We start from the raw sequence: 72089 nt of genomic DNA on the forward strand, positions 1-72089 counted from the left end.
AAAATTGTTTGCTCAGGTACTACTTAGTTCTGCTTCGCGCATTACCGACGTGGTGAGTTCGAAAATAATATTTTTTGTTTTTAAATGCAATGAATGTAAGCCATTTTTGTATTCATTTCTTTATTTGTTTATTGAAGTAAGAATTATTCAAGAAAAACAAATTTCATACGCACTATCTCAGATGTTTTAACAAAGAACATAACAATAATCGTAAGAAAAAATATAACTAAACATACCAAATAAAATTATTTAAAGGCATAATTAAGAAGTTTATGGAAAGAGCTTTTACAAGAAGCAGAGTCAATCTCAATAGTTTTTTAAATAGTACTGTGTTGGATCAGAGCTCTCCTGACGGGTGCATTACTGGCATACAGAGTTGTCATAAAGCCAGTATGAAAAAAATCTAAATAACCTAGCGCTTTAAATGGGGTATTAAAACAGATTCGTTTCAGAAGGGAGGAGCAATCCACAACACCTAGAATAACATCAGACACGAAAGATATAGTCAAAATAGATCGCCGACACCGCAAAGACTTCAAATTGATAAGCAGGGATCTAGAATAGTATGAGGGTATGAGAGGGTTATGAAAACGAAGAGAACGTGAAACAAAAACAATGACAACTTTCTGGATACATTCAATTCGAGTTATGTGTAAGGGGTTATGTGTTGTGCGGTCTCCAAACGAAGGATGGATATTCCACTTTGGAACGAACAAATATTGTGTAACACATAGGCTGAAAAGTCCGGGCTCTAAGAGAAAAAACACATTTTTTTGCTCAAAATTAGTTTCATTCGTCAACGTAATTTCCATCAAGAACAATGGAATCATATCAGCGCCGCTCTAACATTTCAGTACCACTTTTTTAGGCCGATTTATCTTTTGCCTCAAAATAGGCCTAAGGCTTCAGCAATGACCTCTTCATTCGAGCGAAATTTCTTACTGTCAAGCAACTTTTTTAGATCTGCGAACAGCCAGCCACTAGTCGCTAGAAGCTAAATCTGGCGAATACGGTGGATGTGGGAGCAATTCAAAGTTCAATTGGACATTGTTTTGCCATCATCAAATTCTCGGGCAATATAAAGCAAACACCTTCTTTTGATTTCTTAACGATGTCAGCGAACTCACGCATCTTCACTTTTCGATCACTCAAAAGGATTTTGTGAACTTTTTTGATGTTTTCTGGTGTTACCGTCTCATTTTGACGGCCACTGCGTTGTGCATCATTACATCATCGGTGTCTCTACGACCACGATTGAAGTCAGCAAACCATCGGTTTCTTGTTGTTTCTGATGGAGCAGAGTCTCCATAACCCTTTTCATGCCATTGCTTCGCATGAACGGTATTTTTTCGCATCTTCAGTCCATGTGTTACAGCGTAAGGACTTGTGCCTTACAAACCCCAATATAGCATAGGATTTCGATATTGTATAATTAATATGGTCAGTATTTTTCAATATTTTATTGACTGATTTTAGACAACAACTAGAGTTAAAAAAGATGTCTTCCAAGGAGAAAAATACTTGGCGAAAGTAATATGGCAGCATTTTAAAGTACTTAAAAGGAGGTGATCAATAGTACATCAATAAAGAACTTTATCAAAATTAATTTGGAACACTTGTGAATCGGATGAGCTTCTTACAATAGAACAAATTTTATGGTCATTTGGGAGACTCCAAAAGAATATGACTGATGATTGTGAACAAAAGATAGGACTCCAAGCAGAGATTTATATTTATTGGAGGTTGGCATTTCGAATCCAATCAACGGAGAGGTATGTAATGGAACCAAAGCAAGCTAACATCTTAGCAAAGATTGATTGCGAAACTCTGTCAAAAGTCTTAGAAAAATTCGAAGATGTAAGGTGGGCCATGTAAAATTTGCTTTTTCAATCAGCTATAAAAAAAAAACTAATCAATATTTTTTCAAACTTTTTTTTTTATTTTGAAGATTGAACATTGTCATTTATGAATGAATAATAATATCGTTCAAATGACTGCCACGACTGGCTTTACAGTAAGCCATTCGATCAACCAAATTTTTAAGCACATTTTCGATTGTTTGGGCTCCAATTTCATGAATGGCAACTTCGATTTCGTGTTTTAAAGCATCAATTGTCTCTGGATGGTTCGCATAGCATTTGTCCTTAACGGCTCCCCACCAAAAATAGTCCAACGGGCTTAAATCACAGCTCCGAGGCGGCCAATTGATATCGGAATTTCGGCTGATTATTCGGTTTTCAAAAATGGTAGCCAAAAGTTCGAGAGTAACTTTGGCAGTGTGACAAGTTGCACCGTCCTGTTGAAGCCAAATGTCGTCCATGTCATCCTCTTCAATTTTTGGAAAGAAAAACTCGTTGAGCATGTCACGGTATCGACCAGAAAACCTTTCTGAACCCTTCGTTTAAATAAAGTTTATATTATCAAGACTTTTTAAATCTCTTAAGAATCGAATATGGGGGCTACTGAATGGTACGCCAATACTATACAGGGTAAAATCTATGATACACTATTGACTGTTGGGATGCGAGCAAGTATACAGTTTTGCTTCCCAGGCATACATACGCCATGTTTGAGCTCTGCTCGATTGTCGAAAAATTTGCATGTCTAAGCAACAACAAAGTTATCGAGCAAAACCAAGGCAAAAATATTTTAAAGGTGTGGCAAGATCAGACCGTTAACGGGCTCTCAGCAAATTGAAAGAATCAGCTGATTGGCTGACGTCTTATGGGTCATGACAGCGGTTCGTTTACGAAAAAAACTGAGATTGTGTTGGTGATATACGAAAAAAATCAATACAGCCAAAACTCGTGATACTTCATTGCCGTCTGAACAACGAGAGAGTGAGAATACATGAAGCGGGCAAAACTCTGCTGCCGAGGCTCATGTGAACGACAATTGGCAAGCTGCAGTTACTCTCACAGTATTTGAGTATAGCTGATGGCCAAACTTTGTAATCTATCATCCTTGGAACAAGCGAGTATGATTATATCTCATAAAGCTGGCATATCTCACTCCATTCAGTGCTGCCAATTCTCTTTTCTGATATTAGGCAAGACTTATTAGATTGTGTACAGACGCGACAATTTTTTTTTTTTGTGGTAACGTGTAACCAATAATTTTTATGCAAAATTATGAAGAGGATGCGCCGTAAATTTTTTATAATGAAAGTTGTTGTTGCAAATCAAGCGGTAATTAGTGTTTCTAGTCGCAACACACACGGAATATTATTTACCATAATTAATTCCAAGCTTCTGAAAAACAATGCCGTGGTGGTAAAAATTTAAAGAAAAATTGGTTCGATATTGACTAGCAGCCAACCAGTTGGGCACTAGTCGATTGCCGGGCATACAGAAATAAACAAACATACCCACATACATACGTAGTATTTATAAGTACAAATACTTAGCAGCCAGTGTAGTTCATGGGGCATTCAGCGCCAACCAACCGTTTTGTGCAAATCGTCGTATTCGTATATTCGTCAAAATTAAGGCAATAAAATCGTCACTTTAATGGTTGAAATTGTTCCGTTGTTGGGTTCAGTTTAGCAGATTAGTTGATCAGAGGCAGTGGCTACGTGTGTTTGATTGCTAAAAAAGCACATATCCACATATCGTCGGTATGAATGCTGCCATTAATGTATTTTTTGTTTTTTCCCCTGCTTTGTTGCTGTTTGTGCCATTTGAATTTTTCTTAATGAATTTGTACTTTCGTTCGTTCGTACGCTGGAAATATTGAAAGGTGAATGGCGGTGTCATATATAAGTACATAAACACGAATTTAATAGACAGCTGCCAACATAACTGAAAGGGTTTTGGCGAGGCCATATCAGTAGTACGAAAATAAAATTTACGTGCATTTAGTTTTTGCAAATCAGTGGTTTCAATGTCATAATCAGCTGATCCCTTTCCACGGATTCCATGAGATCCACGAATTTTCCCTAAATACCACGAATTTCAATCAGAATGTTAACAAAATAGATCACTTTGACAATTGAACCACAAAAGCGAATTGACAATTGAACCACCAAAGCGAATCAAACATATTAGGTGCGCAACTAAGTTCTCGCTGCTTGTTTTTGATGAAAATACAATTTTATTCCGAAAAAATGGTTACAATTACCCATCGCTGGCTACTACTTTTTCCCTTCTTTCTGGTAGATCCCGTATATCTTCGCGGTAAAACTGTTCATCAAGCCATTTTTTGATGTCTTCATATGAATGGAACTGCTGGTCAACTAGACTACGGGCCGTCGATCGGAACATGTGATAATCGGACGGCGCAATATCTGGAGAATATGACGGGTGGGGTAGGATTCCCCATTTCGGTGTTTCCAGGTAGGTTTTAATGGGTTTGGCAACGTGTGAGGCCGAGCGTTGTTAAATTCAAACATTTTTTTTGTGTCATGTTGTGTTGTATTGTAAAGTTTTGACTTTTTTTATAATTTAATTTTATATTTTTTTGTTTGTTTTTATTTTATAAAAATATAGATTATACTGCAACAAAAACTATACAACTTAAAATTTAAAATTCTGCAAAATATGTAACATTTTAATAAATTAATATAATAAAGAAAAAATATAAAATTTGTTTTTATTTAAAATTTAAATTTTTTAAATTAAAAATTTTGAATTCTAACCGAATTTTATGAATTTTTTTAATTTTCTGCAGAAAACTTTTTTTCAATTTCAAATTTAAATATTTTAAATGATTCTGTAAACATCAAAACAACATAAAATTAAAAAATTTTGAATTTTAATTGTAAGAATCATAGCAAGCCATGATTTGTAAGAATCATAGTTGGCCATGTACATTTTGTTCAGCCGTTATTCTGAGTTTTAATATGTACAGTTAGTTGAAATAAAGCAACCGAGCAGTGGAAACGTGCGTCTTCTTTTTCGGTTATATAAAGGTAAAATAACCTTACATTGGTTATGGGCCCAGATCACGTGGGCAATTGCTTTTGTTTCTTTTTTGGGTATCGCGTTGATACGGAAAAATGAGTGCAATCGCAAATATTGAAAAACTTTCCCAGGACAATTACGCGACGTGGTCGGTACAGGTAAAAAGCCTGTTAGTAACATTAGATTTGTGGGAATATGTGGTTGGCGAAAAGCCGGACGAAGAGATTGCACGGGCTCTGGGTAAAAAGTGACCAGAAAGCATTGGCAACAATTACATTGTGCGTAAAATCTAGCGAATTAATACACGTAAAAAGTTGTGCAACTTCAAAGGAAGCGTGGCGGGTTCTAAATTCAATTTATTGCACAGATAGTGCCGCGCGTAAGGTTGCTCTGTTTAAAAAGTTAATACACTTCAAAATTTCCATGCAAGACAAGTCCGCAGCGCGTGTAAATGAGTTTCGTTCAATTGTTGAGGATCTTAGAGAAATAGGAATTGTGGTGCCAGACGATTTCATCTCAATTTTGATTCTCTGTAGTCTCCCTGATGAGATGGAAAGTTTTGTAGTGGCTATTGAAAGCCGGGATACCTTGCCGAAATTCGATGCGTTGGTGTCAAAAATTTTGGAAAGCCGCCAAAATGAAAAGTGTTCAACTCCTGATGAAAAGGTGTTTTTGGCCAAGTCCAAAAGTCGACAAAAAATTGTGTGTTTTAAATGTGGCAAAAAGGGACATATTCGTGCCCAGTGTAAAGTGTCAATGCCTAAAGAAAAAAGAAATGAAAAGGCATGTTGTTTGTTTGAAGAGCGGAAAAATGATAGTGGCACGTGGATTTTGGACAGTGGTGCTAGTTCGCACATGTGTATGAAACAAAGTTTTTTCAACTCAATTGAGCCCAGAAGGCAAGAAATAGTGCTTGCCACGGGAAAAACAATTTATGCGAAAGGTATAGGTACGGTGAGCTTAAAAACGGAATTTATGAACTTAATTTTACATAATGTGTGGTATGTTCCAGAACTAAAATCAAATTTTTTCTCAATTGGCAAAGCCATAGAATACGGTCATTCAATAAAATTTTCGGAAAATTACGCATTAATGGAAACAAAAGAAGGAGAAAGCATGTTAAAAGCAAAGTTAGTCGGTGGTGTATTTGTTGTTAAAATGACAATTAGAAAACCGGTTGAAAAATTAAATGCCTTAATTGAAAATAAAATGTTAGAAAAGTGGCATAAAAGATTCGGACATGTAAATATAAACGATTTGCGAATTCTGTCAAACAAAAATCTGGTACGAGGTTTGAATATAAGTGGCGTTCATAATTATCAGTGTGTAACTTGTGCTGTTTGCAAAATGCGTAGCTTGCCTTACAGTGCATATGGTAGGGTATTATCGGAAAACGTGCTGGACTTGATTCATACAGATCTTTGTGGTCCCATGCGGGTTAAATCGTTGGGGGGAGTCATATTTCATTACATTTATTGATGATTTCTCCCGTTATATGACAGTGTATTTTTTGAAAAATAAATCTGATGCTTTTGATGCATTTAAACATTTTGCTGTGACTGCGGAGACACAGATAGGCCGAAAAATAAAAACTGTGAGAAGTGATAATGGTAAAGAGTTTGCCAATATGATGTTTAAGCGGTATTTTAGTGAAAGGGGTATTGTTCACCAAACTTCAGTTAGTTATTCGCCTCAACAAAATGGCGTGGCTGAGAGAGCGAACAGAACATTAGTGGAAATGGCGCGTTGTTTACTTGAAAGTTCGACATTGCCTCAATATTTGTGGGGAGAAGCCATTAATACATCGGTGTACTTGAGAAATAGAACAATAACTAAAGTGTGGTATAAAAGGAAACCTTCGGTGTCACATTTTAAAATTTTTGGCTGTGACGTGGTGGCTTTAAAGAAAGGGCCATATAAGGGTGGCAAATTCGATACAAGAGGCACTAAACTAAAATTTGTTGGCTATGCCGGAAGTGCTAAAGGCTATAGACTTTATAATCAAAACAAGCGAAGTATTGTTATAGCTCGTGATTGTATATTTTTTGAAACGTCTTTTGAACCAATTTTAATACAAGAAGACGTTAGTGAAGAAGTATCTTTCTACCATGAAATAAAAGAGTCATCTCCATCGGATGATGGCAAGTGCGGTGAAATTCAGAATGAAAGTGTTGTTGAAGAGCAACTCGAAGACAATGGCGATGATGATGATGAGGGGTATTCTTTAGATGAAGAAAACGACCCAGTAGTTACGCGAAAAAGAGGTCGAGGAAGACCAAAATTATTACGAACAGGTACTGTTGGTAGACCAAAAAGACGGTATAATGAAGTAGAGGTTTTAAATTACATTGCTGAGAGTCCTGAAACTGTAGAAGAAGCTTTGTCTTCGCCAGAACGCGAATATTGGGAGGAAGCTATGCAAATAGAGTTCGATTCGCTTACTAAAAATAATACGTGGGTGTTGGTGGACCGACCAAAACATAAAAACGTCATTGGTTGTAGGTGGGTGTTCACCAAGAAGCGAACACCATGTGGTCGTATCGAAAAGTACAAAGCGAGATTGGTAGCTCAGGGGTGCTCCCAAAGGCGCAACATTGATTACACCGAGACTTACGCACCTGTTGTACGACATTCGACCATTCGATTGTTGTTGGCTTTAGCAGCGAAGTACCAACTGGTGGTTAATCATGTCGATGTGGTATCAGCTTATTTAAATGGTGATTTAAACGAAGCCGTCTTCATGGTACAACCAATAGCGTTTGAAAGTTCAAGATACCCCAATAAGGTGTGCAAATTAATTAAACCCATCTACGGTCTTAAACAGGCAGGCCGCGAGTGGAACCAAAAGATCTCCGAAATCCTCACGACTATGGGCTTCAAAAGATGTCAAGCGGATAGTTGTGTATATTTTAAGAGGGAGTATGGTTCCATGTGTCTTATTGGTTTGCACGTGGATTAGACTGGTCCTTAAATGTACTGCATGAAATATTTTGGTGACTTTCCAATGCAGGAACCTCTCAATATAATATTTTTGATAAAAAAAATTATTCCCAAAGTTTCATACCGATAAATTACCGTTATCACGTGCCGCAATGCCACTGAAGTTACGTTGTCAAGGCAATAGTGACGAAATTGTCATACACTGCTGTGTTGCTATTTTGCTATCTTCTGGTTTTCTTTTTACCGTTATCATAATTAGCGTAAAAGAAGCAAGCAATAAAGGGCATATTGACTGCTTTAAATAACACATATGTGTTGTAATTATTTTGCGAATAGTTCCGTTATTCTGTTAGCGTTGTAGTTGCATTAAACATTTTTTAAGCTCCACGCAATTTGTGTGATTCATTATAAGTGAAGTGAAGTGAAGTAAAAATTAAGAGGCATAAATTTGTCATTTAAGAAAAACTTTAAAATGCCGCGACAAAGAATTTATTTAGTAGGTGCAATGAAAAATCAAATTCTTGGCAGCAAGCTGCCTTCTAATCAAGATTGCTTATCTGTTTTATTTAATAATATGCGAAATGTGCGCTTGAATTTGTCAGAAGCGGCAAGTTTAGTGATCGACGAGTGTGAAATATTTTGGCGAAAGGCAAGAATTCCGATCAAAGACAAGAGTGATAGTGTGAAAAAGTTAAAAAAATTGTATGAAGAATGGCGAAATTTAGAAAAAAGCTGTAAACGAAGAACAGATAACCAACAAGGTAAAGAAAAGGCGTTCAGCGAAAAATTAAATAATCTGTTTGACATTGCCCATGCAAATGCTTTGAACATTATGTCTATTGAAAAAGACAAACAGTTTTTAATTGCCCAAAGAAAACCAAATCGTGTAGGTAGTATGCTTGGCATAGATAACAAGATAACTGCAGCAGAAAAACGAAAAGCGGTAACTGAAAAAAAGAAAGAGTTGAAAAAGCAAAAACTTCAAGCTGAAAAGGAAAAAAATCAAACCTACGGTAAGTAATATATTAAATTTATAAAATAGCAATTAAAATACATAAATAAATATTTTTGATTTCTAGTTCCAACTCCCAGATTTTCTTCTTCTGATTCAGAAACTTCTGAAAGAGACAGCGTTTTTGGTGAGGCAGAACCTCGACTTCTCAATACTTGTTCCGATCCTACAGCATCATGGGAAGAACAAAATAATGTATCGCTTGTGCCTGATAATAGAAAACTCCGCAGAGCAAGAAATTTGATTCTGACTGGAAGACTTGCTGCTGCTTTAGATAAATGTCATGTCAGTGATAGAGATGCAGTACATATTTTAAATGCTTGTGTGGAAAGTCTTTCTTTAGATCCAATGGACTTTGTCATAAATCGGTCATCTATTAGACGAGCAAGCCATAAATATCGCAAAGATATAGCAAAAGATATCGAAAGAAATTTTTCAGGCTTAAATGTTGACTTTGCAATAGTGCACTGGGATACCAAATTACTGCCAGATTTGACCAATACGAGTAAAGTTGACCGCCTATCCGTTATAGTCAAAACGCCTGTAATCGAGCAGCTTTTAGGAGTTCCACATATTCCTTCAGGATGTGGAAAAGAAATCTCCAGCGCAGTTTATGGCACATTAGAAAAGTGGTCATTGCAACATAAAGTTCAAGCCTTTGTATTTGATACAACATCTTCCAATACCGGCCGATTAAATGGAGCCTGTGCCATGTTGGAAATGAAACTTGGTCGCAGCATTTTATATCTAGCTTGTCGGCATCATGTTTATGAGTTGGTGCTGCAATCGGCTATTTCAAGTGTAAAACTATTTAAATCTACTGGTCCGGACATTCCATTATTTAAAAAATTCAAAGCTAACTTTTCAAAAATCAATACACAAAATATCTGTGACTTTAGCACAAGCAGTATGTTAATGACATTATTAGAAGGAAAACGCGATGAAATATTACAATTTTGCTTGACAACACTTGAAAAAGAGCACCAACCACGTAATGATTATGAGGAATTCCTTCAATTATCGATAATACTCTTGGGTGGAACACTTCCTAAGGGCAATATCATACGAAAGCCAGGTGCTTATCATCAAGCTCGGTGGATGGCAAAGGCCATTTATAGTATAAAAATATTTCTATTACGGAATGAAGTCGAAACAACGGAAGATGAAAAACAAGCATTATGCAGAATATGTGGTTTTATTGTTGTTAGCTACATAAAACCATGGTTTAGAGCAAACAGAGCAATCGAGGCTCCATGGCAAGATATTTGTCTTTTGAGAAACTTGAATAATTACCTACAAAAAGACGAAACAGTGGTAAAAGCATGTATAATGAAGTTTATAAATCATCTCTGGTACTTGGCAGATGAGGCGGTCGTGTTTTCATTATTTGATCACAATGTGCCAATTAAAGAAAGAGAGAAGATGGCGCAAAAGCTTAAAAATATAATGCAGGATAAACAAAGTGAATCAAAAAATGAAACCGATGTCTCGAAAAAACTTTCTGTTCAATACAAGGACCTGAAAATTTTTTTACAAAAAGACCTTCCAAGTTGTTTAATAACTGAAAATTCAATGAATTTATTTGAACGCTTTAATATAAATCCCGCATTTTTGAATGAAAATGCTGCTGAATGGCATCTTAACCCGAAATATATTGAAGGGAAAAAAATCTTGGACAACATTAATGTAGTCAACGACACAGCTGAAAGGGGGGTGAAGTTGATGGAAGAATTCAACAATTCTTTCACTAAAAATGAAAACCAAAAGCAGTTCGTTCTTCAAGTAAGTAAAACACGTCATACAAAATTTTGTTATTTATTAAAAATTAACGATTTTCATTTATATTATAATTATAGGTTGTGGAGAAATATAGAAAAACTTACCCTAAACACACCAGAGAGGCTATGAGTGTCGACTTCAGTAACAAAAATAACAAGTGAACTAAGTTTTTATTCAAAAATTATTTGAATTTCTTTTTATTTATGTTTTTTTTTTTTTAATGAGAATTTGCATCAAATAAAAAAGCAAAACAAAACATATCGTCAATTTTTCATATATCTTTTCTAAGTATGATTTCAATGGCATTGCGGCACGTGATAACGGTAATTTATCGGTATGAAACTTTAGGAAATATTTTTTTTTATCAAAAACAACATAATGAGAGATTCCTGCATTGAAAATTTTGATTTCGAAAAATAAGGACCACCCTAACGTGGATGATATGCTGTTAGCTTGCTCTAATGCAGGGCAGACGAAAGTTATTTTAAAGCAGCTAAATGAGTTTGTTGAAGCTGTAGATAAAGGGCCGGTATCGTTTTATTTGGGTATGGAAATAGAGAGAGATGCATCTACTGGCGCAATATCAATTCATCAAGAACATTATGTGAATCAACTTCTTAAAACATGGGGAATGGACTCATGCAAGTCGGCAACTACACCTTGGGTTGATGGCACGGTACTCAAGAAGTGTGAGAAGCAGTGTAACGATATTGGCGCGATGCGATACCAAAGTTTAATTGGAGGGTTTATGTACCTGGCGGTAATATCTAGGCCAGATATCGCCCATGTTGTATCTAAATTATCACAATTTAATAATCATCCACATGAAGAACATTTTAAAGCCGCGAAGCACGTGTTACGATATTTGAAGCAGAGTTCAGTAGCGAAAATTACTTATTCATCTACAGGCGAAAATTTGGTGTGCTACACAGATTCCGACTGGGCTGGTGACGTATCTGATCGCAAATCATACAGCGGTTACGTAGTATTCATGTCTGATGGTCTGGTTTCTTGGGAATCAAAAAAACAGTCTATCGTTGCCCTCAGTACAGATGTTGTTTTTCTTCGAGCGTTGTTGCGTGAAATGGGGTATGACGAATACGTAAATGAACCTACGAACATGTATTGCGATAATCAAAGTGCACAATTTTTGCTGAAGAACCCGATGGTGCACAAGCGCAGTAAACACATAGATTTAAGATTTCATTACGTCCGTGAGTTGTTTGAAAAGGCCGAAATCGAGGTACATTTTGTAAATTCTGATGCAAATGCACAGATATAATGACTAAATTTTTAAAGAAATTGAAACATAACAATGGACGTAAATTGCTAAAGCTTACAATGTAATTAAAATGTACTCAAAAGTAGCAATATTATTATTACAGTTTTGTCGTAATGAAAATATTAAAATACGGAAAATTTTGAAAAATATAATTTATAAAATAACTGGGTTGAGAGGGAGAATTGTAAGAATCATAGCAACCCATGATTATAAGAATCATAGCAACCCGTGATTGTAAGAATCACAGCAAGCCATGATTTGTAAGAATCATAGTTGGCCATGTACATTTTGTTCAGCCGTTATTCTTAGTTTTAATATGTACAGTTAGTTGAAATAAAGCAACCGAGCAGTGGAAACGTGCGTTTTCTTTTTCGGTTATATTAAGGTAAAATAACCTTACATTAATCAGAATTTTATAAATTTTTTAATTCTCTGCAGAATTTTAAATTTTAAGTTCTATGGTTTTTCTTGTAGTGTAAACTATATTTTTATAATATAGAAAAAAAAAAAACATAAAATTAAAATATAAATAAAAAAAGTAAAAAAAAATATAAAAATAAATAAATAGTCAAAACTTTATAAAACTTCGCGCTACTATTATTGCGAACACAAGTATATATTGTATGTCTACCTTCCTTTGCTGCTCCACCGCATATTTATTTATGCCAACAATACGTGACTTTTTCACTGCAAGACAAATTAGTTTTGAGCTACTCCTCAACTTAAGAACTACTCCGTCCACGTCACAATAAATTCCGCCTAATATTTGTACAAATTTAAATGATACACAACTTTTATAAATAAACTCCAAGATTTGATTACCCGTTCTTGGAAATATTCTTCTTTTATCTTTGTGTACATTTTTGTAAAAAAAAAAAAAATCTGTGCATGCGCATTCTCCTACAACTCAATCAAGCGACTGCCAGTTAGACAATTTAAAGGGAAAGTTCAATGATAAATAAACAAATGATGGGATTCACAAAGTTCAACACACTTTACCGAAAAAAATATGAAATTATTTCTGTGTTTATGCTTTAGGGATGTACTCACATAAGACTATCGGCTTTCTACTTCTAAAACTAGGAAGGAACTAGTAAAGGATCCTACGGTTTTTGAAGGGGACAAATTTCAAAATTATTATCGAAAAAGAAGTAGAAGAAATGGTGTAAGGGCTTCAATTTTAACTATTTGCTTATTTATTTTGTATGTTCCTATATTTTTTTTATTAAAATATGGTTCATTCCAATAATAAATAAGATAACAATCCGAGTTACAAACTTTGTACAAGATTTATAGAAAGTACACAAATTTCTATCAAAACCTCTATTTTTTCTTTTTTGCCCTTTTAGTTTTTTAGTCCATTAGATTTAATATAACAAAGTCCAATATTTAAGTCATTTAAAATTTTCTTTGATTTTTCATCATGTCTTCCATTGAAGATGACTGCTCGACATTTCTTTTTTATAAGAATTTCGAGGGGTATTTTTTCTTTTCAAAGATCGATTTCGATGCGTCAATGTTACATTCCCAGTTATGAATGTTATGAAGATGTCCCTAATACCCATTTAACATTAAATATTAAATATTTACTTACATATTTGTTGAAATAATAAAAAAATAAATCTCGATGTCGATGTGTTCACAAACTAAAAAAAACATTCAGGTGAAGATAAGAATAAAGAGGATCAAAACTTCAACTTGTAAATGAACAAAAAGCGTATTGTAATGAGCCAAATGCAGTTTTTTTACATCAGCGCACTGGAGCATACATACATACATACATACGTATGTATGTGTAAACTTGTACGTACTCGCGTGCACCTAACAGCAATGCGGAAAATGCCTGTGCAAATGCTTACGAGTTTTCGGTCACTAGGCGAGTCGAGTTTATGCCACGGACTGCGTTATGAATTTCGATATGGATTACGTGCCGCAGTCAGAAAGATGAAACGCCAAGTCAACGGACCCACAGACAAATAAATAAAGCGATATGTAAATATGCGGCAATATGTACTTTAAACGAACACACGGAGATATGGGCACGTAAAGTAGTATATGTGAATACTATGAGCGTCAAAAATGAGTCGACAGCTTTGAAGTTTTTGTAAGGAAATCATAAAATTTACGAGGTGAAGTCTAAAATAAACAAGACTGGTGTCATTAAAATGTTTTTGATGACGTCATCTTTTTAATGAGTTAGGACGTTACAAGTTACATCCCTAGCTGAGTGCCAGTGGAAGCTTGGTTGCATTCGGTTCAGTGGAAGCGAAGTTATTGCGTCTAAAGAGTCAGAATGCTAGTGTCATCGGTACAAAAATGAGTCTCAAACAAAGAGCTAATATTTTAAAATCGGTAAAACGTTTACCGAAACATTTGAATTGATGAAACAAGTTTATGGCGATGACCGTCTATATCGTCCCAGAGTTCATGAGGGGTTTACAAGTTTCAGAGATGGTTGTGAGTACATAAATGAATGAAGGACAATGAACAGACACCCAAAATCAGTAATCACCGAAAACCCCATCAAAATCTTTCGTAAATTTATCAAAAATGAACCAAAATCATAGCTGAAATTCATGAAATCGGAGTTGAATATCTACAAAATATCGATTGATCTCATTTCAACTGATCATTTGGCCTAACGAAAAGTCTATGCACGTTTCATTAAGCACAAGTTAACGGAGCACCAAAAATTGCTCAAAATTCAACACTCGAAAAACCTCATTAAAGAGGCAAGAAAACACGAGAACTTCCTTTACAACATTGCAACTGGGGATGAAACATGGTGTTCCCAGCATGAACTTGAAACTAAGCGTCAAAGTGGCGAATGGAAGGCCCCAGACAAGCCACTACTCAAAAAATCGCATTCGGAGAAGTCAAAAAGCAAGTCGATGCTTATTTGTTTTTACGATTCCAAGGGAGTTGTTCACAAGGAGTTTGTGTCAACAGGCCAAACCGTCATTGAAATTTTCTATCTTGGCATTTTGAAGCATGAAACCATCGCATTCGTCAACTTTGCCCTGAATACCGCGAACGAGGAAACTGGCGCTTATTGCATGATAATCGATTGCATCTCATCGATCTACTCTTGTGACTGATTTTTTGACTAGAAATCATATTTTAACCATCAATCACTCACCGTATTCGCCTGATATGGCTTTCGGTGACTTCTACATATTCGGAAAATTGCATTTGGTCATGAAAGGAAATCGTTTTGCGTCCGTAGCGGCCATCCAAAAGGCTTGTTCCGACATCCTGAAGGGCATTCCCGTCAATGACCGGAAACACTCTTTCGAAAAGCTTTTAGATCGCGCAAAACAGTGTATCGAGGCCAGAGTAGACTATTTTGAATAAATAAACCCAAAGTCATCAGAACAAAGCTCCTGTCGTTTCTATTTTAGCTCAATTTTGTTGATTTTGGACTTCACCTAGTAGTTCTTGACCGCTCCATACAAACAATTTGTATAATTAGGGATCAATTTCTGGTCTATGTGCGATCTACAGGATCAGCCAGATCTGACCTAACTTGACCTTCTCCATATAAAAAAAAGTCGTGAATTCCTTCATTCACATAGCATTTCCAAAACACTTCTCAGGTGTAGTCGCACTTCTGACGCTCATCGTCTGTATGTAAGTTTGTAAGTGTACACTTGATCAGTGATCTCAATGTTTTTAGCTCTTTTTTTTCTTACTATTGGTCTCATCTACACACTTTTGGGCTCATTCGTAAATATCAGATATCGCTTTGTGCTGTTTGCGGTACGTTTTGGCAAGATAAAATCATGCGTTTGTATTTCAAATACTTTACTTGAGCCGCCTGAACGAATACCTTTTTGTGATTTTTCTTGTTTAGTCTGAATGGGTGACGGCGCATGATTGCCGCCAATGGTGCACGATTTGTATTTGTTTTTGCTTTCAAGGCGCATAAAGTTGTGTATGCATAAATTTATTGCAGTGCATCTTCAGGCACAAGCCGTACAAATATAAACAAAATATTTGATTTCACTAAGCTCAGGCGCGAAGGGACCAAATAAGTATCCATCTATCGGTAAAAGTACACTTTAGGTTCAAATTAAACTTTTTGAAATCTGAAATGAACACGAAAAATTAAGATAAGCACAAAATTGTTATGGACGCAACAGAAATGCTGCTAAATTTATAAAAAAATATGCACCTTAATTGAGGCAATTAAATGAAGTTTTAACTTGAGTTATCGACTTTGATCTTCACACTTGATTAAATTTACTCCATTAGCATTTGACAACATTTGATGATATTTTCATTTTGTTTTTAAGAAAGTGGATGAAAATTTAACCTTAAAATAAACTTTGTGTTCTTCCAGGTGACCTCGACCATTTCTGCGTAGTTGTGCACACTTTTCCATTAGCCGTGGAGATCCTCAACTTCTTTCTCTTCTTAATTGGCGCGACAAACACTTTAACAACCCGTGCCAGTCGTTTTTTTCTCGTGCTAACTGGTGCCAGTTTGAAACCCCAAATGAAGACAAGCCCTTCTCTGCTGCTACCGCATCGAATACTTTCAGAGCCGGAGCGTTTGTATCCATTCGGACGACATGACCCAGCCAACGTAGCCGCTGGATCTTTCTTCGCTGCGTTGTGTCTATGTCGTCGTAAAGTTCATTGTTCCATCGCTTGCAATGTTCGCCGTCACAACGCGCAAAGGTACATTTAAAACTACTCCGTAGAATCTTTCTCTGAAACACTCCCAGGGATGCCTCATCGGATGTTGTCATCGTCCACGCTTCTGCGCCATACGTTAGGTCGGGCATGCTGAGAGTCTTGTAGAGTGTTAGTTTTGTTCGTCGAGAGAGGACTTAACTGCTCAATTGCCTACTTAGTCCAAAGTAGCACTGGCCGGTAAGAGAGATTCTACGTTGGATTTCAAGACTGACATTGTTATCGGTGTTAATTCTGGTTCCTAAATAAACGAAGTCTCTTACAACCTCGATATCACTACCGTCAACAAGTGACGTGGGTGCCGATACGCGAGTGCGTCGACTGTTCGTGTTATGACTATATTTTTAAGATATTAAACTGTATGAAAATGCAAAAAAAAATCAATTTTTTTTTAATTCTGACTCCTAACGCCTTAAATAAACAGGAAACATAAAACAAAATTAAGTTTTACTAATTTGAAATGTGCGCAGTATTTGTAAGCCCTGCCGAGTGTCCTACATTGTGAGCGTAAAAATCTATCTATCTATATATATAAATGTGAAAATCTGTCCCTATGTTCGCTTATAACTCGAGAATGGCTGAACGGATTTATCTTATCTTGGTCTTGAATTATTCGTGGAGGTCTAGGGAAGGTTTAAAAGGTGAGAAAAATTCGAATAATTGCCGGGAAAATGGTCAAAACGTGGACCCGGGTAACCTTCGGATGTGTATATACAATATGGGTATCAAATGAAAGCTGTTGGTGAATGCTTTAGTTCAGAGTATTTTTCATGCCGCTCCGTGTCTAGGGTCTCGAGATAGAGACCAAAACGTGGACCCTAAAATGTGTTTGTACAATATGAATATCAAATTGAAGCTGTTGGTGAATGCTTTAGTACAGAGTATTTTTCATGCCGCTCCGAGACTGGGGTCTCGAGATATAGGTCAAAACGTGGACCCGGGTAACCTTCGGATGTGTATATACAATATGGGTATCAAATGGAAGCTGTTGGTGAATGCTTTAGTTCAGAGTATTTTTCATGCGGCTCCGTGACTAGGGTCCCGAGATAGAGACCAACACGTGGACCCTAGAATGTGTTTGTACAATATGGATATCAATTGGAAGCTGTTGGTGAATGCTTTAGTACAGAGTATTTCTCATGCCGCTCCGTGACTGGGGTCTCGAGATATAGGTCAAAACGTGGACCCGGGTAACCTTCGGATGTGTATATACAATATGGGTATCAAATGGAAGCTGTTGGTGAATGCTTTAGTTCAGAGTATTTCCATCCGCTCCGTGACTAGGGTCTCGAGATAGAGACCAAAACGTGGACCCTAGAATGTGTTTGTACAATATGGATATCAAATGAAAGCCGTCGATAAGTGCTTTAATGTGGGGTAATTTTCATACCTATTGATGACTAGGGTCTCGAAATATATGCCAAAACGTGGACCCGCCGTGTCTTTAAACCGAATTAAACCAAACTTACACACATTGTTAAGTAGGTATTGAAGATGATTTCCGTATAGTTTGAATACCTATTGGTAGATAGGGTCTCGAGATATAGGTCAAAACGTGGACCCGGGTAACCTTCGGACGTATATGTACAATATGGGTAGCAAATGGAAGCTGTTGATGATTTCTATAGTATAGAGTATCTTTCATACCGTTCCGTGACTAGGGCCTCGAGATAGAGACCAAAACGTGGAGCCTAGAATGTGTTTGTACAATATGGATATCAAATGGAAGCTGTTAGTGAATGCTTTAGTTCACAGTATTTTTCATGCCGCTCCGTGACTAGGGCCTCGAGATAGAGACCAAAACGTGGAGCCTAGAATGTGTTTGTACAATATGGATATCAAATTGAAGCTGTTGGTGAATGCTTTAGTTCAGAGTATTTTCCATGCGGCTCCGTGACTAGGGCCTCGAGATAGAGACCAACACGTGGACCCTAGAATGTGTTTGTACAATATGGATATCAATTGGAAGCTGTTGGTGAATGCTTTAGTTCAGAGTATTTTTCATGCCGCTCCGAGACCAAAACGTGGTATTGAATAAATAAATAAATAGTATGAGAATAAAGAAATAAATAATATGAAAACCATATCTTTTCTGTTCTAAACCATATCTATTCTATTTTAGTGTGCCCAGCGAAGCGGGCCGATCCAACTATGAGCACAAATCTACCAAGCACATATTGGCTTTTTTCACTTCCGGCGACAATTCCTCCCCAGCTTAATAAAAACCAGCTTGTTCTTATACCAGTTCTACCAGGCTCTCAGAAATGCCCTGGAAGTGACAGCGGAAACATTTTACCCCTATTTTAGCATCTTTCGCCTGAGGCATAGGCTACATCTCCGAGGCAAAATTGTTCACATCAGGTACGCAGAAATGCACTGAAAGTTACAGCGGAAAAAAATTTCGGAGTAGGTTTGCATCCTGCGCCTGAGCATAGGCTATACACCCAATGAAAAAATTTTACGCATCCTCAGCTCAACAAAAATTTGATTTCTGCCATTTGGCCAGTTCTATCAGGATAGCAGAGATGCTTTGAAAATGACAGCGGAAAATTTTTCCCCAATATTTTTGCATCCTGCGCGTGAGAATTACAGTGAATTCGTTCACATCACCAAAATGGATTTAGGTAGTAAACTTAGACCAAACCTACTAGGGGCGCAGAAATCTACAGTAGGGGAAAAAAAATATTTCTAAAATAGCAAATAATTGATATAAGGATACACACATTTCGTTCAATATTACATTTCACGTGATTTAATTCTTCACATCCGGATTTTCCTCCCCAGCTTAACAAAATCAGCTTGGTCCCCAGATAGGCAACTTATACCAGATGTATCAGGTTCGTAGAAATGCCCTGAAAGTGATATCGGAAACTTTTTGCCCCTATTTTAGCATCGTACGCCTGTGTATAGGCTACACTCCCAATGAAGACATTTTTCATATCCGACTCTTTCCTCAGCTCAACAAAAATTGATTTCGGTAGTCAACTTCGGCCAGTTCTACCAGGATAGCAGAAATACCCTGAATGTAACCGCGTACAATTTTTCAGAATGTTTTACTAATCCTGCGCCTGAACATAGGCTACAGGGAATTTTTTCACATCACAAAAATGAATTTCAGTAGTAAACTTAGACCAGTTCTACGAGGCGCACAGAGATGTACAGTAGGGGGTGAGAAAAGCATTTCCTTCAATATTTTACAACAAATAAGCGGACGTGATTTTTCGTTCATATTTCAAGTATTTCCTCTGAGGATGGGCTATATTACCATGGATACACATTTTGCGTGGAGTAGTTCGCGGATCCGATAAAATTCGATTTCCTGGTTCCACCTGTTCCACCTTAGGCCAATTTAAAAGGCTTACAGAAATGCAACTCTTAGGCACTGGTGGAAATAGTTTTTTCTATATATTCGAGTGGGCTTGACTTGAGCTTTCACTATAATTTTGTGTTTAAGAACTTGAAACGCAGCAGCCAAGCGGTTTGCCGGCAATCGATTTTTGTACTCGCCACGCATTCCTGCATGCATTTTCTGCTTTCGTTTGATCTCCGTCTAACAGTTGGTTTGGCGAGATTTCCTATTATTTTTTTTTATGTGTTTTTTTTTTCTATTTCTATTAGCACTGTTTTTTACTTACCAAATAAGATCCATAAGAAAAAACACGTTATGTTTTTAGTACTGAAATTCAGTTGTTCTTCTTTATTCAAATGTTCGACTTTCATAATAATTAACTTAATAGTATTTAATTATAAATGTGTGTGTGTATATTTAAAATGTATATACTTATTACTGCCATAAGTTCTGTTACAAGATTTACAAAGCAATAAATAGGCTCATAAATTTTAAATTGAACGTTCACGTCATTCCATTCTTTTGCACAAATTTTGTAAATATTAAAAAAAAAAATCAATTCAGCTCAGTTTAAAAATTCGATGGCTGTGAAAATATGCTCTTTACCTTGGAAGAAGTCAAAAAATGGCAGAGGCTATGCAAGCGCAAGGCATGAGGTGCAAAATATTGTACCAAGGATCTGGACAGGTCATCATCCATCATCCAGAAAATGCTCGTTATGCTTTGGAGATTAGTACCCCGTAAAGGCGTCACTTCCTCATTTACATTTTTGTGAAAAGAACATAAAAACTGAAGCAAACGTGTACCGAGAAGATACCATGGAACGCGTGGTGCAGCATTAAACAGGAACCCTGCCTTAGTTACGATCTTTGGGTATTTCGAAAAACTTCTAATCAAGCAGAGTAGTTCAGCTGTCATTTCTGAGGAATTTTGGCCCTTGAAATTTTTGGATTTAAATTATCAGCACTACAACTTTCTGAGTAATATCGGCCAGCAATTGCAGTGTATGGCCTGCCAACTTCATCGCTGAAATTTGGAAAGCCTCAAGCGAGCACTTACAGCCAGAACAGCTGCATGCTCGCTCCCTTTAACTCTCCGTTGGACATCTTTTCTAAAACCTTCGATTGGATAACTAGTCCCAGCCTTTTTTTCGTCCTGTTCGAGGATCCTTTTTAAAAGGACTTATCGATAAATCGATAGGAAATTCAATTTAGGAAGTTACATACCTGGAAGCTCAAGCCGTTAGCCATAATAGAAATATCTTAAATTCAATTCAGAAATATGGTTAAAATTAAACAGGTTGTCTGGCCATACCCAGATGCTCAACGGATGGTTAAGAGCATTCGCACGACTGTCGGTTATAAGTCCGGAACGGTCCAGATTTATATCCAGCCAAGGACTGTCTATTCAGCAGCATTCCTCAAACACGCATGGGCCATATTTCTGATACAAAAACAACAAAACCACTATTTAAGTGCCTCTCCTAATGCCGTGTTCATACAGGGAGACTTTTGTTGCTTCAACTTTGCGAATTCTCTCTTGGTGTTGTCCGTGCAGTTCACACGGGCAAGCACCAAGCACAAGCACCTTAGTGCACCACTCTTTCCTTCATCTTCCTTTCTCCCACAATTTAAGAGTTGTTTCAACAAAATTTGCCCTGTGTGAATGCGGTCTAAGGCAAAAGGTGAACGTTTTGAATAATTTTATATGGTGTTGCATTTTGCATTGCATTGCCAAGTTTTCATGTTCTTTTCTCAAAGAATTCTTTTCTTATGTTCTTTTCTCAAATCTTTCTTTTCTTATGTTCTTTTCTCAAACTGTTGCATTGTTTGGTCAGCCTATACAAAAAGTGAGGTTGCGTCTGGTCCAGCTGAATTTAGGTTAGATTATGGTGGTAGTCGGTCGACGTACGATCAACTCACTTAAACTTTACAGGTCCGTTGTGATGCCAGTGTACGCCATGGGGCCCTCATTTATTTTGGTTTATTTTTCTGTATTTTTTTATTCTTTATTTTTATTTTTGTTTCTTTGTTATTTATTTTTTATTTGTTATTTATTCTTTTATTTATTTATTTTTTTCTTTGAACTTTTTATTTGTATTTGTTATTTTATTTTTTTTTGTTTTCTTTATTTCACTTTTTTTATTTATATTTATTTTTTTATTATTATTATTTTTATTTTCCTTTTTATTCTTTTTTTATTTTTATTTATTTTTGATTTGTTGTTATTTTTTCTTTTTACTTTTTTATTTATATTTACTTTTTAATTATTATTTTTTATTTATTTCATATTTAGTTTTTTTATTTATTTTTTATATTTTTTTGTTATTTATTTTTTCTTTTCATTTTTTTTTATATTTATCTTTTTGTTATTATTTTTTTTATTTTTTATTTATTTATTTATTTTTATTATTTTTTTCATATTATTCCATTATGGGTTGGAGCAAAGTGTAATACGACGCGTGCCGGGGAGGTTGACCAGCCTGGCTGGGCACCCAGATTAAAAAAAACCCAGTCGCGCGCAAGTTCATGAAAATAATTGTGCGTAAATTTTAATACTAACAAACAAACAAAAAATAATTGCAAGTCGATCTAAGAGCGAACGCTCCTTAAATTTGAAAAATCGTTCCACTTCAATTTGCTGTGTTGTAACAAAACTTATGGCACTTCTAAGTATTTACCCTCCTTTTAACAACAAAATAGCAGATCTCATTTTCACGCATTCTGCCGTAAGTTCCCGACAGACAACCCATTTCTTGTTACCTCCACGCTTTCCACTAAATTTATAACTGTATTGCTTGCTTTTGAGTCTTCATTTTTATATATTTATTTGTATGTCAAATAATTAAAATTATAACTAGAAAAGTAAAATAAAAATTTAATTATAGTAAATATAATATTTAAAAAGCGCTTAAAAACTATAGCGAAAAAACTTGTGCTTACATAGTAAAGAATACATTGTATATTTCTATAAAAAAAATTAGTCGAATTCCTCGTTTCGTATTAACATTCTAGTACCGAATTGTTTTTTTGCATTGAAAAAAAAAATCAAAAAATTGTGCTAAAATTAAATATGTAACTAATTTTTTTATTATTAAATTATCAAAAAAGGTATGCTAAATGAAATCGCTTACATTTACGGAGCAAAAAAAATGTATTTTTTCAAAACAAAAAATCCATTAAATTAATTTAAAAGTATAATTTTCGTGTAGTATACGCAATTTTGCATAAGCAGTATTTTTGTTTTTGTAGAAGCAGTATTCGTTTCTCTGTCAAAGTGTGTTTAAACGTTATTTGCGCTCTTTAACCATTATTGGCGCTGCTTGTTAGTTTAGATTTATTGTTGTTATTATTATTATTGTTTATTTTTCACTATCCTCTCCCAATGTCTTTAAAGTTTACGTTCCATACTTGAACTTCCCTCATCAACATTCATTCCGCCTGTACGCCCGTCTGGCATGCATTTTTGCATGCACTCGTAAATTGCTAGCAGTATCAATTAAATTCATAAATTTCTTAAACAATGATCACAACTCTTATTAAATATTTGTATAAAAAAAATTGAATTCTCATTTATGATAGTGCTTTCAACTTCTCGTTTGTTTGTTGTCTGTTTGATTTAAGTGTTTGTGTGTATATGAAAATATGTGTGGCTCTCTGTCACAAACAGTATACATATGTATGTGTATGTACCTATGTATGTATTGTTGTTTCTACATTTTTACAAAAATACATTTTGTCATCACTTTTGTATTTATTTTCCGGTTTTTATCTTCATTAGCAAAAAACTAACAGATTCATAAGATTCTTTTCCTTTTACTCCTATAATTAATTTCTATTTATTATTATTATTATTTTTTTTTTTTTTTTTTGTGTAAAAATCTTTTATTTTTTTGATAAAATTTTTTCATTGTAAAAATGCTTGAACTATTTGTATGATTTGTCTCTTTTACTTTAGAATGTTAACTTTACAATTTTTCGATTTGTAGGCAATTTGAATGGAGTGTTGTTGTTACATATGTATTCATAGTCGATATTTTGTAGACTTTGCTGTTTCATCGTTTTTATTTTTTTTTTGTTTTTGCTTTTGTATAGAATTAAAATGATATAATTACTTCTTATTGCTTAAAATATTTATTTGTATACAAAAAGACAAATATCAGAAATTCGCAATTTCACAAAATTTAAACAAGAATTGGCGTGTCACAAAATCCGTTTCGTCTTCACTTCGTGCATAGCACTTAAAATGCATATTACTCAAATAATACAAAAAGTGTTTTCCAATAGCGGTCCTCTCTCAGCAGACAATGGCAAGCTGTTGAGAGTATTTCAGAGTGAGAGAAATCCTCACAAACAGAATGAACTGTTATTCGGAGGGGACATAAAACTGTTAGCCGCTCCACTTGTGCAAAACATCATTAGGCACACCACAAATAGGAGAAGGCTCTAAGCGCCAATTATACACCTACATATATATATATATGTATATCATAAGGCGAAAAAAAAAATTCGCAGATTATTGTGACATGCCAATTTTTGTCTGGTTTGCGGTCCAGGAATCTCATTGTGCTTGTGTGTATACAAACAACTCGAAATTGTTTGTGTGTCTACATAGGCTATTTATTATTTTAAGTGTGCGCTTGTATATTTGTGTATCGTTTGTTGTTGTTGTTTTTTTCTTCTTTTTTTCTTGTTGTTGTAATATAGATATGTATGTAGTTTGTATGTGGCATTCATGTATGTTTGTATGTATGTATAAGTGCTGGAGGATGCTGAAACATCTTAGTTTAGTATTCAGTGGCACTGACGTTGCGATTCGCAAGAGAAAATTGGCTGTAATGAGAAGAAGGTAAATTGCAATTAGTTACGGAATTAAACAGTTATAAAAGATGTTTTCAAAAAAAAATTATTTATTTTCTTAATAATGTAAAACTAATAAGAATAATAATAATGTGGAGGGAAGAGTGGCGTGGGAATAATAATGTAATAATAATAATAATAATAATACTAACAATAATGTGGAAGAACATGAAACGTACAAATATCTTGGACGCAAACAAAGTACAAAAATAGACCATTCCCCTTGTTGCGAAAGTCACTTTGGCTACCCATTTCGCATTTTCTCATCTCTCCGTTTTTTTCTCATTCCCCAATCAACACCTGTCAAATAGTAGCAAATTTAGTTCCTTTCTATTTAGCCGTTGACGAAAGCGCATGGGCCGCTTAGGAGCTTAGGAAAAGGATTTTAACTGTGCGTGACACTGCCGTCATCAACACCTCTATTAAAAACAAACTTTCACTGCAATACAAAAGATGCCTTGACCAGATACTTAAAACATACATAACTAAATTTCAATAATCTCTATAAAGCAATCAACACCTACGCCATACCAATGATCACACACTTCTTTGGAATAATAAACTGGACAAAAACTGATGTTGACGACCTGAAAAGAACAACAAGAAAACAGCTCGCCAAATATAGAAAACTTCACCCCAACTCATGCACGCAAAGACTTACAATACCAAGACTAGAAGGAGGAGAAGAATTCATTGATATCCAAAGCTTTTACAATAACAAAATCTCAAAATTAAGACAATTTCTCTACACCCACACATCCGATCTACAAAACACTGAAATTACAATCACCTAAACAACAGTTGAAGAAGAGAGAGAAGCGTGAGCACAGAAACAGTTATATGGAAAACACTTACACCTTATGGAAGACCCAAATATTGACAAAATTAAAATTATTAAATATTAAATAATTAGGTTATTGGATAAAGGTCGGTTCGAATCTCGGTGAAAGATCAAAAATTAAGAAAAAGTTTTTTCTAATAGCGGTCGCCCCTCGGCAGGCAATGGCAAACCTCCGAGTGTATTTCTGGCATGGAAAAGCTCCTCATAAAAAATATCTGCCGTTCGGAGTCGGCTTGAAACTTTAGGTCGGTCCCTCCATTTGTGGAACAACATCAAGATGCACGGCACAAATAGGAGGAGGAGCTCGGCCAAACACCGAGAAAGGGTCGCCAATTATATATACATACATATATATATATATATATTTAGACTCTAATGCTTTTTAATAAAAGTTTAATTAGTTATACAACGAAACCCATATAAATAAATTGTTCAAACTTTATGCAAAAATTTCATAATTTTATACAAAATTTAAAATTTTTTTATCAGCTTTTTAGAATAACTTTTACTATGCAGTTTTAATGCATGCCCATGCAATTTTAGTGCAACAAAATGCAGGTTGTAAGTAAAGGGTTTTCCAAATACAGGTGCTATCTATCGTTATCGAGAGATGAATCACGTTTTTTTATGGCCGGAATTGGATGGTATTGATCTGCACAACGTTTATTTTCAACAAGACGGCGCTACGTGCCACACAAGCAGCGAAACCATTGATCTTTTACGGGAAAAGTTTCCGGACTGTGGTGTCTCTCGAAGAGGTGGTCACAATTGGCCACCGAGATCTTGTGATTTAACACCTTGTGACTTTTTTCTTTGGGGCCACGTGAAAGAGAAGGTCTACGCCAACAGTCCAGGGTCGATTCAAGACCTCAAAGATGGAATTTGTGAGGACATAGGGCAACCACTTCGCAATTCGGTTATGGAAAATTTCATGAAAAGAATACTGTCCTCTAAAAAAATTTTAAATTTTTAATCAGTGTTTTAGAATAATTTTTGCTATGCAGTTTTATAGACAATTAAAATTTAGTGCAATAAAGTGCAAGTTGCAAGTGGCTATGAAATACTGCTGATTTTTGACAATTTTTTTTGGCTGACAGTGCCGCTCATTTACTACCGTGGCCAAAAAGTAAGATGAATTTATTTGTCAAACTTCGCGGGAATAAAATTTCGCTCTAGTTATTTTTTTCATGAGTTGGCAGCACTGTTAATAACATCTGGGCCAACTTTCATGTGAATGTCATTATCAGTAATATATTTACGCTTGTGTTTACCAAACGACCAAGAGTGCATTTTTCGATTTTTACAATGTCTGATTTGATTGAGCAGAGAAGTGCCATCAAATTTTGTTTGCGGAATGAAATTTCGGCTACGGTAACGTTTAGCATGTTGCAGAAGGCATTTGGTGATTCGACCATGTCGCAGAAAAATGTTTATAAGTGGTATAAAGACTTCAAAGAGGGTCGAGAACGTGTTGATGACTTGGAGCGCTCCGGACGACCATCGACGTCAACAGATGACCAACACGTCAATAAAGTGAAGGAGTTAGTGCTCAAAAATCGTCAGTTGACTGTTGAAGACCTTACTGATATGATCGGAATATCAGAAGGATCTGTGAAAACCATTTTGAAAGACCGTTTGGGCCTACGAAAAGTCAAATCTCGTTTGATACCGAAAACTCTCAATTTCTTGGAAAAAAGTCGTCGCGTTGATGTGTGTGAAACAATGCTTTCAGACTATCAGGACAAGCTGAAATGCATCGTTACGGGAGATGAGACTTTGAGTTATGCTTACGACCCTGAAACAACCGACCAATCAAGCGAATATCGTGCTAAAGGCGAGGCCAGACCGAAAAGAGCATGTCAAAGTCGTTCAAAAATAAAGGTCATGATGACAGTTTTTTCGATTTTCGTGGTGTGGTGCACTATGAATTCCTTCCACCTGGCCAAACTGTTAATAAGGAATATTATTTGAGCGTTATGCGTCGTTTAGGTGAAGCAATTCGTCTAAAAAGACCAGAATTATGGGCCAACAACTCTTGGTTTTTGCATCACGTAATGCACCGTCTCACACTGCACTCGTTCTTCGTAACCATTTCGCCAAAAATTCCACGCATATCGTTCCGCAACCACCGTATTCGCCTGATTTGGCTCCGTGTGACTTCTGGCTATTCCCAAAACTCAAGAGACCACTCCGGGGAACGCGTTTCGAGTCGATTGAGCAGATAAAAGCTGAATCGAAGAAGGTGCTGATGGCTATACCGGAAATGGACTATTTGGCATGTTTCGGGGATTGGAAAAATCGTTGGCATAAGTGTATTTCATCGAGAGGGGATTATTTTGAAGGGGATGAAATTGATTTACAAGAATAAATAAAGATTTTTCATTTTACAACCAAATCCACCTTACTTTTTGCCCACTTTCCACTCAAAGTACGTTCGACAATTTTTTATATGGAAACTCGTTAAAATCTCGCACACCTCCTTACTCCTTTGTTAGTGATCGAAATATCTCCAGAATAGGGAGACATCAAATTTTGATGAAGTTGTTGCTGCAGTAGCATAAACATTCCCCACACATATACGGGTAATGTTGCTGAGTGACAGTCCTTGACCGGATATAAATCCGGGTCGTTCCGGTTACGTGAAACCGACTGTCGTGACAAATTATGATGTCTTTGTTATCGCTTCTTATTAAACAAATGTTCAAGTTGCTATTCAGAAAAATTATTTGTGTATGTATGTTGGTACTCAACTGTTTTTAATGAATTTTAACAAAATATTCCGCTTTCTGTGGCACTATTACCCCCTCAACAACCGCAAATAGGCGATATTTGAGTTTAAATAATTAAATATGCAAATATTAGCATTTGACATTTTTATTTGCTATTAAGAAAACGAGAAAAAAAAAACAACATCAATTGCGTCACCATTCATTTATAACACTTTGCTCGAGTAAGAAAGCGACACGCAGCGCAGACTTCCCTCAAATATATTTAATAGAGTATTTGGGATAATTAATTTGTTTAGATTGGCTCAAATAAGAAAGAGTTTTGCCATGAGTTGCTGCCTTTAAATGAATATTTTGCCTCATCATGGGATGCCATTTCATGATCTCATCTCATCGTAAGTCTGATTTATGCATTTCATATCAAATATATTTCTTCATTTTATATTAAATTTATGGAAATCGATCGAAAATCTATGCTTTCGTAAACATTTTAGCCAATAGAAGATATAGCAGAAATGCGATGGAATCATACAAATGGCGCAAAAAGGCAAAAGAAATTACTTTTTCAAGCACAGTATAACTATTTCCATATCTTGTTTTTTGCCGTTTTTTTCAGTTTTGCAAAGTTGACAATTTATTGATTTTGAATTCTTATATTTAAATTAGTCGTTCGTTGGTTGTGACTGGTTAAAGTCAATTATTTGCGAAATGATTCTAAAGGAATTAATTATTAAAAAAAAACACACATCGTTAACCGGATGAGAGAAAATCGCACAAGAAGCAGTTGGTGTCAGAATGAAATTGTAGGAAACATTGCGAAAAGTCTTAAGGTGGTATTCTGGTCTAGAAATTTCAAAAAATCGATTTTTTTTGCATATTTTCAAAGTTTAGACCTTGAAAAATATGCCCTTCAACGGATTTTTCAAAATTCGAATTATTTTCGTAGATACAGCGGATTTTGTGACGTGGCGTCTAAGCCGGCCGAGTGGCGTGAATCGCACAATGAACGGCAGATGTTACCGGACGACTTGAGGACTCGTTCTTTTCAGAAAATCTTTTGTATCCCACACAACCTTTATTTATTCTATACATATATATTGGGTAGTCGAAAAAGTCTTTTCGTATTTTGTCAATAGATGTCGTTGGAGTCATCTATCTCCAGTGCTACCAATCACATTGTGTCATATCATATGGTGTTAGAAAGGTAATATTTTAAGCTTCATTTAACCAAAAAAAAAATTAAATTCGGACCAGTTGAAAAAAAGTTATAGCTGTTTAAAAATGAGTGAAAATAATGAAGAAATTCGCTATATTTTGAAATTTTTGTATACAAAAGGGAAGAATGCCACTCAAGCCACCAATGAAATTTGTGAAGTTTACGGAGACGATGCTGTATCAGTTCGTGTAGCAAAACAATGGTTCGCTCGCTTCCGTTCTGGAAATTTCGAGGTGAAAGATACACCTCGCTCCGGTCGACCTGTCGTTGAAAAAGTCGAAGGAATTATGGAAAAGATTGGCCAGGACCGTCACATAAGCTGCCATGACATCGCCAAGGCACTAAATATTCATCATCAAAGGCTGGTTACAAAAAGAAGCTCGATGTTTGGGTACCACATGAATTGTCTGTGAAAAATTTAATGGACTGAATTAACATCTGGGATTCTTTGAAGCTCAATGGTAACAGGAGACGAAAAGTGAATCAAATACGACAATAACGTGCGAAAAAGATCATGGTGCTAGGGTGGTGAAGCTCAGCAAATGGTCGCGAAGCCAGGATTGACGCCACGAAAGGTTATGCTGTGTATTTGGTGGGGTTGGAAAGGAATCAACCACTATGAGCTGCTCCAGCCTGCCCGAAGTATTGATTCTACACTTTACTGTCAACAACTGATGGGATTGAAGCAAGCAATCGAGAAAAACGGCCAGAACTGATCAGCAGAAAGGGCGTCGTCATCCATCAGGACAACGCTAGGCCACACACATCTTTGATGAGTCGGCAAAAACTGGGAGAGCTTGGCTGGGAAGTTTTGATGCATCCACCATATAGCCCTGACCTTGCACCATCGGACTACCATTTGTTTCGGTCAATGCAGAACTCCCTTAATGGAGTAAAGTTGGCTTGAAGAGAAGCCTGTGAAAATTACTTGTCGCAGTTTTGCGCCGAGAAACCACAAAAGTTTTATACTGATGGAATAAAGTCTCTAGAAGAAAAATGGCAAAAGGTGGTCGACCAAAATGGTACATATTTGGTTTAATAAAGTTCATAATAAATATAAAAAAAATGACTTCAAGTTTGATTAGAAATACGAAAAGACTTTTTCGACTACCCAATATATACTTTATACTTTTATAATAAATACCTGGAAGTATATCGCCGATTAATCCAGAGTGAGAAGTAAATATTAAGATCTAAGTTATTCTATGGGAATTGTTGCTCAAACTTCAAGCGCAATTTTTTGAAAACTACTTTTTTTGAGATGGTTGTCATGATATCTCAAGTTCTACTTGACCAATCGCTTTGACGTTTGATAAGAATTTTTTATAATACATCTGTCTATCGCGCCTGCCTCGGATTTTGCAAAATTTAAGTTTGAAGTATTTTTAAAAAATTTGAAAAGCTAAAAAAGAGGGTAAAAAAAATTGTTTTTTTCAAGTTGACGCCATTTTGTGAATTTTTTTTCTTCTTTGATTTTTCGTAATCCGTTAGCGACATCCTAACTAATGAAGATTTTTTTTTAATTTGTTTGTTTCAGATCACTACAAGGGTTGGAATCATATCAACCATGGAGCACCGGTTTTTATGTAGCCCCCACTCCGCCGGCTTGTAATTCCACGATTTTTTTTATTTTTTGTGTTTTTATAAATTGTTTTTTTATACTTTTCCAATATTAATAAAAACCAAAAAAAAACGGATAGTAAAAATGGTTTTCATTTTTTTTTATCTTAGTTTTAAAAATACCTAAAATTCAAGCAGGTAGACCAGAATACCCCCTTAACACTTTCACACCCATAATGGTAATGGTAACGGTTTTACGGGTTAAGCTGAGGGCTTTATGCACTCAATATTCATTGACATTTCATCATGGAAAGACTGACGCCGCAACAACGTTTACAAATCGTAAAATTGTATTACGAAATTCGGCGCTCTGTCAAAAGTTCAGCGATGAGGCCCATTTTTGGACCAACAGCTATCTCATGAAAGGAAAATTGCTGTATTTGAGATGAAGAGCAAGCCAATGCCATTCAAGAGCAGCCATTACATCTATTGTAAATAACCATTCGGTGCGGCTTATGGTCTGTAGGAATCATCGTCCCATATTTCTTCAAAGACGAGGCTGGCACCAATGTTAGAGTGCCATCGCGCCATGGTAAACGACTTTTTGATGCCGTAAATTGAAGCCTGTGATATCTACAACATTTCAACAATTGGTTCCAACAAGACGGCGAACGGTGCTACTTGCCATGCAGCTAGTGAAACAATGGATTTACTGCGTCGTCGGTTCGGTGAGGAATTTATCTCTCGTCTCCAACCAGTAGATTGGCCACCAAGATCGTGTGATGGCTACACCTTCGGACTTTTATTTGTGAAGGTGGGGGTAAGTAAAGTCTAAATGCTTTATGTATAAACCAGCTTCGATTGAGGCATTGGAAGTCAACATTGCTAAAGTTATTTACAAGATACCGACCGAAACCCTTCAGCGAGTCATGCAAAATTGTTTTTTGTGAATGACCAAATTACATGGCAGTTGCGGCCAACATTTGAAAATAATCTTTAAAAAATACATGTCATGAATGGTTCTACACAAAAATTATAAAGATTGACCAAACAATTTGAATTTTCGTTACTTTATTTCAATTTAAAATCCGATACCTCGTAATTGGTCACTTTTTATATTTGCAACCATCAAACTCTAGATTTTCTAACCCAACGGCCGCACAATAAAACATGTCTATGTAGACACACCCTAATGTTCCTGCTGAGTCTAGCATAGTTAGACTAATAATTGGCACACTCTAGTCAAGCACTATTTGACTATAGTTACATATACACACATACACACACACACATAAATATAAAACAATTATTGCCCCAGTTAGTAATATTGGTATTTATGGTAAGTATTGCCCACTGTAATTATTACCCATAATCACTACTAACTGTGAATTGCTTAAAATTGCTTGCATACATACAAACATATGTAACTTCCACCTGGTGTTTGCATAACATATAAATATATAAGTATGTATGTATGTATGCATGTATGTGTGCATGCGAATTTGCCTACTCTTCCAACCACCACGGCAGGCAGACACGTCGTATAATTAACGTTTAATTGATTAAATTAAAAACGGAGACGATCGCTGGCGAGTAGCAGCCTGGTGTGGCACTTTTGTCACTTGCGCTTTTGTTCATCATCCGCTTTGATTTTTGAATTCGCGGGAATATGATGCATTTTCGCTTTAAATTTATCTGTATGAGGGAGTGTATTCGGATGTTTTCTGGGCCTTCCGCTGATAATTTTTTCACATCATTTAATGACTTTTGCATTTCATTCATTAAACAGAACAAGCTGACCGCTTACAAATACACATATACATACATACACATATACATTCACATAAAACATATTTGCATGTATCTACATATATGTATATGTATGTATGAATGCACACCTGTGTTCACAATAATAGCAGCGCGGCAAATTGCAAAGTTTTGATTATTTATTTTTTTATAATTTTTTTTTATAAAAATATAATTCATAATACACACAACAAAAACCATATAACTAAAAATGTAAAAATTTGCCCAAAATTAAAAAAAAAATACAAATATTCATCAATACTTTACACTTTTTAATGAAAGTTAAAAAAAAATCGAGAAGCAGATTTATATATTGTATTAAACGAAATAGCTTCAGTTATGTAAAACCCCATTATTCCAATGAAAACCAGTTTAGGCCATTTCAGTGAGGAATAATTTTCACAAATACGTCTTTTATAGGTTTATACTACTACGTTCAGCAAAAAATTGGAATTCAAAGAATTTTAACGGACATTTAAACCAAGATGGTTTAGCGCAGCTTTGGCGCCATGAGGTGTACAGGATGTCTCAATGACCACCCCAGCCGAATCGTATTTGTATGTATTTTTAGAAATAAACGGAAACCCAATGAGCCGTAAGAAAAATGGATGTGATCTACTTTTGGAAAAAAGCAACAATGTCACAAATGCCATAGATGTAGGAAGGTAATTTTTTAGGAGCAGAAAGAGGCACGTCGAACAGAAGGTCTCCCGAACACTGAAAGCCTTCTGGCAGTGTAAGACATCCTCTGGCAAAACATGGGGTTTAAGATAGGCGATACTTCACTCTGATTAGATCCATTATTACAAAGACCTCTGTAGTGTGGTGGAAGGCTACTACTTTATTCCCACAGTAAAACCCCTAACCAGAGATGTGTGTGCTTGAGCATCACAATTGCTAATGAGTACGACTTCAGGGGATGCCCTTAATGCCATTCTGAACTTGCAACCTCTAGATTTTCAAATCCGAAAGGAAGCGAAGAAGACGACGTACAGGCTGACCGTTTCCACGACAGTCGGTTCTACGTTACCGAAACGACCCGGATTTATATCCGGCCAAAAACTGTCACTCCGTATGTAGGTAGGGGAAATGTTTATGCTGCTACAACAACAACAACGTACAGGCTGACTGTTCACTAGACAGTAAACTAGGGCGGCAGCCCTTGGTCGGGAAGAACCCGAGTCATTCCGGTAACGTGTTTCCTGGGCCTACCTTTAGTTGAGCCTGACGAAGACGACCGGTGATATACTATACACTGGCCGGGCTTCTCTTACTGCTACAACAACTAAAACGTACAGGCTCAAGTTAAACGGAGTCTGGGGAAATTAAGGAAGCACTGGCCACTGTCAGATATACCACCAGTTGTCGAAGCGGTGAACACTGTTCTCCATGCCAGCGGAGAATCGGATGCCTTACCTTAGCTATGACCTTCTGATCCCAGATAGAGATCAATGGTTAAGTCTAGAGAACCTATTAATAGGATTTCAGCACACTTTATTCACCGACGGATCCAAAACCAGTGATGCTAGCGGATCTGATTGGTACTTAGACGAAGACACTTAGTACTCCTACGCTACAGGAAGATGGCTACGGTATTCCTTACGGAAGTCTATGCCTTCTCGAATGTTGTTGTAAGGAGCAGCTCTTTGAAATTACTCGGTGAATGTAAGACAAGCCAAACACAAAAAAGTTTGTCTTATTTAGGTGCCCGGACATTGTGATATTACAAGGAACAAGTTGGCTGATAAATCGGTTAATGAAGGCTCTGCAAGCATAGCACTAGGCCCTAAACCGTTTCTAGGTGTCAATTCTGCAACAATTCAACTATGGATTGACGACTTCATGAGATCTACCAAGAGAAGACGTTGGTCTGAGCTGGTATCCTGCAGAGTAGCCAAGTGCTTTGTGAAATAACCGAATAGGAAATTAGTGACCTTTCTCCTAAAACTTAGTAGAAAGGATCTGAGAGTACTGGTGGGTGTAATCAAAGGTCACAATGTCTGTTGTCTGCTACCCTGGGAATCTTTGGCGACCCAATATGCCTATCCTGTCGTGATAATGAGGACACTGCAGAGCATTTGCTCTGGAGCTATCCAGCGTTTTCTAGATTCAGACTTAGGTTATTGGGATGCGATTTTCTGAGTATGAATAAAGTTTATAATCTTCCGCTTCTGGACCTTTTATGGATCATCAATGAAGCGAAAAGATTCGCGACAGAGTGGCAACAGAGTGGCGTCTTACCATCCATATGGTATCTATCCTGTCTCTCTATTCCTTCCACTGTAATCGAGTGTAGTACAATGGTCTTCCTGACGGAGTGTTTAGACTTGTCCAACCCCCCAAAAATCTAATCTGATCTAATCTAGAAACAGAATATTCGAAGCAAAAGCAAAACAAACAACAATACTATAAATAAAAGACTTTATAAAATAGCTACGTAACGTGAGTTTTTATCAAACGTATTTTTTTATTTCATTTTCCAAAAATTTAATTGAAATTTCGTATGATATTCTTAGGTAATTTTACCCCATTTGCTTTCTACGGGTTAATGGAAGTAAACTACCAACACATACAAGTCACTTCACATACAATTGCATCCGTCGAGCCGAAGAAACATGTAACCGGACTGTCGGCATGGTAAAGAGATGGTTATGTAACAGTGGTCTAACTCTTGCGGACCATAAAACTGAAGTCGTATTAATTAGCAGCAGGAAGATTGTGGAGTCAGCTAATATAATGGTGGGCGACCATGGTATAGAATCGAAGCCATTCATTAAGTACCTGGGCGTAATAATTGACCGTAGGCTCAATTTCAAAGATCACTTGGTGTACGCGAGCAGCAGGGCGGCAGAAGCAGTAACTGCGCTAACACGACTAATGATGAATATCAGAGGCCCTAGGCAAAACAGCAGGAGACTTCTTAATACTGTGGTCTCATCGATTTTGCTGTACGCAGCTCCGGCATGGGCGGAAGCCACAAACTACAGCTCGTATGTGAAGTGTATGAAATCGGTGTACCGATTGAGTGCCCTCAGAGTGTGCTGCGCGTTCCGCACGGTATCGGAAGACGCCATTATGGTCATAGCAGGTCTACTCCCAATAAATTTAATGGCAAAAGAGTACGCTGAAGTTTACCAAAACAAAGCTACTTCAGAACGACAGACAATACGCAGGATAGCAAGGGAGCGCAGCCAGCGTTTATGGCAGGAAAAATGGAGCTCGTCTCCCAACGGACGTTGGACGTACCGTTTGATTCCCATTATTTCCAAATGGATTAACCGTGAACATGGACAGTTAGATTACTACCTGACCCAAATACTGACAGGACATGGGTGCTTCAAATCCTACTTATACAGGTTTAAGCACGAAGACGACCCGTACTGTTCTCATTGTGCACCAACTGCAGAAGACGCAGAACATGTTTTGTTTGTCTGTCCGCGATTTGCGTTAGAAAGGGGGGAACTAAGCACTAGGGTGGGGAAGCCAATTACGGCTGATAACCTAGTCGATATTATGATAGAGTCCGAAGAATATTGGTCCGCTGTATGTAATATGGCAAAAATAGTAATCTCCAAACTGCGTAGCGCTGAACAACAGCGCAGATCTTCATGAAGAGGCAATAGGCCGCTCCCCCTTCCGTGAAGTACTACTTAACGGTTGTCCCGCGGGAGGGAAACGGAGCTGGGGTGGGTTTTTAGTGGGTGAGCCGAAAGGCACGTCTCACACTTTTCGGCTTTCAATGCTTTGTGCCACCTCCATAAAAAAAAAAAAAAAAACAAAAAAAAAAAAAAACAAAAAAAAACATACAATTGCAACCAGGCAGTCGGCGTGGTAAAAGAATGGCTGCGCAAGAACGGTCTAACTCTTGCGGATCATAAGACGGAAGCAGTGCTCATTAGCAGCAGGAATAAGGTGGAGTCGGCCAATATAATGGTGGGCGATAATACTATAGAATCGGAGCCATTTATTAAATACCTGAGCGTAATAATTGTCCATAGGCTGAACTTCAGAAAACACCTATCATGCGCGAGCAGCAAAGCGGCAAAGGCAGTAACAGGGCTAACGCGCATAATGATGAATACTAGAGGACCTTGGCAAAACTGCAGGAGACTACTTAACACCGTGGTCTCATCGATTTTGCTGTATGCAGCCCCAGCGTGGGCGAACGCCACAAATTCCAAATCATATGTTAAGTGTATGAAATCAGTGTACCTATTGAGTACCCCCAGTGTGCTGCGCGTTTCGCACGATATCAGAGGACGCCATTATTGTTATTGCAGGACTACTCCCAATAAATTTAATGGCAAAAAAGTATGCTGAAGTTTACGAAAACAAAACTACTTCAGAACGGCAGACAATACGCAAGGAAGCAAGAGAGCGTAGCATGCGTTCATGGCACGAAAAATGGACTTCGTCCCTAAACGGACACTGGACGTAGCGTTTGATTCCCATAATAGCCAAATGGGTTAACCGTAAACATGGGCAGTTAGACTACTATCTGACCCAAGCACTGACGGGACATGGATGCTTTGAATCCTATCTATATAGGTTTAAGCACGAAGACGACCCGTACTGTTCTCATTGTGCACCTGCTGTAGAAGACGCAGAACATGTTTTGTTTGTCTGTCCGTGATTTGTGTTCGAAAGGGAGGAATTAAGCACTAGGATGGGGAAGCCAATTACGGCTGATAGCCTAGTGGACATTATGTTGGAGTCAGAAGAGCATTGGTCCGCTGTATGTAATATGGCAAAAATAGTAATCTCCAAACTGCGTCGCGCTGAACAACAGCGCAGATCTTCATAGGCCGCTCGCCTTCCCGTCAAGTGAACAACACAGCGCAATTTTTCAATAATTAGCAATAGGCAAGAATTGCCCCGCGAAGTCATGCTTAACGGTTAACCCGCGGTGGGAGGGAAACGGAGTTGGAATGGGTTTTTAGTGGGTGAGTCGAAAGTCAAGTCCCACACTTTTCGGCTTTCGGCTTGTTTTTGGTGAGGTGGCACAAAGACCTCACCAACAAAACAAAAAAAAACATGCAAATTGTCAAAAAATTGGATCACTGTGTGCACTGTGGTTAAACCATATTTAACACGTTGGCTGCCACGTCGCACGTTTTCATGCGACACGTAAATGTTACCCTGAGGCCACGTCACACATTTTTGTACATTTTAATATGGAATTTTACATAGAATTTGGATTCTCTGGCCTGTGGTGAACATTTTGGTGTATTTCCCATGGCCGTTGTGTATTTTGAATGGTATTTTTTTGGATAATAAAAAAGTTGTAAATTAAAATGTGTCTTTTTATTAATTCTTTTAAAAATTAATTCATTTATGAACAAAACAAATATAAAAATATATATGTATGTAAATTCAAATGGAAATCAGTAGAAAAACAATAATTAGGAAAAACAATATTTAGGAAAACATTCTACACATAGTTGCGGTTTATTGGGCAGAAGGTGGTGGTCCTTTTCAAGCTCTTTCTGGCTGTTACTCTATAAGCAGATTTTTTTGACATGGCATAACACAATACACAAGCACGCCTTATTGTTTTTCCGTTGTCGTCCTTTCTTTTTTCTATAAAATGTTTTCCTTTTGTTATGGGTTCTGGAGACATGAAGTCCAACAAAGCATTTGAAGTCTCCTGCCGGAACTTGGTTATTGAATTTTGTTTGTTTGTAGCCTTTTTATATATTATAAAGGCATTTATGACAGACATTCCTAGTAACAGTTCAAAAGCCACTTTGCGGTACCACTTAACGCCTCTTCTAAGAGTGGTGGCGTCGGCGGTCATTTGATCGGATATATCAACACCTAATTTGGCTTTGTTGTAATCAATAACAGCAAGAGGTTTTTCAAAAGCTCGTTGCCTTCGCTTCCTGGTGGAAAACTAAGTAAAATAAACCAAAAATATCAAATACAACTCAAAAACTACAAAAAATTACTGTCGCACATTTTCATGCGACATGGCCTGGGAGATCATAAAACATGTTGTGGGGCCACGTCGCACGAAAATGTGCGTGTTATAAAAAAAAACATAACAATTAAAGAAAATTAAAAAATAAAGAAATAAAAAATAAATTAAAATAAAACAAATAAAAAAAATTAATAAATAATCAAAACTGTGCAATGCGTCGCGCTGCTCTTATTATGAACGCAAGTGTATGTATGTATGTAATATATGAAATGAAAACTATGAATGAATGCTTCTAGTTAAGTTCTACACCGATTCTAATTAAGAAATATTTAACAAACACAACAACATTCTATGCCTTGCATGTACCATATGTACATATGCATGCATGTACCTATGTATGTATGTCTGTATGTATTTATATACACAAAAGTATGTAGGCAGTTATGCGCAATATTTATGTCACTTGGCTAAGCTGCTGCTCATTGAGCTAAATTTGCTGATAATTCATGAAAGGCACGCAAGCGCAACATTTGCCGTACACACACGCGTACACACACACATACACGCACGTACCGGCAAGCAAACACTGCGTTCACTTATTAATCACATATTAATCTGCACATAGCGCGTGTGATTCATTCATACAATCAGCACGAAAAGAAATTATACACACGCATACATAAGTATATGAATTCCAGCAAACAAACATAAAAACCAATGAATTTCACATTCGCTCATTCATCGGGCTGGGCTTTGTTCGAAGAATCTGCCAGCCAAACAAGCAATTTGCCTACTGATCTAAATTTGTTTTTGGAGCAATCAAACAATGACATTCAGCAGGCTATAAATAAAGTACAAATGAAATAATTTCACTCTATAAAAATATTATCGAAAAATTGTGGACTACACAATTTTTACAGCCCACTCAAGAAACACTTCCCTGCTCAGAGCAATTTTTTTTTTTTTTTTTTAATTATTAACCGATAGTGAAGCCTCGCTCTTGCTTCTATGTTACTAATTAAAAGCTTATACTTTTTAGCTGATAAGTAGTAGAGCAAGCGGCCAATTTAGAGCATATTTCGAGAAGAAAACAAAAACATACCCAAAAAATATTATTACTTTCGGCATTATCGCGAGAGGCTGTTTCGGCGACCATACCACAATTAACGCCTTAAGCATTTGCTGTGTAAAAAAAAAAAAAAAGAAATAAACAAAATAAATAAAAAAAAAAAAAAAAAAAGGTCAACAACAATAACACCACAAGAAATCTTGTACATTTGTTACTCAAACCAGCCGTTGCTGATGCCATTAGCGCTCACACTAATAAATAGACTCAGCTACAGATGCGCAACCAACAGGCAAGGCAATCAAAAAACAAGCGGCAACGGCGGTCCATAAGTCATTTGGAAAGAATTTTGTCAAGTGTTTTGTAATTGAAATTGAAATGTCGGCGTCGACAATAAAATGATCTCAACGAAATGTTTCTTTTTTCTTGCTACACTGTTCTAATTTGTTCCTTAGCGTTTGTGGCTTGTTAGTGCTGGTAAACGCGTGCAAATATACTAACAATTGAGATATTCGTAATGTGTGTTTGCAACATCATAAACTACTTGCGACAAGCACTTGTTCAACTAACGATAAGATAACGTCAATAAATATTTTGCTACATGGTGAGTGATAATATACACACAGTGCATGCAAATCGTAGCGCTAAGTGCTTTTTTCGCAATGATTTCAATGCTTACTTTTTTCTTAATTTATTGTATAAATAAAGCTACTTTAATTTACTAATTTTTGCGCAATTACTTTTTTGTTAATTTATTATATAAATTTTGTTTTTTTTATATTATATTTTTTATATTATATTATTTATACATTTTTTTTGTTCTTTTTTTTTTGCAAATGTTACTTTTGTTTTCAAAATTTTACTAATAAAAGGAAATTTTTGACAAATTTCATTAATGCAGAGTAATAGCAAATATTTCATAGCTTTATAGCAAAAAAAAAACAGTAATCGAATCGGTTGACTCATTTTCGATTTGTGGCAGTTTGAAAATAAATTTTATGAATTTTTACCTCATTCTGGTTTATAGACTCGCGTCTTTTGTAGGTTTACGAAATTTATAGCATAAAAGACCTTTCGGGGGAAATAAGCGTCAAAATACAAAAAACCCTAGGCTAATCGGAGCATTCTGTGAAGAGTTATTAGCGAACATATGTATGTTCGAATTTTATCTTACAAGACGTTGATGTATTATTACTTATTAAATATAACGAAAATCCCTTAATCTAAATGCAAACAAAGTGTACCAGAGATATTGCATACAACCAATTTTTTGGAAATTTTGTATACTTTTTTAATCGAAAAAATAAAAAGAATTTTTGTTTAACTTTTTTAACAATAGCGACTTTGGTTTTTGACATTTTGTTGTTTGTCATGTTGTTAAATAACAAATTCTTTGAAAGTTTTATTTTTTTATATTTTGTAAAATTTGTTAAACAACAAATTCTTTCCAAGTTTTATACAGTAGGTTCTGTTTTTATGCGGTAGATACGTTCCGCAAGAAACAGCATAAAAAAAGCTACTAGTTCTATAGTAAAATTATAGATACGTTTCAAAGTGCTAAAACCGCATAAATCTGAAATAATTAAATAAAATCGCATAAACAAAAGATTGTATTTTTGAAAATTATATCTTTATTTAAGAAACGTCAGAATGGAAAAATAAATTTACATCGTCAGAAATAGAATCAGACAATACCCGCATGTTGCGCACTCGTTTAGGATTTGGCGTAAAATCACTTCCGTCACTTGAGGAAATGTGCACGTCTGATCTAGATGGTTATGCAGGCGGTTCCATACTTGTAGGGTTAGCATTTCTGATGTAATCTGTGATGAGTTTTTGCTTAGCTGGTTTAGAATCTTGTTTATCTGTACAATTCCCGATAGGTCGACATGCATTTTGTAATTTAAAAAAAAACCGCACTATTTCAAAACCGCATAAAAAAAAGCCGCATAAAAACAGAACCTACTGTATATCTTTTTTTATATTTTAATTTTCTTAATTTTTTTTTTAATTTTTTAAAAATCGGGACTTTAGCTTTTGATATTTTGTAAAAATTGTTAAACAAAAAATTCTTCAAAGTTTTTCCTTTTTTTTAATTTTGTTTCCAATTTTTTTATTTTTTTTAACTTTTTGCAAGAGTTGTTAAACAACAAATTCTTTCCGAGCTTTATATTTTTTTGATATTTCGTAAAATTTGTTAAAGAACTAATTTCTTCCACGTTTTATATTTTTTTCTAATTTTAATTTTTAATTTTTTTTTTCAATTAACTTGTTTTAATTTTTTACTTTTTTTATTTTTAATTTTCTTTTTTAATTTTCTTTACTTTTTTTTAATTTTCTTTATATTTTTTTTTAATTTTTCTTTTTTTTTTAATTTATTTTTATTTTCTTTCTAAGTTTTTTAAAAATCGGGACTTTGATTTATGATATTTTGTAAAAGTTGTTAAACAAAAGATTCTTTCAAGTTTTTCCTTTTTTCCTTTTTTTAATTTTTTTTTAATTTTTTTTAATTATTTTAGTGTTCTTTAATTTTTTTATTTAAAAACAAAACAAATTCAATTTTTTTTTTCAATTTGGAAGTTGATTTTGGATACTTTGTTAAAAATTTTAATCAAAAAATTCTTTCAAGTTTTAAATTTTTTTTAAATTTTTGATATTTTTTTTTTTTTAATTTTTTTTTTTAATTTTTTTTTAATTTTGTTTTAACTTTAATAGTTAGATAATTTGCTTATTATTTTAAAAATAGATTGCAAATAAACGACAAACAAAAAAAAAAAAAAAAAAAAAAAAAAAACTTTTTTAAACATTGGAACTTTAGTTTTTGATATATTGTTAGAGTTGTCAAACAACAAATTCCTTCCAAGTTCTATATATATATTTTTTTTAATTTTTTTTTAATTTATTTTTTAATTTTTTTTTAATTTTCTTTTCCTTGTTTTATTTTTTTAACTTTAAAAATTGGGACTGTGGCTTTTGATATTTTGTAAAAGTTGTAAAACAAAAAATTCTTTACAGTTTTTCTTATTTTTCATTTTTAATTTTTTTTTATTTTTTTTTTAATGTTTTCATTTTTTTATTAAAACAAAAACAAATTTTAATTTTAAATTTTTAAAATTTTAATTTTTTTAATTTTAAAATTTGTTTTTAAGTTGGGATGCTGATTCTGGATATTTTGTACAAAATTTTAACCAAAAAACTCTTTCAAGTTTTATATTTTTTTTATTTTTGTTTGAATTAGGTTGGATTTTTGTTTTTATTTTGTAAAATTTGGAAATTTTTTATTTTATTTTTTTATTTGGTTTTGACTTTTTTAAAAATTGGAACCTTGGTTTTTGATATTTTGTAAAAGTTGTTAAAAAAAATTCTTTCAAGTCTTTTTTTAATGTTTTCACCTTTTTTTATTTAAAAAAATTAAATTTTTTTTTTAGTTTTAAATTTTTTTTAAATTTAAATTAAATTTTTTTTTTAAGTTTGGATATTAATGTTTGATATTTTTTAAAAAATAGCAAACGAAAATCTTTTTCAAGTTTTTTCCCTTTTTTCTTTTGTTTTTATTTAATTTTATTTATTTATTTATTTATTTGTATTGGATATTTTGTAAAAAAATTTAACCAAAAAACTCTTTAGTTTTATATATTTTAATTTTTTTTTAAATTGGGACTTTGGTTTTTTTATATTTTGTAAAATTTGTTAAATATTGTACATTTTTTTTTATTAAAACATGTTTTTTTTCTTTTATTTTTTAAAACATCCTATTGGTTTTGAATATTGTGTAAAAAAAATTTAAACAAACGAAATATTCTTTCAAATTTAATATTTAAAAAAAAAATTTGTTTTTTAACCTTTTTTAAAAATTGGGACTGTGGTTTTTGATATTTTGTAAAATTTGGTAAACGAAAAAAACTTTCAAGTTTCATATATTTTTTTATTTTTTTTTTTGAAATTAGGTTGTTGAGTTTTGATAATTTGTAAAAAATCTTAAACAGAAATTGGTTTCTAGTTTCATTTTGAAAATACTTTACATTCCAAACCCTTTATGGTATATTCGCAGCATGAAATTATATTCGAAATTTTTTATATTCAAAATTAAATTATATTCGCCGCATAAAATTATGAGTAATTCAAATAATTAAAAATACAGTAAAGTCAGTTTTTGCCACAACTGCCCCCTGGTACTGAGTGGGCAATTGAGAAGTGAAGCGGTCTCTTGACAAGAAAAAATCGGAACCTACAAATCTCTTATCGGGAGATCTTTTACTAAATGAATTTTCGTTGTACTTTAAGCTGTTTACAAAATTGCTACAAGCCTTAAAAATGTAGAGTTCTTTGCTTCCTCCAAACACCTAAACCATTCAGCCAATGGCTTACTCACATCGTATTCGGAGAAGCAATTTCTTTTAAATCATATTTGAATAAATCAGTTCTGGTCTAGTTTTAGCCCTTCTTATTTACTTTCCTTCAAACAAAATAAAAAATCACTTTTTTTCACTACCTCAGTGTGGGACTTCATTGATTGAATTTCTAAAGAAAAAGGCATCTGAAGAATGAGTCATATCGCACACTTCCGTTTGAATAATTGCTCTGAAACTGATTCGCTTCTCACGTATCCATACTAAAACGTGTTGAATGCTTCCTCAGCGTTCGATATGGTTGTTAAAGCTTGTAAAAATGGGTCAATCGCCCTTTGGCGAATTTTTATTTTTTTCTTATTATATATTTTTTGCATTGATAAGATTTACGTTGCCATACTGGAGGCTTTGACTTAGTTTCATTACGAATTATACGTGTGTATAATAGAGTATCTCACGTACTGACTTATATGTACGTTTGTAAATGTAACTGTTAACTTATGTCTAACTTGAAGCGCTACAAAAAATATGCATAGACCCGACTGACTGAAACTTCAATTGGTCATAAAGTGTGTTTCGAGTAAGCAATTCAAGTAAATACAATAGTATAACTCAAAGTTTTAAACTTTGCATCAAATTTAACCTACCTAATTTTTTATTTTTTTATTTTGTTAACAAATGACCCACAGCTCATCCTTTGACACTTTTCATGAACTTGTCGGAAGAAAAACTCCTAACTAAATCTGTAACTTCTGACTAGGAAAGTCTCTCAGTTCCTCTCTCAAAAGTGTTCCCTGGCACAGGTTTTTTGAGTAAAGGAGCGACTTCCTGCCAGTTCTAATTTAATACTGACAAAAATAACTAACTTAAATTAGACAAAATTATAAACTTTTAAACTTGACTGGTAGGCATATTGGGGAACCGCATGAGCAGATGCTGGGTCCTTCACATGACTGTCTGTTCTTTGTTACCGGAACGGTATAAATACGGTTACCTGGCCAAGGACTGTCACTCCTCCAGCAGCTTACCCAAACATTAATGGGGAATATTTATACAGTTACAACATCAACTAGCAAATATTGAGTCATATGAAAGTGTCTTATCTTGTGTGGGGGTAAAATACTCTAAGTTTGACCTTCAGCGAGTGGCAGAGGACATACAAATTTCTTTAAACGAATTGACTTGAGCGGAATCACGGAAACCAGTAGAAGGTCGTCTCTGAGTACTAACTGTAGGGTCTCCAAATCGTTCTGGCCAAAACTTAATCTTAAAAGGACAAAATGTTTGCTTGGGCACAACAGATCAGCTACCTGCATCTCCTCACAGGTGTTGCAACGGACTACTGCACTATTGGCACCCTTAGCCAGGAAAATGGGTCTACCTCACAGTGACTTCTGCAGCAGCTGTGAAGATGAAAAAGATATTGTTTGGGTACAATATCTCGTCTGTGCATTTCCTGCACTTCAAAGAAGCCGTGGGAAATATCTTTGCGATTATTTCTTTGAAGGCCTGGAAAATTTGAAAAGTTTCCAATTAAAATCATCGACTTTTATTTAGTAAAATAGCTATTTAAAAACACAATGAGTGATTAATTTTGCGCCACCAAAAAAACGTTCGTTATTTTTCTACTTTCTTCTTCGAAAGTTCTGTATTTAGGGAGGCCGCAAAGCAATTTTTGATATTTTTAAGATGTTTGTATAAAGCGTAAATTTTATTAATATGTATTTTAATTTTTCTTAGAATGAAATTACATACGAAATCACAAGATCTTTACACAAGAGGTTAAATTTATGTTTAGCCATTTAATGTGGAATTATTATTATTTATTAGTGATTTTACGCCGTATCGAAGACGCTCGATTGCTCGCTAAAGACTTCAGCTGGTTCCATATTAGAGCGCTGTCAACTGATTCATTCTGATTCGCTGTCAATTCAGAACGAATACATATGGGCCAAGAACCTGTGGGTCTGGTGACACCCAACTAAGAGAATATTTGGTTTTCTGGAGGGCCTGTCCCAGCCATCTGAACTTTCCTGCTCTGATTTCAATGTTAATGGGTTTTTGCTTACTCTGCTTCATAAGTTATGCATTTGAGATCCATTTTTCCGGTTCGTAATCGTAATTTGATTTTAGTGCTTGTTTCGAACACTTTATCTTTGGTTAAAATATGTGAATCGTGGAAAAATAAATACAACTCGAGCGATTCATTTTGTGCCACAATTTGCTTTTAAATAAAATCGTACTTTTATAAAAAATTTAATATTTCATATATTTAATGCCAGCACTCCTATTATTTTGTGAGCAACTGTATGTACATACATACATACATATGCAGGCAGGTACTCGCATTCGTATTTTTGTAAACCTGCCATAGGTGCCTAATTTTGTGACCAAAATAATAATTTTTTGTAAATATGACTTTAACTTCGTCATTTCAGATATGACTTTCAACTTCTTGTGAAAGCAAACTAATAAACTTTACGATTCAATTTTATTGCGAAGAAACATTCAAACGCCTGGTCAACTAAACCACAGCTAAAAGTACCAAGAAGACCTGCTTCGTGTGAGCATAAAACGTATGCAAGACCTGATTATAGCCAAATAAAAAAAGGGGGAAAAAAACAAAAAAAGAAAAGGAATACAAAAACATAACTCGACACTTTCATTCCCACACCTTCGCATATTGATGACATTTGCAAAACGAAAATGAAAAAATATGTATGTAAATGGGATTTACAAGCAGCTCAAGTCTGTCCATAAGAGGTAAGTGATGGTGGTGGTGGTTTAGGTAAGAAGAATGCCACGGCTGCTGCTGCTGCGGCTACCTGTAGACGAGCTGACTGCTAAATACAAGTAGCCGAACACTTGATACCCAACGAATCCTACTTATTGTGTAGTCTGACGCAAGAAAAAAAATAAAAAAAATAAAAATGTGAAACAAAAAAGAAATAAAAAATATGAAAAAATACAAATTCACATACATTACACACACACATACGTACATAAGTGAGTGTGTGTGGTTAAGTACATTTGGATGATGTTTGTTGCTAGTCCGACAGGTTAGTTTTGAGTAGAGACTTTTACATATGTACACCCATGCATATATAGGTGCATACATGCATATATACATACATACATACATACATACATACATGCATACATACATACATACACACATACAAATATACATAAGCACAAGTAGACCCAATCTAGCGACTTAAGACCTGTCTGCTAAGTGTCGTTTGCATATTTTCCATGCCGAACCGAACCCTTCACAACCACTACTGCTCAGCTTGGCATTTGCATATAAATTTTTATTGCTTGCCACTTGCTTTAATTTTTTCATTTATTTGTATGATTTTTTTCTTCGTTTTTTTGTTTTGCATTTTTTATATAACCCGCTGCTGCACTAGCGTTACGGATCGGAACATCTTAAAGCCATGAACTTGTTGCTACAAAACATATATTTTTATTTCCTTTTACCCCTTTTCTGGTCTGTGCCATGAACAAAAAAACAAAATTGTTTAAAAAATTTAAACGAGTCTGTCAAACCAGTTTCGCAGCACAAACACATGCGCATATCTGTGTGTGTATGTAGAAAAATGTACACTTCTAAAGGTGAAGAGCAGTGCGCGCACCTCAATAGTTGAGCCACGACGATGAATTTCACATGGAAACAGAATATTTCAGCAGTGGAAGGCAAAAGAATGAAGAAGAAGCCAGCGAACCAGCAAACCAGCAAACCATCGAAGCACTGAAGCACTTCACTAACTACGCAAACAAATGTCCGGTGAAGACAAAATACCGTAGAGCAAGCTAAGAAGCCTACAAACATATGCACACACCTACCTACAGGCAGCTTATATGTATGTACGTGGGTATGTATATTTAAGTGCTTCCAATAAAGCCAAATTGCTTGGTGTAATTTAGGCAGCGCGTGAGTGGTGGTAGTTTGAAAATAAAAGTTGCAATTGCAGCAATCGGCACTACTGTCGCGCAACAAAATGCTGCTGCTGTAAATGCGTACATACACACATACATACTTGCATACATACATACATGCACGCATACATACACACATATATATGCACATATAATGCATAGTAGTCAAGCGCACGGGTAAGCCGGTAGGTAATATTGATAGGGTTCACTGCTCCAAAGTGGCAGGCAATGCAGCTGTAAAATGAAAAACCATCACTTTTATGCGCACGCGCGGCGGCGATTATTGCCGCGCATTAGTACTTGCAAGTTTTGTAATCAGCACTTGGATGGCAGATGATATGCCACGGAAGAGGCAAGCAGCTGATAGTTAGCAGAGGTGCTTGCGGTGGTGGAAGAAGCACGTACAACGTCGTGGCTGACGTGAGAGGCCAAAGTGCATGAGCGGCAGAAAAAACGCGTTGTATGCGTAAATGTAAAAAAACAAATAAACAGAAGATAAAAAAAAAAATAAAAATTTAAAAAAAGATAAAAAAAAAAAATTAAAAACAGATAAAAAAAATAAAAATTAAAAACAGGTAAAAAAAAAATAAAAAAAGGTAAAATAAAAAATAAAAAAAAATACAAAAACAAAATAAAAAATAAAAACCCTAAAAACAGTTGCAATAAACGTAAAAAAGTTAAAAAGCACAGCAAACCAAAAAAGCTCCATCAAGCATAGTAAATCATACAAATTAAAATAAAGTGCACAAAAATATAATGAAAAACACAGAAAAACCAAAAAATAATTGCTTTTTGAGTGAAGCATCTAAACGCCAACGTGCCATATAAAAGCCACTCGTTCGCTGTTCACAACTCCGCTAGCCAGCAAGCACACATTCACCCCCACCAAGAAATTATCGCTCAACCAGTGAGCGCTGTCGCTGTGCGTAATACCAGGGGTGACTCTTTTGTCTCATTGCCATTATCGTTGTGTACGTGCAGCATAACGCCTTGATTGTGTTTGTGTCACAAAACTTTGCGTTTGCATGTATTTTTAGCTGTGCACTCTTGAAAGCAATTGAACATAATTGAGCGCAACTTTTTTGAGTTTATTTATTTGTGAGAAAATGTTTGCTCGCTCGCTCGCCGTTGGACCGCGAAATGGAATAGTACTAAAAATGCCCACTTGTGGAGAACTACTAAAGTGCGAATGTAGCACTGCATTTCTGTGGCAAGCAATGGCAGATTTGCCGGGACGCGGTACTTTAAATTCATATACAGTCGACGTCAAAAGAAACCATTTTATTATTTAATGATCTATAAAACTTTAATGATCTATAAAACTAAAATAAAAAACAAAAAATAAAATAAAACTGCATACCAGAAAATTTGCTGAAATTCTAAGTAAAAAATTTGACATTTTGTTGAAAATTTGCGGAGTTTTTACAAATTTTATAAAAAGTAGGAAACTTTGTTCATATGGTTTTTGTTGCAGTACGACCTACATTTTTATAAAAAAATAATTGAAATTACAAAATAAAATTAATTAAATTGTCAAAATTTATCCAAATATGTGGTGTAGACTTTCTTTTGACGCTGACCGTACATATGTAACTACATGTATACATATCTTTATTCCAAATGTGTGAAAGTAGGAAAAGAAAATACAATTTTTGATATGGAAAAATTTTAGAAAAACTTTTTAATAAAAAAATATGTTTATAAAAATGAACTATTTCTATTTTCTCTTTAAAAAATGTTTAATAATAAACTAAAATAAAAATTTAAATAAAAGTAAAGAAATCTTTGCTAGAAAAACAAAAATTAAATAAAAATAAACTTTATTATATTTTAGTACTCAAAAAAAATTATAAAATTGAGAAAAGGAAAAATAATATTTGCTACAAAAAATGTAATCAAAATAGACTTTATTATATTTAAGTACAAAAAAAAATAATAAATTTGTAACAAAGAAAAGTAATAGTAAATATTTTATTAAAAACCTAATGAAAAGATTTTACTAATGATAGGCATTAATACAATAAAAAGTTTAACAAGAAACAAATAAAATTTTTTATGAAAACTAGAAGTCTTTGCTACAAAAAAAAACAATCTAATAAAAACAAACTTTATTATAATATTAGTACATAAAAAAATTATAAATTTGTAACAACGAAACATAATACTAAAAATTTTATTAAAAACCTCAAGAAAAGATTTTAATAAAAATAAGTATTAATAAAAAAAATTTTAATAGAAAAAAATAAAAAATGTAATGCAAATTTTTATTTTTAATTAGAAATATTTGCTACAAAAATAAACTTTATTTTAGTAAAAAAATATTATAAAATTGTTACAAGGAAAAATAATAGTAACAATTTTATTAAAAACCTAATAAAAATATTTTAATAATCAAAAGTATAAATACAAAAGAAAAGTTTAATAAAAAAAATAAAAAGCTTAATACAAATTTTTATTTTTAATTAGAACCAAAATTTTAATATAATAACAGAATTTACTAAATTTTTATATAATTTTAATTACAACAAAAATTTTAATAATAGGAATTAATAATGAGAATTCTAATTAAAAAAAAATAATAATTTTAAAAATAACTTAAGAATTATTTTTTTTTTAATAAAAATTCCAATAAAAAAATTTAATAAAATTTAACAACAAAAAAGCCATTAAAAATTAATTAATAGAATTATATAAAAAATAAAAAAAAACTCTTACAAAAATTTCAATAATGAGAAACTGTTATAAACATTTCAATAAAAAAAAATGTTAATAAAATTTAACTACAATAATTTTAATGATAAACAAACATAATACAAATCTGAATGAAAAAAACCAAATCAGTTATAAAAAAAAATTTAATAATGAGAATTTTAATGATAAAAAATTATAATAAAAATCTCAAGGGAAAAAAAACTATTAAAAATTAATTAAAATTGAAAATTTTGTTTATCATGAAAGTTTTAACAATAAAAAACTGTCACAAAAATTTCAACAATGAAAAACTGTTATACAAACTTGAATAAAAAAGTTGTTTATAAAATTTAACAACAATAATTTTAATGATAAAAAATAATAGTACAAATGTGAATAAAAATAAAGCCAAAACTGTTATATTATACAAATTTCAATAAAAAAGATTATAATAAACTTTAACGATACGAATTTTAATGATAAAAAAATATAATAAAAATCTGAATTGAAAAAGTCCATTAGAAACTAATTATTAACTCAAATTTCTTTATCATAAAAATTTTAACACTAAAAAACTCTTACAAAAACTTCAACAATGAAAAACTGTTATAAAAATTTAGATAAAAAAAGTTTTAAGAAAATTTAACAACAATAATTTTAATGATAAAATATAACAATAAAAGTCTGAATGAAAAAAAGCCAAAACTTTACTTTTAAAAACAATAATTTTAAAAATTTTAGGAAAACTTTTATAACAGAATAGAATAATAATAATAACAGCTGACATAATAATAAAAAATGTAATAATTAAAATTAGTAATAAATAATAATAATAATTTTAAATAAAAAGTGCAATTTTCACTTTTTTTCTTTCCTTCGTTCAAACACGAGTTTATGGTCTTAACTAAAACGCTTATGTTTGTTTTTTCATTTTCGATAATCCTGTTGGGAGTTATGCTGAACATTTCAGAAATTATTCTTTAAATATGTATCTATAAGACAGAAAAAAGTTTGAATTAAAAAAATAATTTTTTGCATAGAAAAAAAAATATTGAAAATAGGACTTTTTTTACCCGATGAAACCTTTAAGGTGATGGCACTTGACCAACAACAGTGTTTTGTACGTTTGATTGTCAAAGCAAAGTATTGGCGAAGTAGAAAACAAAAATTAATTCGCCTTGTTTCATTCGGGGCTGACAGCCACATGGCCACGGCGAAAGAAAAAAAAAACGAATCAGCTGATTTACCGATAACATCTTAAATAGGTTCGCCTTGTAAAAAACTATTATAAATGGCATTTCGAAAGTGACGCTTACATGTCAGTAGTGAATAATTCCCACACGGCAACTTTTTTTAAGTCATCTTTGAATTTTATCAAATAGACAGATGTACAATTTTGAAGGATAGAATAAGGCGTTAAAATTATTGTAACTTTATTAAGAAAAAGGTCGATCTTTAAGGACAAATATCGCAAAATTCGTAATTTTATGGTGGAAATAATCGCCCGAATGGGTCCCCAATTCAAAGACTGTTGAAAACATGGCTTGAAAAGTTTTATGCGGACTCCGCATCATTAGAAACAACAATAAAACGATGGTTTGCTGACTTCAAGCCTGGTCGTAGAGACACCGATGAAGCACCTCGAAAAAACAGTGGACGTCCAAATAAGACGATAACACCAGAAAACATCAAAAATATCCACAAAATAGTTTTGAATAATCAAAAAGTGAAGTTGCGTGAGTTAGCTGACATCGTAAAGATATCAAAAGAAGGTGTTGTCTTTATATTATTGCATGGGCATTTGACTACGAGAAAGCTCTGTTCAAAGTGAGTGCCGCATTTGCTCGCTGTTGACCAAAACAGGAAGCTGTTCATGATTATGAGTAGTGTTTGGCCGCCATGTTTAAATGTAATAAATCGGAATTTTTGTGTCGATATGTAACAATAGATGAGACATGGATCCATCGCTTCACTCCGGAATCAAAACGATCGTTATCTGAGTGGGCATCAGGAGGCGAACCTCGTCCAAAGCGCCGCCCGAAAGCACAACAATCGGTTGAAATGGTTATGGCCTCGGTATTTCGGGATGTGCATGGTGTGATATTCGTCGATTATTTTGAGAAGGGATATACCGTTAACAGTGAATATTTTCTAGCGTAATTCGAGCGCTTGAAGGCAGAAATTGCAAAAAAAAATTCCGCATATGGCAAAGAAAAAAATTTTGTTTCATAAAGACAACGAGCCGTTTCACAAGTCATTCAAAACAATGGCAAAACTACAAGAATTGATCTCCGAATTGCTCCCAGATCCACCGTATTCGCCAGAATTTTCTCCCAGCGACAAGTGGCTGTTTGCAGACCTAAAAAAAAATGCTCGCCGGTAAGAAATTTCGCTCGAATGAAGAGGTAGGTTATCATTGAAACCGAGCCCTTTGAGGATTTTGGGGCAAAAGATAAATCGTTTTACAAAAGTGGTATTGAAATGTTCGAGCGGCGCTGAAATGATTGTTGTTCTGGATGAAAATTACGTTGATGAATAAAGCTAATTTTGAATAAAAAACGACGTGTTTTCTTTGTTAGGCCCGAGACTTTTCTAACCTAATCTATCCACCTTGAGAAGAAAATGTGGTCCAAAGTGGATCTTTATGCACACATAATCTAATTTTTATCTCGCTTTCCTCTTAAAGATTCACTGCATACTTTGCCACAGAAAAATCCAAAAATTGCTTTAGTACGAATATACAGCGGAGGTCGTTACTTTAATACCACAATAACCACCCATTTGGGTTCATAGCGGATTCGACATCCATGAAATGTTAAGAACAATATTTTGAAACTAGCTATCGCTCCGCCTCAAAATACGACGTCGCAAATGGAAGCGAATTGCCCATACATTGCGTAAACCCCAGGACGAAATAACAAAAGCTGCGTTGGATTAGAATCCACGAGTGAATCGCAGACGCGCGAGACCAGCCAACACCTGGAGGCGACAGGTGGATGCAGAAACGCAGAAAGCAGGCTATTCGAGGAGACAAATAAAATTTTTAGCTTGAAATAAATCAAATTGAATCTGTTTGTCGAGGCCCTATGTTCCACCTAGGAACCACGGGAAAAATATATCGCTCCTCAGCAGGCAATGGCAAACCTTCGAGTGTATTTCTGCCATGAAAAGGCTTTTTATAAAAAATCGACGGCTGCTAGGAAGCGGCAAAAAACTTTAAGTTCTGCCACTTGTGGAACAACATAGAGGGTTTTTGAGGTATACAAATTGGAGAAAAAGCACGAGAGGAAATGGAACAAAGAATAACGCAAATTGTGTGCATATATGGAGAACTTCTTCAACGTCTTAGCAACTTAGCACAGCGATTCGAAAACTAATGCGATGCAATTTATGAGAACCACTGGTTGCTTTACATCATAAAATTCTGTGATAAGCAAATTGGGTTTGTGATGCGTATTGATAGTTTGATGTATGCATTTGGGAACTTCAAATGTTCACGCGTCATAGACTTTATACTTATGCAGCATAAGCGGCGTTGCGAAACTCAGCTTACACCGTTTAGATCACTAAATTTGTAAGACTTCTGCTTAGAACTAAGAAAATTCCCTTTCATATGTCACCGACACGCTTAGAAAGCCACCAGTAGGCATCACGAGAATGGCACTGGACTGGAACCCGAAAGAGATCAGAAGTCGCGGTTGGCCAAAGACTACTTGGCAAAGGTCGATGTTGCGTGAGTTAGCAGATGCCGACATCACATAGGACGGCGCAAAACCAACATCCCAAAACCGTCTGCGATGGAAGAGTCTTTTTGAGGCTCTATGCTACCGAGCGGAGTGAACAAAGATATAAACAAAAAATGTTAACGACATGAGTTGCAAGCTCATGCTTTCTGTATGGTTTGAGAAATAATCCGCGAACAAAAACTCTCTCTCACTCTCTCTTATCAGCAAGAACAGAATAATCCGCAACAAATTATTTATTTGTTAAAGTTTAAAGAAAAAAATTATAAAAATAACAATAATTTTGGTAATCCTGTAACAGCGCTGCCAGATTATATACAAAAAAATCAATAACTAATTGGCGCTTACACTTTTGTTAGGTGCTTGGCCGAGTGTGGTGCGCGTCTTGACGCTGTTCCACAAATGGAGGGACCGACTTAAGTTTTAAGCCGACTCCGAGCGGCAAATTATTTTTTGCGAGGAGCTTCTTCATGGCAGAAATACACTCGGAGGATTGTCATCGTCTGTTGAGGGATGATCGCTGTTAGAAAAAACGTTTTCCATCATTTAGGAGTTTCATGCACGGAGATTCGAACCTATGCACTCCCGAATGGTAGTCACGCACCAGCCTTTCTGCTACGGCTGCTGCCTGCCAAATGATGTACAATTTGTTTATATTACAAGTACTGCAAGCTAGTTTGACCCTCCGGTCGACACCTTTTTTGAAACCTTCAGTTGGTCACCCGGCTCTGGCCTTTTTTCCCCCTCTTCGCGAATCTTTCTTAAAAGTTTATAGCCATAAATCGATAGGAAATCAAATTTTAGGAAGATTTCTAATCAAATTTTAAGAAGCTACCTGGAAACCCGTTAGCTATAATAGAAATATGTTAAACTCACGTCCAAAGTGGAAGAAGCCAATCTGTCGATTCCCCGGAGGGTTTATACACTTGCATTTGAAATACTTTCTACGACTTATATTCTACTGCTCATTCCTATGTTATTTCTACTCGCTTGCTCACTTACCCATTAGCGGCCATTTAAGCTTCGAATGGTTGCTTGCTGCTCGAATGTTCGCCCATTTCACGCGCCAAATCCGCTATCACCTCCTTGTAGATCAATGGATCGATATTCTTGCCCAGCTGATACAGCAGGAACCAATCGCCAATATTACACTTATTTGCCACCGCCTCAACTTCTTCGCTCTCGGCCAAACGGGAACGGGCACGCAACAGCAAATGACGTAGTTTAGGTCCAATGATAACAGCCATGCGATAAACCAATGAAATGCCAGACAATATGCTCAAAATGATGAACCAGAACCACAAGAATACGTAGATTTTCTCATTGACAATATTCAATGGCAACACACAGAGACCGTCGAATTTCTGCACCGAACCGGATGGACCGTATTTGTGGAAGGTGCATTTGGTGACTTTCGGAAAAACACGTGCCATCGGATCGATACGTTCATCCGGTTCCATTTCGGTGAATTTCAGCACATCACTGCCGTATGTGGAGAATTCGCCATCCAAAAAGAAATCCACAAAGAATATTTGTCCAATAACATTGGCAAAATTCAAAGCCTCACAAACGAAAAAACGGAATGCATAGAAGTTGTGACGATTCAAATTGCCCATAAAATATTCGACGAGTATCTTCTTGCGATCATTCTTACAATCATCATTCACAATGGGACAATTCAAATCCATAACCAACATTTTGAGGCGTCCACCTTCCCATGATTTCCACAAATAGCGAGGCACATAGAAGAGTATGGCTTGGAAGAAGAGCACGAAACACACCCACTGATAGTATTTGTGATATTTCACTTCGTCTTCACCCTCTATATGCGAACCAACACCCGGCTGGACAACATCACGTCCGGTGATGCCCGTCAAACGTTCCGGTACGGTAAAGGTGGAGTAAATCCAGCAGTAAGTGTCCATCACACCGAGCGGAATCTCATCGACAATGCAATCGATGGGATCGCCAATGTATTGACGCGAGGTGACGAGCAGCGAGAAGGCAATCAATATGATCACCGTCGCCTTGTAGTGCATGCGGAAGACATTGTTGTCGATGCAGACCTGATCGATCTTCAGCAGCCCCTTGACGGAGCCGAATACATCAAACATTTTGGCGTGCTTTGTTGCGTATTAAAAGTTAACACAAATTTTTCAAGAAAATTTAAAAAGAGGAACGGTCGTCGTTACTACGGGAATGTTAGCGAATGTGATTTTGTTAATTCGAAAAAAAAGGCAGTGCTTGTAGCGACGCGCAATGGCAATACTTTCGTTTGGAAATTTAGTACTCGTTTGTTTGCGATATGCGGTATGCGGTTTGTTGTGTTTTACTCTATTGTTTCTTTTTGATTTTTTTTTTTCTTTTCTTTTTTTCTCTTTCTCTTTCAACCAATTACACTTTCACACAGCTTTAGCGGTTGCACGGTGCTGTTGCTGTTGTTGCTGTAGTTTGTGATTACTTTCGCGTAACAAAAGTTGTTGTCGGTCAGTAGTAAATTTTGAAAATTAATCGCCACGCGCATAACACAACTTCACTTTCAGAGTTCATTCATCATTTTTGCTCTAAACAATTCTCAAATCATTTTTGCCTATCGACAATTAAACCCAACACAATATTGTTTACTTCATCATAAATCTCATCTGTTTTTATTTAGGTTGCGAATTTCGTTTGGACGCAGAGAACACACGCACGGCGTCGACCACTTCCCAATGCTTGACGTACGAGTCGCTATGGGTTTGTTTAGATTATTTACTTAATATAATTGTTGTTGTTGTTGATTTATATGTTTATATATAAACAATCGCACTTGCACTTCATTCGGCGGGTGGAGGGTGGCTGTGTGTCTGCCTGCCCTTGTTCTTGCTTGGCTTTGTCCAAATATCTCTGTCCGCCTGAACACACTTTGTTCGGTGTGTTGTAATTATGCCGTTGCACCGCAGCACAAAGCGTACACTTCGAATTGAAAATTAAAACTGTTTAGTTGATTGCGAGCAACAGCGGACGCTGATACAAAAACACGACGACGAAAACGTTGTGTATGCGACAGGCGAATACGAGTAAACTGTGGTGGGCAGCATAGCGCGCCATTCCATGGAGTTTGAGTTGTTTGTCAGCCAGCAGTTGAGTGGCTTGAGTGGCGTGTGTGCTTGTATTGGTGTGGGCTTGCAGTTGTGTCGGTAATGATGTAGACTTATAGCTATGTTTGTATTGGTGTGTGCTTACAGCTGTGTTGGTATTGATGCAGACTTATAGCTGTATTGGTATTGTTGTGGGCTTATAGTTGCGTTAGTATTGGTGCTACTGCTGTAGTCGCACTCACTAATACTTTAGCACGCAGGGCTTGCACGTTTTGCTATCGCACGCGCCATGGCACTGTGTCAAGCCAGTTTTGGAGTCATTCCCTGTACGTAAATGCGAGCTCAGCTTGAAGCGCTCCCCAATGCACTCTCATAAGTGTTTGCTACTTTTTACTCAGCGCACTCCAAGATGCTAAATTTTTGAGTTACACTCGTAGTGATGCGTGCTTAGACATATATTTATCTCACAGTTTATAGCTCATTTTTATACCAGTTCGCGAGTTGAGTTGGCATAAAAGGGTTTATGCGGGTATTGAGTGGCTTTTGACATCCCTGTCATGCTGCTGCAGGCACATTTCTATGTGCAGCAGATGTGCAAAAGTATATAAATATGCAGCGCGGTTGGTTTGGATTTTTGTCTTACACAGCAACAACAGCTGTTGTACATACGCACATATGTACATATTAACATTAATACCTGCAAGACGGCGATGTTGCAAGAACAGGATTCAGTCGAAGCTGTGTAGAGATACATATGGCCTCTGGCGACGGTCAAGCATTGTTTGACAAGAACTTTATATGTGTGCGTGTCGGCTGATTGACGCTAATATCTAAAATTTTTGATTTTCATCATTCAAAAGCCGACAACAAGTATGTGTGACACGACGACACCCGACTGCACTAATACACACAAAGCTCAGTCAAGCATGCTGTATCGTCTCCAGAGGCCAATACATGCATGGTTTTTGAAAGACGCAGTGTTGTTGAATGCTGGAAAAAAGTTGAAAGCCTGAGTTCGTGAAAATGCTGCCAGATTACCAAAAATTATACCTATATAATTTCGCAAACGTAACCTCTACCTTCATCGCGAGCTCAGCCTTCTCTCATAAGGGCATTCATAAAGGTGCATGGCAAAAACCAGGAACCAATAGCGCAAACCAATTTGATCACGTCCTCATCAACGCCAGAAGAAGAAGTAAAATAACTGGCGTGCGAAGCCTTAGAGGACCAAACTGCGACAGCGACCACTTCTTAGTAAAAACTAACTTTCGTCAGAAACTCACAAACTTGGCTAAAACCAAAGGTCTGAAAAGGAAGAAATGGAATACTGATAATCTAAATGATATAAATATTATAATAATGTTCCAAGAGAAAATCGACAAAATAATAAACAAAATAAGATGTCTGACAACACAAAGGAAGTGTGAAGGATTCTGAAAGACTCAATCACAACTGCTGCAGCACTAACAATTAGAAAAACAGTGTAAAGAAAAAAGTCGGATTGGCTTTATGAGAAATGTGAAAGAGCAGAAGAAATGAAAAATGAAGCTAGAAAGAGCTGAATGAATAAGGATACCCGCAAAGCGGAAGAAATATATATTGACAGAAAAATTGAAACAAAAATCTGTCAGAAGAAGAAAAGGGAAGTCTTAAAGAAAAACGTGCAAACTATTCGTGAGGATTTTGGAAGAAAAGAAGTTCGTAAATTTTATAGCAAAGTAAAAATAGAAAAGAGAATTTTTAACCACGCGTAAACATATGTATGTAGAAAAAGAAAAAAAAAATGAAATACTTACTGACTCACTAGAAATAATGTAAAGATGGGTGGAGCACTTTGAGAAGCTGCTCAATGCCGAAGAAACATTTACTCCTGCAAATGAAGTCGTTTCGCATGTAGACAGTCGTTATACTCGTATGTGCAAGATAGAAGAAGATCAGGACCCCCCAAACATTAACTGAGATAGAAGAATAGGTTAACCAAATGAAAAACTTTAAAACTCCTGGAGAAGACGAAACCACGTGCGAGCTTTTGAAGTACGGAAGCGCGGTATTTATGAAAAAATTATATCATCTGATGACGGCGATATGGAAAGATGAAATGATGCCTAGTGTATGAAACACGACACTTATAATACCAACCCTTAAAAAAGGCGGCAAAGCAAAGTGTAAAAGCGAACGCAGAATATCGCTTCTCAATACAACACACATATAAATTACTAGCAAAGTTCGTCAACAAAAGGCTTATATGTTATACCAAAAAAGTTTTACCGGAATACCAATGTGGTTTCAGACTTGGAGGAGCGACGACAGATTTTGTTGTTGTTGTTGTAGCAGCATAAACATTTCCCACACACGTGCTGAGAATGCTGCTGGAGTGAAAGTCTTTATCCGGATATAAATTAGGGTCGTTCCGCTAACGTAGAATCGACTGTCGTGGGTACGAAGATCAAATATTCTGACTAAAACAGTCGTAGAATCTCTCTTGCCAACAAGTGCTACTTTGGACTAAGTAGGCAACTGAGCAGTAAAGTCCTCTCTCGACGAACAAAACTAACACTCTACAAGACTCTCATCATGCCCGTCCTAACGTATGGCGCAGAAGCTTGGACAATGACAACATCCGATGAAGCGAAGCTTGGAATGTTCGAGAGAAAGATTCTGCGTAAGATTTTTGGACCTTTGCACGTTGGCAACGGCGAATATCGCAGACTATGGAACGATGAGCTGTATGAGCTTTACGACGACATAGACATAGCGCAGCGAATAAAGATCCAGCGGCTACGTTGGCTGGGTCATGTCGTCCGAATGGATACAAACGCTCCGGCTTTGCAAGTATTCGATGCGGTACCAGCTGGTGGTAGCAGAGGAAGAGGAAGGCCTCCTCTGCTTTGGAAAGATCAGGTGGAGAAGGACTTGGCTTCACTTGGTGTGTCCAATTGGCGCCGGTTAGCACAAGAAAGAAACGACTGGCGCGCTTTATTAAACTCGGCCAAAATCGCGTAAGCGGTTATCGCGCCAATTAAGAAGAAGAGAAAACAGTCTATGGAAAAGCGGTATTAGCACAACATCAACCTACACATGCTGTTCATTGATTTTCAGCAAGCATTTGACAGTATTAACAGAATGAATATACCTGTAATATTTGAGCAATATGGAATCCCCAAAAAATTGACGCGCACGGTAATGAAAACTCTGCTTAATGCCGAATCGGGAGTTTTGGTACAAGACAGATTATCTAAAACCTTTGCAATACAGACCGGAGTTACTTTCTTCAACCATTTTTAATATTTTACTGCGCTTCGCAATAGACGAAATAACTGATACGTAAAGAACTAAGCATATAATGAATGGAGCAACACAAATATATGCTTACGCGGATGATATTGCGATAATCAGCAAAAACTTTCATGCACTACCAAATACTTTCTGTGATATAGAAAAAGCAACCGGGAAAATTGGATTTAGAATTAACGAGGAAAAAACCAAACATATGTTGATGTCCAGAAAAAATGATGAGGCACCTGGTGCAATCAAAATCGGGGCATATGAATTTGAAAAGGTGAAAAATTTCACGTATTTGGGGTGTAAACTAAGCCGTGACAACGCAATGAGCATCACAATCGCCGAAAGAATTTAAGCAGCATATAGAGCATTCTACTCACTTATTAAACCTGTTAAATCAAACTGCTGAACAGACCTTGCAAAATTTCGCTGTATAAATCTATAGTCCGAACAGTTCTTTGCTACGGATCGGAGTCTTGGACAATAAATGAAAAAGACGAAAACAAACTCCAAGTATTCGTGAGAAAATTTTTGAAGCTAATTTGTCAATGAAAACGGCGAGTGGAGTATAAGATGGTATCACGAACTGGATCAACTTATAAAAGGGGAAATATTGTGCGGTTCATCAAAGCTCAAAGCCTAAGATGCCTAGGCCGTACCATGAGAATGGACCCCACGAGAGCTCAACAAAAAAATGATTGACGCTAAAACATTTGCAACGAAAGCAAGAGGCAAACCATGAACAAGATGGATTGACGAACTGGAAGACGGCATGTTTCCCCATTCAAGGAAAGCAACTGGAAGGCATCAACCAATGATCGAGGAAAATGGAGACATTGTGTGCAGCAGACCAAAGCTCAGACAGAGCTCTTGAGCCAAATGCTGATGACGACCTGTGCAGTATAAGGGACATATAGCCCTAAATAATTATCCTTAAGAGTTTAGAGTACTGCAGATATATCAAAAAATTAATTTTCCCTGCACCAAAATTATTATTATTTTATTTCCTTTTTTTCAAAAACAGTGGCAACTATGCTGCATATCATCTTTCTTATCTAAGACTCTATTTTTCTTTCCTTCTCGTTTGCAGCCTTACTACCTCAGCTAATGAAAGAGTTCGCCTCAAGAGTTATTTTGGTTCTTCAATACCTTTTTGTGTATGCCTGTGTGTGTGTGTGTCTATGCATGTATAGATGTGTTTCTATACAGAAATGTATCATGTGGAAATACCTGTGGTGCATTGAGTTGAAGAAATTCCTGGAAGTGCGCTGCAACGGCAGCGGCAACAGCAATACAAAAGATGCAGGAATGGAATCGCATTAACGTCTCATGCGCATAAGTATGGTATGCATGTGTGTATGTATGTATGTATAAATGTATAAGTGTATATGCATCTACACACACATACATACATGCATTACTCGTTTACTTCAAGAACACCATAACACAAAATGTTTTGTTTCGCCTTCACAGGTAAGTAGAAATAAATGCCTACTCACTCATAAGACATTTTAAATTCGCATAAGGACACCTTTTTACATTTCGTGTAGTCCTAACAAAGGGCTCGATTACTACGCATAGATGGCAGGAAATTCTAAATTGGGTTTTGAACGTTTTGTGCTTCAGCAGCGCTACATATATACATACATATGTACATCTGTATACAAAGTAAGCAAATAAGAACCCTGCCTATTTAAAAGTATCAGAAATGCAGTTTCCTAATAGCGACGGCTCAATGTTGACAGATTGTAGTGACCATGTCGCTTTTTTGCAGCGTCTGTCAAATCAATGATTAATTTTTTTTTTTTTTTGTTGTAAATTCCAACTACAACTACTAAAATATTGCGCAAATCGCCTCTGCTTTGTGCGCGTTGACGCCAGTTAGAAACACCAAGGACGTTCAGGTCGTCGTCGACTTGGTCTTTCCAACGTAGATGGTGACGTCCTTTTTTGCGAGTTCCACCTACGAATTTCGAAAGGTGCTCACTTTCTTTGGTGAAGCGTGTTTGTCCATTCGCTCAGCGTGCCCTAGCCAGCGCAGTTGCTGAATTTTAATGCGGCTCCATATTATTCGAAATGCATCATTCTCGCAAATGGGACCATAGATCTTGAGAAGAATTTTTCTCTCGAAAGCTGCTAATAACCGCCAATTGGTGTTCATCTATGTCCAGAACTCAGCGTCCTACAGTAAGACCGGAAGGAAGAGTGATTGATAGATCTTTTTTTCGTGCATGGAGAGAAAACTTTGCTTTTCAATTGCATACTCACCCAAAGAAGCACCGGTTGGCAAGAGTTATTCTACGCTGAATGTGCTGGCTGACGTTGTTGTTGGTTTTATTGCTGGATCCTAGGTAAGCACAGTCCTTGACTACGCCGAACTCGTAATTGCCAATCGCAATACGCGTAGACTTTTTGGCTGTTGGCGCAAGGTACTTTGTCTTGTCCTCGCTTACCGCAAGACCCACTCGACGGGATTCTTTTTAAAGACTGGAGAAAGGTGCACTGACTGCCCGCTGACTAATGCCAACAATGTCGATGATTCACTACGAATATAAAGGGTTTTCCAATAACAGGGGTAACAGGTGAATGGATTGCGCTATCGAGAAATGATTAACAATTTTTTATGGTCGGAATTGGATGGTATTGGTCTGGACAACGTTTATTTTCAACAAGACGGCGCTACGTGCCAACAAGCAACGAAACCATTGATCTTTTACGGGAAAAATTACCGGACCGTGTTATCTCCCCAAGAGGTGATCACAATCGGCCACCGAGATCTTGTGATTTAACACTTTGTGACTTTTTTTTTGGGGCCACGTGAAAGAGAAGGTCTACGCCAACAGCCCAGGGTCGATTTAAGACCTCAAAGATGGAACTCGTGAGGTTATCCAGGACGTATTCGGTTATGGAAAATTTCATAAAAAGGATATTGTCCTGTAAACGTGGTCGTGGTATTCATTTGCCTGATGTTATTTTCCACTATTAACGGCATACCTTCCTCCTTTTCTTTGAATATCAAAATAACACCTCTTATTGGAGTATTAAGTCATTGATATCAAGTCTCCGTGGGAAGTTCCACGACTGAACTTCGTTCTCTCAACAGGCGGTTCTGACTGACTAACGGCCCACTAACCGGACTAGGGCTATTAGCAGCATTCAGATTCAGAATATGAAATATCAACGACATCCAAACTTTTAATATTCATATATAATTGGCGCCCTTTTTGGGTGTTTGGCCGAGCTCTTCCTCCTATGTGCGGCATGCGCCCTGATGCTGTTCCACTCGGAGGTTTGCCCTTGCCTTCCGAGAGTCGATTAGAAATAACTTTCTTTCATTTCATTTGGTGTTTTATGCACGGAGTGCTGTTGGAGTATGGAATTCCTCTCTCTCTCCCTTTACTGCTCCATTTGTGTTGATTCTTATCTCTGTTCTTATGTACGATTGACAGACTGAATTAAACGTTTCAAAAACGATGGTTTTTAATGCTTTGCATTAAATTTGTATGAGTATAAAACACCAGAAACGTTGCCAGAAGAAAGAAAGGGCGAAATATTACTTGCCGAATGGATAGGATAATCGTTAGATTGTCAAAACAGGACCCCTGAGAGTGTGGTGCTGGTATCCATTCAGAAATTTTCGTTCACCTGGAAAAGCCAATAACGAAAAGAACAGTTGCGCTTCGTTTGGTAGAAGCAGGACTTCAAGGGAAGAAGCCATTGGTAACAGCATCCCAACGACAACACCGAATCTGCAAATCAGTGGTGGAAGAACGAGCGGTGGCCAAAGCATGCAGCACTCGACCCCAAGTTCGTCTATCCAATCATAAAGCGCAGGGGAGGCTCAATAATGGTGTGGGGCTGCTTTTCTTTGAGTGGTGTCGGGCCAATTCATGTAATTGGTTCTAGATTGGGTATCTTTAAGTGCATACTTAAAAATCTAATAGAGCACGCGGTCCGCAAAATATCACAAATTTAGATCAGTTATTTGAAAAGGTCAAGGTGGCATGGGAGTTCATTCCTGTTGAACGTTGTAGAGATTTAATAATGTAAATGTAAAAGCGCTGACAGCAGTAATAAAACAAAAAGATTTTTAACAAAATATTAATTTATACGTTTCCCTTTCGCCTCCTTCTTTTATGATTTGGCTATTATTTTGCTTTGTTTTTAAGTATTTATTTTGGACATGAAATAAAAAAATGTAGGTTTTTCTTAGACAAAGAGACTGGCACAGATTGAAAACATTTTATATGTGCAATATAAAATATAAGGTGCAAAACATGTTCGTGATTGAAAAAAGGTGGCTCTTTAAAAAAGGCGATAGGAAATCTCCCTCCAATTATAGAGGTATCTCATTCATGAATTGTGTTGCAAAGATAATGATGGGCATTTTAAATGAGCGGCTCACAAGCTGGGTAGAAAATAAAAATATTATAACAGAATTTCAAGCAGGTTTCACGCGTTTTTGTGGACTTTAAAGCCGCTTTTGATACTGTCCCTAGACAACTATTGCTATACAAGCTTCGTGAAATAGGAATCTCCACCAAAATGGCAAACTTTATTGAAAGTTATTACAGAAATACATGCTCGATAGTAAAAGTAGGAGATGAAATGAGTGAAAAATTCAAAATATCGTTAGGAGTAAAGCAAGGGTGCCTGCTTTCACCTTTGCTCTTTACTTGAATGACCTGCACGACTACTTGGAGGGGGCACTCTCTATAGATGAGTTAAATATCCGTTTGCTATTATATGCTGACGATATCGTCATATTGGCAGATGAGGTTAGTGCTCTTCAAAAAATTATAAGCAACTTAGAAAAATACTGCGAAAAGTGGAATATGCAATTAAACTTTTCTAAGTCAGCTATAATGATTTTTCGGAGAGGCGGTAGAATAGCAGAAAAAGAAATGTGGTTTTTTCACGGCGAAGTTATACCAATAACGAAAGAATATAATTAGGTACTTGGGTGTAAAGCTAACATCAAAACTCAGTTTCAAGCAACATATAGAAAATAGAAATGTTCTAGCGAAAAAAAGCATAAATGCAACTTGCAAAATTAAAATAAGTTGTCGGCAAAATGGAAACTGTTTTTAGCGGTGACTAGAGCAATCCAGAGTTATGCTGCTCAGGTATGGGGAAACTCATTGTTTGAAGAAGTAGACAAATTTCAAATTTAATTTTTTAAAAAGGGTACTTCATCTCCCGAGTAATACGCCATCTTATTGCTTTCTCTTGGAGACAAATGTTCCAAGCTTTCATTTGTATACACTGCAGCTTCATTTAAAATATATATTTAAAACGTTATTTGAATATGATGATAATAGATTGCCTCATATACTATCAAAAAAGATTTTAGAAAAACAGATATTTGGGTTGAAGAAATTAGTAATGTGGCACAAAAGTTAGATATAACATGTAACTGGGACACTTAAAATAAAAGAGAGTGTAATAGAAATTAATTTCAATACTAGAAAATCTTCATGATTCGAATATTCGAACTTTGTGGGAAAGGGCACACCAAAGCACCCGATTATATAAGGAATTAGACCATAACAACGCCAGAAGCTATTTAAACGGTAACACTGGAATCTATACAATTTTGTGGATTATGAAAGCCAGATGTGATTAATATACTTGGGAAGCCAAAGGGATTTAAATTGCGCTTTATGTATATTAACTTAAATGAAATAGAAGACATCACACATTTCTTAGGAAAATGCCCGATACTTAAAAGAATTCGTCAAAGATTTTTTGGAAAATATACAATAGTTTAAACCGAGATGAAATCATAGAAATTTTAAATGGTATTGGCCCTTCTGGATATAATAACATATTTAAGTTCATCACTGGTGCTATAGAATATAGAAAATTAATTTTAAACGAATTCAATACGTAGTACCATAGTAACATATGTAAAATGTAAGATTTTTTTTTTTCCGACAAACGACCTAGTGTCACTGTAGTACGTTCTAATGTTAATGATTAAAATGAAATGTAATGTGTATTAAAAAAAACAAAAAGTCGAACATTTACGTGATTTTATTGAAAAAAATCTCAAATGAATGAATGATGGGTATCGCTCTTAAGTGCTTTTCATCGGCTGTATGTGCATATGTACGCACAGGCTAGCATGCGCAGTCGCGGCGGACATTTGACGGAAGTCATATCCAATATATACATACATAAATGCATATACAATAGTTACATACATATATACATAATTGCCACCAAGGACCTTACATATGCACCTCATACAGTTAGTTTGATTATATTTTCATATTACTGAACCCTATTTGAATCTACCATCACTTTGCTAGTAATGCACTTAGGCAGTTTTACATACATATGTACATACATATGTTCATAACATACATCTAGTAAAGTCATTACCAAACTCTTTATGAAGTGAAGCCAACAGTGGTGCCAGAAGAAACTCGAAATTTCAATTAATATTCAGTTTTTCTAGAAATGCTTGTAGGTGTTATATATACTTGACATACATACACACATAACATATGTAGGTGCACAAATATATTCAAACATATGGTATGTACATATGTAGATTTTTGAAATTTTTTTAAATGCCATATGCATACGTACATATACACCATTGTATGGGTGGCTAAGTGTACTGCGGAACATAAGACTTAACTGTTGTCAGAGCAAATCTTATCATACTAATTGGAGATTCTTGCATTTTCGAAACGAAACCACAACACTGGAAATTAGAAACAAATAAGAATTGCCTGTTTTCCTACAAAATATGAGTTATGTTTATTGCATGACCTTACAATATTCTTGTATGTATGTAGGTATGTATGTATGCATTTCTTGTAGCAAATGGTGTGGCAAGTAAAGACAGACTATGTAGCATTTGTGTCTACTTATACATACGTAAGTCCCAGCGCATATGTATGTATGTATTTGAAAAAAATCTAAGTAGCATACATACATACAAACATATTTACATAGATATCTCTTCACTGCTCACTAGCAAAACTTTCACCGCCGGTAAACCAACAACTAACAATCATGATATCAGTAGAGGCATTGTGTACATACATAGCTACATATTTAAGGTTTCTTTCGGTTTAGATATGTGCACATGCAGTGAGCGTCAAACGAAAGTGTACACCACATATTGATAAGATTTATTTGATAAGTGTTTTTGATTTTGTAATTTAAATTGACTTTTTATAAAGCTATAGCTTACACTACAACAGGACCCATATAAAGGAAAGTTTCGAACTTTTTATAAAGATTTAAAAAAATTCGGCAAAATTTCAAACTTTTTACTAAGAATCTTAGAAAAATTCCTGGTATGCAGTTTAATAGATCACTAAAGATTTTTCAGAATTTTTTCGGAAGTTTTCTTGTGCATTTTCTCCATTTAACCCATATTGCGCATTTATTTTTTTCTGTATGGAAAAAAATCCACCACCGTCAGCAGAAGAATCATTGTCAAAAACCAACCCGATGTTTGTGTGACTTCAAACCTACACTTCATTTTACTGAACTCAATGATCTAAAAAACTGCATACCCGAATTTCTTTTTTAGGGGTTAGGGGTAGTCAGAGGCCCGAAAAAATTATGATTTTCAATCGGCCCAATTCATGTTATTGGTTTTAGATTGGGTATCTTCAAGTGCATACTTAAATGCAATTGAACATCATTGGAACGGCGTACAAAATGCACTCGGTCCGCAAAATATCACAATTCTCAGTTATTTGAAAAGGTTAAGGCGGCATGGGAGTTCATTCCTGTTGAACGTTGTAGAGATTTAATAACGTAAATGCAAAGGCGCTGAGCAGCAGTAATAAAGCAAAAAGATTTTCAACAAAATACTAATTTATACTTTTCTTTATGATTTTCAATCATATTTTTTTGCTAGTCAATTGCTTTATTTTACAAAAATACAAACATAGCATTAATACATCATGTTTCGACTTGGCTTTAGCACAATCTCAAAAAAAAAAAAATTAATAATTGTAAAACTTATTGCAGTTTGTGTGGAGCCCGTTTCTCCAGAAGTCGCTTGCGGTGATCATCACAAGTCCTTGGAGGTTCGTCTAAAATCAATCGGACAAGAGAAATTAGTTTCATTAATAGATAATCTTGTGTCTGATAGAAGTTTTTTTTCAAAATTAACAACATGGCGGCCTCAGGAAATATTTTTCAGACTTTTGGAAAAAAAACCGACAACTAATTATTTAACAAAAATCGAAATTTTTGAAAAAAGAAATCCTTCGAACAGACACGAGTGTTCTATGTTTTTCAAAAGTAGTATAAATTTTATTGAAATCTACCAAGCGGTTTTTAGGTTACAGTGATCACCAGTTCAAAAAACAAAGTTTTGAGAAAAATGCATTTAAAGGTTTTGTTTTTGTTTGTTTTTGCCCGAACACCCCTTGTTAATTATTGAATAACTCGAAAAGTATTTGTCGGATTCACTTCAAACTTTGCTAATGCAAAATAAACTCAATTTTTTTTAAATTCTGACTACCCCCTTAACCCATGCTGCGCATTTTTTTGTATTTTGTATGGAAAAAATTGTCAAAAATCAACGCGATTTTTGTGTGACTTCAAACTTACACTTCATTTTCCTGAACTAAATGATATAAAAAACTTCATACCCGAGGGTTTTTTTTTTAACATTCTGAGTAAAAATTTTGAAATTTTCATGAAAAGTTTACGAACTTTTACAAATTTTATACAACGTCCGAAATTTTGCTTTATATGGTCTTGTTTATAATATGAACTACAGTTTTGTGAAACAATATTTGAAATTATAAAACGAAAAAGAAAAAAATTCAAAACTTATCATTATGTGGTGTAGACTTTATTTTGACGCTGACGGTAGGTACATTAGTATGTATGTATGCATGTCTTGTTGGTGGTTTCTTCTCGCTGCCAGACGATCTACCTGCAAGCAGTTGATAAAATTCACGTTTCACTACCAAAAAAAAAAAAACAACAAAAACAATAAAACTATTTCCGAGCGATATTTCTTGTTTCAAAGGTATGCACCTACACATACTTATGTAGTAAAGATTATTATTACAAACTGAAGCGTACCCTTAAAATTATAAGCCTAGTTAACACATTATGTACGGGAAGCCTATTAAAAGGTTTTTCAGTTGCAGTTATTTTAAGGAGCCATCAAATGCATAAAAGTGCATCCGCATTGCTTAAATTTTTGAGAAAGAATCTCGGAACTCCGGATCCATGTTTAGTTCGGCCTGTCATAAACAGGAAACAAAACTATCAGACGCCTTTAAGATCCTACCAACTGAGTGCGGTAGAGCAATAAAATAATTAAACCGTACCATTGGTATGATAGGATGATAAAGGTGTCGCGATGATGAGTGGCCGAACGGAATGTTTTCGTTAGATTATGAAATGTAGATAACGAAATGCATCCTAATTACCTGTTGAGTAATATATGTATAGGAAACGGTAGGATTTAAACAGTGGTAAAATCTGCCAGCGCACTGTGACATGTGATAATAGTTGGTCAACAACCGATAAACCAATTACTTTGAAACCTTTTGGGTGAAACTCCGGGATAAAAGTTATGCCAAAATCGCAAGAATGCATAGAGTTGTTTATTGGAGAATATTTACTTGAGTATATGGTTAGCCAATGAAACATATATCAATCTCAAATAGAGAAAAGATTGACAATATCATCAAAAGCAAGAAAGTGGACGAACATTACAATACCAGAAATCAAAGAATTTTTAGGCCTAATTATTATAAAGGGATAAATAATCAAAGATTATAGATCCATTTATTGAAATACTAATCTTTTCAAAATTTTTTCTTATGAGCCGAGACAGATTTTTACAATTATGGCACTGAGATTTAATGATCGTAAAACCGACCTGGGTTAGGTGCAATCTGCTATCTAATTTGCCCGTACATAAAGTGTTAGGAAATGGTCTTCAGCTTCTTCTTATGATGTATAAATGCTTAATTAGTGCTTAAAACTAAGTGGGTATGAGTCGTCAAGTATTTAATTTCATATTATTACAGGTAACTGCAGAGTGTGTAGCCATCTGCGCAGAATTGGGATATGGTATTTCATTTCTACTGCCAGTCCCCGGAGACTCCAACACACATTCTTCCCGAATGTGAAGCTATAACGCGAGGAAGAACGTGATATTTCGGCCGAATGCGGTGGGAGGTAAGGCACAGACACTTAGCTCAATTGAGATCTATCTTAGGTTTAATAATTGGCTGTGGATGAGGTACTGTGGAAAGTATATTCGAAAGGCCTCGAAACTTCCGTGTATTTTCTTTTAGGGAATTTGAATTGTATTTTTCTAGCAGAACTTCTCGGGATAAGGCAAGCTTCCAGGTTAATTAAGAACCATCTACAACAACTGTCGGAAGTATGCATTTTTCAGACAGTCTAGCAGCCATCTTAGCTTTAAAGTCACCTATAACCAATTCAAAAATTGTCAGACAATGCAAAGAAGAACTTAATGCCATAGGAAAATAGAAGGAAATGAGAGAGCTGATGAACTGGTAACGAATTCGAAGCGGTAGAAATAGACTGTCCCCAAAGCATGCAAAAACAGGGAGATCTTCTCGCTATTCCAGAAGCAGGCTTTGACAGATGGACTAATACGGATATCCGCAAAATAACTAAACAAACGTTGCCGAATGTAAAAAAATCCAGAACTGACGAGTTGTTAAGAAAACCATGAACAGACATATTCAGAATTACGTGAACAATAACTGGCCACTGGCCTTTGGGAGACCATGCCAGGCAGATTGTGTGGGTCTTAAAGCTGCAAGAAAAATCTAGAAAAAAAGCAGTATTTCACTATCTGTGTATGTAAATGACCAAGTCTAGGAGCTCGAAGCCATATAATGGTGGGGATTTCTCAATGGTTAACTTGAAAGAAATTGCAGAAAAGAATTTAGACAACATAGGCAAATTCATAGTCAAATCAAGTTGGTTCGACTAAGTGTTATACGAGGGTGTCTTTTATATGTCGGGATTAGAGAACAAAAACAAATTTTAATCATCGAAAATCACTTTAC

The 72089-nt window shown here is 35.5% G+C and overlaps 1 protein-coding gene across 1 annotated transcript; it reads right to left on the minus strand.

Moving 5' to 3' along the window:
* Positions 1-23556: 23556 nt before the first annotated feature.
* Positions 23557-57737, minus strand: LOC128857073 (innexin inx2). Its single transcript, XM_054092636.1, has 2 exons — positions 55682-57737; positions 23557-24792 (listed from the first exon to the last, which is right to left on the minus strand). The coding sequence occupies exon 1, from the start codon at positions 56791-56793 to the stop codon at positions 55696-55698; it is 1098 nt and encodes a 365-aa protein (XP_053948611.1). The 5' UTR covers positions 56794-57737; the 3' UTR covers positions 23557-24792; positions 55682-55695.
* Positions 57738-72089: the final 14352 nt, after the last annotated feature.

Source organism: Anastrepha ludens, chromosome 3 (assembly GCF_028408465.1).
Source record: "Anastrepha ludens isolate Willacy chromosome 3, idAnaLude1.1, whole genome shotgun sequence".
In the NCBI taxonomy this organism is placed as follows: domain Eukaryota; kingdom Metazoa; phylum Arthropoda; class Insecta; order Diptera; family Tephritidae; genus Anastrepha; species Anastrepha ludens.

Bases quoted from the DNA above. Each gene is read 5' to 3' on its own strand.
- LOC128857073 (XM_054092636.1), bottom strand. From the start codon at position 56,793: ATGTTTGATGTATTCGGCTCCGTCAAGGGGCTGCTGAAGATCGATCAG.